The 72,089-nt window shown below is 29.0% G+C and overlaps 3 protein-coding genes and 1 long non-coding RNA gene across 4 annotated transcripts; 1 reads left to right on the forward strand and 3 right to left on the reverse strand.

Annotated features, from left to right (window-relative positions):
- The first annotated feature begins 5,803 nt into the window (after positions 1-5,803).
- On the forward strand, positions 5,804-7,336 carry LOC136076255 (zinc finger MYM-type protein 1-like). Its single transcript, XM_065789730.1, has one exon. The coding sequence runs from the start codon at positions 5,804-5,806 to the stop codon at positions 7,334-7,336; it is 1,533 nt and encodes a 510-aa protein (XP_065645802.1).
- A 7,602-nt stretch (positions 7,337-14,938) lies between these two features.
- On the reverse strand, positions 14,939-35,073 carry LOC100206473 (aminoacyl tRNA synthase complex-interacting multifunctional protein 1). The gene is made up of 10 exons (XM_065791771.1): positions 34,905-35,073; positions 34,759-34,784; positions 33,967-34,063; positions 32,765-32,902; positions 32,230-32,343; positions 31,844-31,917; positions 25,022-25,062; positions 22,624-22,745; positions 15,947-15,981; positions 14,939-15,124 (listed from the first exon to the last, which is right to left on the reverse strand). Exons 1-10 carry the CDS (start codon positions 35,047-35,049, stop codon positions 14,990-14,992), a joined length of 927 nt encoding a protein of 308 aa, XP_065647843.1. The 5' UTR covers positions 35,050-35,073; the 3' UTR covers positions 14,939-14,989.
- Positions 35,074-36,730: 1,657 nt separating this feature from the next.
- LOC101239668 (cytoplasmic dynein 2 intermediate chain 2) lies at positions 36,731-38,825 on the reverse strand. Its single transcript, XM_065791772.1, has one exon. The coding sequence runs from the start codon at positions 38,562-38,564 to the stop codon at positions 37,098-37,100; it is 1,467 nt and encodes a 488-aa protein (XP_065647844.1). The 5' UTR covers positions 38,565-38,825; the 3' UTR covers positions 36,731-37,097.
- A 16,142-nt stretch (positions 38,826-54,967) lies between these two features.
- Positions 54,968-55,706, reverse strand: LOC136076588 (uncharacterized). The gene is made up of 2 exons (XR_010636406.1): positions 55,493-55,706; positions 54,968-55,371 (listed from the first exon to the last, which is right to left on the reverse strand). It is a non-coding gene; the product is annotated as an uncharacterized LOC136076588 (long non-coding RNA).
- Between the last annotated feature and the right edge of the window lie 16,383 nt (positions 55,707-72,089).

Below are 72,089 nucleotides of genomic sequence, written 5' to 3' on the forward strand. Positions count from 1 at the left end.
ACTTACAAATTAACAAATAAAAAAAACTTGTTAAAGGAAATGAATAATAAAAAAAAAAAAATGGTTAACAATTTTTATCTGTAAAATTTAATCTACGATTTTTAAGTGCAAACAAGTCTATAACTTTTTCAATATTAGGTTCTATCTCTTGGTGAATATGCAATAAAGCAAGACTGTTCATTCTCTCAGATGACATAGTACTTCGTGTGTAGTTTTTTAATCGTCTCATAGCTGAAGACGATCTTTCACAAGCAGAAGAGCTTACAGGCAATGTTCCTAGAATGCAAAGACAAACTCTTAAATTTGCAAATTGATTTTTAGGAAGACTTTTTAAAGTACTTGAAATATTATCTGGTAAGCAAATTTTTTCTTGAACCCAAAAGCTTTCCCACAAATCAAGTTCTGCGCTTAAAGAAATTGCACATGGCAAATCTGTTGAATAAAAATTTACAAAAGATTGAAACTTAATTTTCCAGTCAATCTTCTTAAAAACATAAGACATCATTTTATCTGGAATAATAACCAAACCATCATAAGCAACCAAAGCATCATCACTAAATCTGTTATTAACTTCAAATAGGAGGTGATCGATAAGTGGTATGGTTAACGATTTCTTGAAATAATCTGAAGTTGAACAAGAAGGAACATTATTTCTATATATTTGACACCTTGATACTCTTGGTTTAACTTCTGCAACATCAACTTTAGAAGCAAGACAAAGAATTGTATCATACCACTTTGTGTGATAATCATCTATTAGATTTCTAAGTGTAAGCATACAACTTTTTAAAGCTGAAATAGAACTTAAACCATCACAAATGTCAAAAGTTTTACCTTGCAACATTTGTGTAACAGGTATAGTGTAGTCAAGAACTGTTCGAGTAATCACTAAAGATGCAATAAAATCAAAAGTTGTAATGAGTTTTAAAAAACAAGAAGCTTGTGAGGAAGTTTCTTTATTGCACTTTTTTTCTAAGTTCATACTCATTCCTTCAAGACAAAAAACAATAGGTACAAACAAACTTTCAAAATCATCCAACCCAGTTATGCGTTCAACCCATCTTGTGCGACAAACATCAATTAATTTTTTCTTTGTAGCAGAAGGACAATGTTTGGTGATAGCTGCTTCTAATAAATTTTGCCTTGACTCAGAAAAATTAAAAAAATAAGACAATTGTTTTACTTGCTCCATCATATTTCTGACTTCTTGCAGTTTGCACGAATTTGCTACACTAAGATTAAGTCGATGACTAAAACAATGAGTATAAACTGCTTTGTCATTGTAATCTTTAATTCTCTTTGCAAGACCTTTAATATGACCAGCAACAGATCCTGCACCATCATACCCCTGACCTCGACAATTGGAAATGTTAAGAGAATAATCTTTAAGACATGATAAAATAGTTTTGCAAAGAGCTTCTCCTGATAAACCATATTCGCAATGCAAAAAACCCATAAATTCTTCTCTTACATCAAAAGAACTATCTATAAATCTTATAATTAAAGACATTTGTTCCTGATTGGAGCAATCAGATGCTTCATCAGCAATTATCGAAAAAAATTGATTTTCCTTTATATCGGAAATTAAAATATTCTGGATATATTTTCCACAACAATTTATTAATTCATTTTGTGACGAATTAGAAATATAAGATGCATTCTTTGCATAGTTGTTAAGATGATGCTCAAGAACTTTATTCCCACCTCTGATCCTGTAGTTTAAAAGTTCAACAAAATTTCCTACTCCATTTACTAAAGAATATTTTCCAACAGTAGGATCATGTTGGGAATCGTCACGATGACCTCTAAAAGCTATATTGAGACAGCCTAAGAAAATGATTGAGTCAACAATTGAATGCAATTTGTCCCGATTTAAAGCAACCTCCTTTTCATATTCTTTATTAATTAAAATATCAATATTTTGAATACTTCCATTCATTGTATTTAAAACCGCTGAAAATATGGTCCAGGTGTCATAATGAAGACTTTGTACAGCTAAGTGATATTCATTATTCTTTCCTTTTTTCCCATGATAATGTCTTTTAAAAGCACTCACAGCATCTGGCCAGTGCTTTACAGGCTGAGAAAACAAGTTTTTACATCTACTAGATTTCGAAAAGTACTTAAACCCAAACAAAACACAACTCAAACAATATGCTCCATCTTCAGATGGTGAATAACTAAGCCATGAAAATTGCTTTAACCAGATAAGTTGGAAAGATCGTCCATTTGTTTTTGGAAAGCATCAGGCACAAAAACATTTCTAATCAAGTTTTTTAATTGCAAATCATTTAAAGTAGATGCCTTTGAACGAAAGCATGCAATATCATATTCACTAGGAAATTCACCTGACAACTTATTTGTATTAGAGTCTAGTTTTGAAATTTTGGCAGATAAAAACTTTTTTTTTTAAATTTTACAATCATTTTCATTTAAAGGTAGCAAAGTATTGGAAGAACACGATTTTGAATCTATAAAGGAATTAAAGACACTATTTCTGTGAGAGGATGTTATAAATTTGTTGTTATTAAGTTCATATAAAAAAGATTTATCAGCAATGGTAGAAATAGGTGGTTCTTGATTGGTGTTGTATTTATCTGTAAACATAGTAATTGGTAATTGTTTAGCACAATTACTAACTTTTTTACATTAAAATTTACGCTTCAAGCACTTCTCATCTGGAACGAAAACTAGAGGTACATAATGATTGTGTTTATATGGAAGTGGAGGATTTGATCCTTCAAAACAAAACAATAAATTCAGAACATCTGATGATGGAGATAAAATACGAGGTTCAATTTTAAGATTAAACATAAGTTTATATTTTAGGAAAGAACCAATTGTTCTGTAGTAACACTGAACTTGTTAAAACACACAGTTGAAAGAGCAAGAAAGTAAAGAAAACCAGACCATACAAATTCTTGACATATGTGTAATGCTTCTTCCTTAACAAGATCATCTTTTAGTTTTCCTGAGTCTACAGAATGTGTGGACACAGACACTGCTAACAAATTATCTATTGATGAAAACTCATTTGGATACTTTAAGCACAAGCTGACAAACGATGGATGATTACTATAAAATGAGGGATTTAAATATAAATCAATTGCTGTCAGAATTCTTAAATCCATTACCAAACTATTATCACCACTCAGACAAATAGAAAATGAACTAAATAGACAATTACCAGTAGATTCAGATCTGTAAAAAAATGAATAAAGCTTTTTAATACACATTAAAAAAGTTCCAACGCCAAGCACCAAACTTAATGTAAAATAAAACTTTATTCAAGAATTTATATGTTTGATAAAAAAAAAGCAAACCAATTAGATCAAAGCAAAAGATAAATTAAAAAAATGGTTTGCTTATGCTAACTTTCTTAATGCAATTTTAAGTCAAATTTATTATCATTATTATTATTATTGTTGCTATTAATAATAATATTATTATTATTATTATTATTATTATTATTATTATTATTATTATTGTTATTATTATTATTATTATTATTATTATTATTATTATTATTATTATTATTATTATTACTATTATTATTATTGTTGTAGTTGATGTAAAGAATGAATTTTTCCAATTATTTTTTCTATTACTTTTTGAAATAAATAGAGAAATGCTTACTTCAACGCCATAGTTTTCCTTGGATTCTGTGGAATGTCACACTCGACAGAAATATTTCTCTTTATTGACTTTTGAACAGTCAATAAGTCATAAAGATCTGGTTTGTGAAGGAAATTAATCTTTAACGACAATTCGGAATAAACAGTTCGTAGATTTTCAATACAACCGTTCTCAATTAATTTTCTTACAGACTGTAAAGAAATGCAAGACATGCTAAGAAAATGTTTTAATTTAGTGAGTTGAAAGTTTCTTTTAAAATCTGCAATCGACAGAAACCAGCAATCGATTAACGACTAACTTACACCTAACTTGGCCTGAAGTTACGCTACCGAACGATGAAAAAAACCACAAGTTAGATGAACTTAATAATTTTTTAGACTCTCGTTTGCCGAATAAACGGGCTAAGTTAGGCACAAAAATGTTTTGCCTAACTTGACCTGAAGTTACGTTACCGGAGGATAGGATAAAAAGGAAAACATTTAATGAGGATTTATCCCATTTTGAAATCTCGTCAGCCAAATAAACGGGCCAAGTTAGGCGCGCCTAATATGGTCTGAAATTACGCTACCGATAAAAAAATTCGAATTCACTTTACAAATATTTCTTAAATTCGGAAGCCGGTGAAAAACGAGCAAGACGAGGACTTTATCGCAAAATAATTGAAGAATAAAATAAAAATGAAGAATTTTTTTTAAATTAAAAAGTTTTTAAATAAAAACGTGTTAACCAAAAAAAATGTTAGTCGACGCGCCTAACAAGCCTAACCCTAAACCCGCCCCTGCATATGTATATTATGTATATATATACATATGTTTGTATATACAAATATATGTTCTTATATATATATATAAATATATATATATATATATATAAATATATATATGTATATATATATATATATATATATATATATTTATATATATATATATATATTTATATATATATATATATATATATATATATATATATATATATATATATATATATATATATATATATATATATATATATATATATATATATATATATATATATGTGTGTGTGTATATATGTATATATATCTATTAGACGAAAGTATTTAAAAAAATAAAAATGAAACGCACGTATCCATCTGGTGCATCAAAGTTAAAAATCAGTAAAGTAAAAAAAGCGGCTCTACAAAAAGGAAGGCAAACATTATTTGATGTTGGAATTACAACTACTCCTAAAACATCAAATGCACTTTACACTAGCTCAACGAAGCAAAAATATGACGGTAGTATCCAATCTTCTGTTTCTGGTAATAGTGCTGGCAGTATAGAGAAATTAGCCACTTTTAAAGACTGTCAAATTAGTGGTAGTGATAATACTTCTACAAGGACCACTAGCAGTGATGGACCAGCATTGCTGCAGCCATTTGACATTGGTGAATTTGAAACAAAAAATTTCTCCCCTTCTCATCGGGAAAAGTTTGTCATGGCTAGTCACATTCCTTTCCCACTGGATATGCCAAAAGATAATGGAAATCACATATTTCCAATGTTAGTTTTGAAAAGCAGAATGCCGAATGGGGAATCCTTCTCGCGGGATTGGCTTGTATTTAGCCCAGCAAAGACAGCATTGTTTTGTTTTCCATGCCGATTATTTTTACCTAGAAATCAACTTCCACACATGACTTCATCCCTTGCAATGATTGGAGGATGGGGATATGAAAAGAAGTGGAAGAATCTCATCAGTCGAATTCCTGAACATGAGCATTCGAAAATCCATAAACAATGCTACATTCAGTGGCGTGAATTGGAAGCTCGAATGAAAACTGATCAGTCAATTGAACATTTGATGAATCGCCGAATTCTCAATGAAGCTGACACCTGGAGAAAAATCTTGGAACGAATCTTGGATGTGATTCTGTTTCTTGGTAAACGTGGATTGGCTATTCGTGGAAAATCTGACCCAATTGGAGAATTCTCATAATGGAAATTTCTTAGGATTGCTGGAACTGATTTCGCATTATGACCCAATTCTTAAGGAACATGTGATAAAAGTTAAACAATCACAGGACAAGGGTCAACGTCTTCAGGCGCATTACTTGTCAAATCGTTCTCAAAATGAATTCATTGGCCTTTGTGCAGCTGAGGTTCGCAGGCAAATTATAGAAGAGTGCAAGTCTACAAAGTATTTTTCAATTATGGTTGATGCCACTCCTGATGTGAGCCATACTGAACAAAGTTTGTTTGTCATTCGATATGTACATGAAAAAGAACCTGGAAAATTTTTAATTGAAGAGCGGTTTTTGATCTTTGCAGATTGTGCCAAGAAGACTGGATCTGATATTGCGGAATTAATTCTGGAAACTTTGGAAACATTAAAAATTTGTTTTGAAGACTGCCGTGGCCAAGGCTATGACAATGGAGTCAACATGTCAGGAAAATATAAGGGTGTTCAAGCAATCCTACAAAAGAAGAACCCATTGTCTGTATTCTCACCCTGTGGTTGTCATTCATTGAATTTGTGTGGACAGAATGCTGCCTCAAGCTGTACAGATGCTGGGACTTTCTTTGGAACTGTTCAAACCGTATGTACGATCTTTTCTGCTAGTCTGCAACGCTGGGAAATATTGCAAAAGAGACTTCACGGTGTGTCTTTGCATGGAAAATCAGGAACACGATGGACTGAGATACTTGACAGCATTCGCCCTTTCTATAATCACTTGAGCCAAATCATTGAATCTTTGAAAGAAGTTAAGAGCTTGAATCTCACGTCTAAAGCAAAAACTGAGATTAGAGGTGCCCTAAAATATATGAGCTCCTTCAAATGTGTTCTCATGTCTGGAATTTGGCTGAAAGTTCTCACATTGATTGACCGCTGCAACCAGGTCATTCAGGCAAGAAAAGCAACTATTGATATTGAGGTGGAAAATATTGAAGCATTGATTAGTCAACTCAAATCTGTTCGGGAGGAATGGCCTACAATTTTAGAAGAAGCCAAGTTAGTTGCAGATGTTGCAAAAATCAGTTCTGAATTTCCAATCCACAGAAAAGTGAAACGCAAAAGTTTTTTTGGGGAGCAAATTAAAGGTGATGAACAAATTACGGAATTAACAGAAGCAGAATCAGGAGAGGAGGCAACATTTCGGAGAACGGTTTTTTATCACATTTTTGATTCTGTAATTGGTGGACTTACTGCACGTTTCACAGCAATTCAAGAAATCCTTTCTATATTCTCTTTTTTGTGGAAGTATCAAAAACTGTCTGAAGCAGAAATCAAGTGTGCTTGCTCACATTTTTCGCAAAAATATTCTTGTGATGTGACCGAAAATGAACTGACTGAAGAATTGCTTCACATAAAACAAGTTCATACTGCAAATTTTGGAAAGGAACCTCCTGCCCAATTTGACTTATTAAACAAAATTTCTGAAATGAAGCTTGGAGAACTCTTTAGAAATATAGTAATTGCATTGCGCATTTTTGCTTCAATTCCAGTGACAGTGGCTTCAAGTGTGCGTTCATTCAAATTGAAGCTCATCAAGAATTTTTTGCACTCAACTATGGGACAAGAACGAACAAGTGACCTCGCCATTTTGAGTATCGAGTGTCTATTAGCAAAAAATATTGATTTCCATGATGTGATTGAAAAGTTTGCTAAACAAAAGACAAGAAAAATAATATTGTTAGAAACAACAGCTGGACTATTTAAATATACTTATATTCCAGTGATATAATAAAAAAATTTAAGCAGGCCTTTTTTTTTTTTGGAGTAAAGGGGGTGGGCCCCTAAACTGAAGGATGCTCGGGGCACCCAAATCCTGTGCACGGCCGTGCCAACAATCCTTTTTTATTAAAAAGTTGTCTAGCCTTTTTTGCTTGGTATTCTGTAACGGCAAAGTTATTTTGTACTTCTAATATTGACCAACTTGGGGGTGCCAGTGTTAGAAGTTGAACAATAGTCCTTTTGTCAGAACATAGAATTTTTTCTTCTATCAAGCTCATAATTTCATCAAAGTTTTCAGCCTTCTTTTTAATGTCATTTGGTTCATAACACAGTTTTGAGGGAACATTGAATTGACTTTCAGTTTTTCTAGTAAGGTTACTTACCATTTTGTTGATGCGCGCAACTTTTCGCTTTTCTTCTGAGAGTATATGTTTTGATGACTTTGAATGAGATTTTAGAGGAGATATATTAAAATTTTCAAGTTCTTCATTGATCTCCTGTCTTTTTGATTTGAATGATGATATTAGAAAATCTTCATCTTGTCACCCTGACTTTGCTTCTCTCCTTTAAGATCTGCTTTTTTGGCAATCTTTTGCCTACAGGGTTTGCAAAGTTTCTTCCTAGGAGCAATATTTAAGCTACTTCTCATCATGTCTTGTGACTCATTTATCGTAACTACTCTAAGATTTTCTAAAAGCAATTGAATTGTATATATAATTGCATATAGCTTTATGTATTATTTATATAGTATAATTGTATGTATAGTTGTATATAGCTTATCTGCACAATTGTTTAAAACATTGTTTCTGTTTTGGAAAACACAAATTAAAAAATATATATATTAAAATACCTAAATTTCACTTTTACTTACTTGTAATTTTCTTTGTATGTTTTTTGAATGGATCACAGCATGCTTTCTGCCATATAGGATACATTTTCAAATAATTAGTAGCATGTTTTTCACATAATGTTGTTAAGTTTGATAGTTCAATGTTACAGCGTAATGATATAACTATTTTTTCTTCGTTGCTTAAAGTTCCAATAACATCTTGTTGGCCTTTGCATGCATCTTATGTCATTAACCCAACAGAACACATCTTATAATAAACTACTTTGTATAAATGTATTTCCTAAAAAAAAGAGAATTCTTTTTTTCTACTCAATTTTTAGTAAAAAAAAAAAAATCTAATATAGAAATAATTCAAACCTTTTCAGAATCCCACTGTTGTATAATTTTTTACACTGATAGATATTGTTAATTTTCTTTATAGATATATTTATATATATATACAATTTATATATATATCAAATTGTTAATTTGTTAAAATTTAAATAAAATTTACGAATGCTGTTTTTTAACTGCATTTTTTTTATAAACTAGTTATTATAAACTTTTACAAAAGTTGTCAAAATTTTAAAAACAAATGCACATCCATATCACACTAATTCAGTTTTTATATAAAACAAAACAGGATGTTTTTTTCAGTTGTTAAGTTTAAATAACTAAGTTATCATATAATTAAGATTTCCTTAAATATAACAAAATTGTTTTTTTTTTTTTAGTAGTCTTTTAACTAACTATAATATTTTACAGAATTCTAATTAAAAGTTTTTTAAAATAGCTTATTGAAAATTTGATACATCTTTGAAATTAAAGTTCCGTATGTTTCAGTCGTTTTTCCAGTTAGATTTTTTGTGCCTAGTAAGATTATAAACAGCTGAAAATATTAACAGCAAAAAAAAAATTTCTTGATGGGGGTGTTTTGAGATATTGGGCCCCGAAGTTGTTTTATAGAAACTAGTTGTTTTATTAATTTTTAAGCATGTTCCTTTTATACTTTAGCATTTTAAGTACATTTATTGAATTCAGCATCAAAAAAACATTATATATGTTTATTTTCATGTTTTTGCCATTTTTATTTCTTATTATTTTAAGAAAAATGTTTTTTCAGAGTGTTATGAAAACCGGGTCATTTTAGGAAACCAGGTCAGTATTAAAATTGCAGTATCTTGTCAACCTCTCAACATTTTTAGCTAAAATTTTATATGTTAACTTTTCTTTTTAAGATGCAACAGCCAAAGAGGTTTTTAAAAAATTTAAAGACCCTTGGTTCAAAATTTTCTAAATTTTGGGTGAATTGATGCGGAATTACCCAACAATTAAATTTTTATAAACGTGTTTTTAAAGAATTAAAACAACACATTTAATTTTTACAAAATTTTAATATTCTTTGTACATCTTTAAAAGAAACTTTGAAAAAAAAAAAAAAGAATTTAGTATTAAAATAAAGCATATTTGAATTAATGCTAATTTGATGTTAATTAATGTTAATTAATCTTATAAAGAAATCTTCTGTGTTTAAGTTAAGCATGTTGCTTTATTATTTTAACTTACATATGCTCATAGAAAATACATTATCACAAAGGTCACTACCCACTTTTCTCCTCAAAATAATATTATGTAAATTTTACACGGTCATAACTTTTGAAAGTTAAAAGATTATGAAATGAAATATAAAACCTTGTGTTGAAATTAAATTTAGTATAATTAAGTAAAAAAACTATTTTAATAACTCATAGTCTTCATGTTGGGGGTAGGGGGGGGGGAGTGTACCTTTCGCGGTATTTTCGTTTCTTGGCTCCAATCGCCGCAATATATTTTACAAATATTCTTATTTGATAAAAACATAAACATACTTAAATTTGGAGTGTTCACAATGTCTGAAATTGTGATATCTGAAGCAGGAAAAATCCTACCTACGTCACTGTAGCAGCCATTATGAAAAAAACATAACTTACCCAGTTAGCACAAATAAGTTGTTTTTTTTAAACCTCAACAATGCTGCATATTTTTATAATATTTATTTAATAAAAAAGTTTTGCCGTTCAAATAAAACATGAATAGAATTAGAAAAGACGAGAAAATATGGATTTCGATTAATTTATTCTAAATTTATAAATTATTACAAATTTATTTATCAAGTATTTTATTTTTCAGACTCGAATCAAACATTTCATACTTAATTTTGTTTGGAACCTGGCGAAATTGAAATCTTACTTTTTGATTTGTTATCGCTCTCAAAAACTGCGTATTTTACAGATCTGTCCTGAGCACTAATAACCTCCCATAAAATGATTCGTGAAGCACTGACGATGTATGGGCTCTCATTTGCCGATTGGTGCGAAAACGTTAAAAAGGTTGATGGTACAGAAAAAATGTGTATATTAACAGTTAAGAAAATAAATCTTAACTGTTAATATACACAAAAATAAAAATAATTTCTTATTCAAATAGTTAATTTCCAACACAAGTTTCATTAATTTTTAATTTTTTGAAAAACTCTATTCTTATTTCATTTAATATTTTATTAAAGCTCATTGTTGATCTAAGTTGATCAAAATTTTATTTAATATTATCAGCATATGAAAGCTGAAATAGCAAATGAAAAGGTTTAAGGAAAAGAATTTACTTAGCTCTCAAGCTATTGCAAGCTCTATTTTTAGGCTTACTTAGTATCTGGATCCCACTTATGTAATTTTTGTCCTCGCAGATGAAGAATGCATAGAGCGTGTTTATATGATCGAAAAATTGTATAGTTTACAAAGATGCCGAAGTGAAAGTTGTCTTTTGAAGCCCCAGATATTGGACCATATTAAATGAGACTATATTAAATAGCCTCAACTTCATTAAAAATGAGCCTCCATTAGCTTGACTCCATTATTAACAGGCAAGTAGTGGCTAGCTGTTGAAATGCTTATACGTGGAAAGGCAGAAACTAAATGGGTGGAAGACTCCACGAGAGTTTTGGAAATTCAATAATATTTATTTAGAACTTAAGCAACAGTCAAGGGACTGGGCGTTGTTAATGTCTGCTATGAGAGGGCAGTTACGTTAGTTCAAGACCTAATAAAAATATTCTGAGCAAAAAAACAGAACATCTTTCTTTTTTCAAATAATATTTATTTGTCCAAAAAATAACTATTTATTCGCAAATATTTATTTGCAAAAAGAAGTGCCCTACCTTTTCTCCTTAGAATATGCTCTGTTTATAAAGTCTTGAACTAACTTAATTGTCCACTAAGAAAATTCATTAACAACATCAATTCCCTTGGCTGTTGCTCAAAGTTCTAAACAAAAATTTGCTATAAATATTATAACAATGACATGCATAGAAGTCTTAAGTACAGCATTTGGCCAAATTGAGTTAAGTACATAAAAATTGTTAGGGCTTTTTTGTTCCCAGGCTCCAATCATCGCAATTTTTTGCAAAATATTCTTATTTGACATAAGTATGAACATGTTAATGTTTGGAGTTTGCTCCTTGTCTTGAAGTTATCTATCTCAAAGACCAAAAAATGCTTTGGGCGCCCCTGGACGTAGTGGCTAATGATGATGTACAAGAACAATCTTGCAAAATGTTTTCTCTAGATATTGTTGGTGAGTATTGTAATCTAATCAAATCAATATCTATCATATGATTTACAAGAGATTGTATAAATTTTTATGTCATATTTTAAAAATATGTAATGATTTTAGATAATACCGATACTCCAGTAATTTGAGTAATGAATCTTCCAATTCTGGTCATCAAAAAAGTAATTCCGAAGATGTATTGTTAAACTCCGGTAAGAATAGTTTTTAAGGTAAATTGTTTTTACATAAATAATATTTGTTGTATAAAAATGAATGTGTATTTATTATAATACACAACCATATTCAATAAATTTATTACAACGTTTTTTTCACAGAAACCAAAAGACAAAGAAATAAGAAATAAAATCCTAATCTTTGGAACTATATGTGAAAATAAACATGTTAGAGGAGAGGAATATACTGACGGAAGTAGTAAAACTATACTAGAAAAAATACCTTTAAAGATAGATTGCAGTAAGTGCAGGTAAAAATTTTTTTCTATTGTTAATAACAAATAGTTTGTTTGTCGTTGTTTTGTAAATTATTTTATAATGTTGTATCTTGGTTTTAGATTTAAATGCAATGACAATTTTAAGCATGAAATGCAAATGAGTATTCATCACGAGTCCCAGAATTTTGGTGATTCCGAGAGGCAAAAGCAATACATTGCATCTTTAATAATAACAGTCCCAGTTGTGCGTCGGCCTACTGATGCTAAAAGAGAAAATGGAATATCGAAACAATATCATTTAAAAATTGTTGGTGGTAAATTGAAAAGAGTCTGCTTTAAATTCTTTTGTGGCACAGTTCCATTCAGTCATCGAGTAGTAGAGGACATTGCTAAAACTTTATCTGAAACAGGAAACTACAGTGGATACGATGAAAGAATTGGTCTTGAACCTCATACTATCACCAACGTTAACACCATATCCAAGGTCAAGGCTCATATTGAGCCTTGACCTTGGGTATTGTGTTAACGTTGTCAGATGCCAAATATAATTTGTTGGAATCCCTCCTGCAATAATGCGACTCCATCCCCAGGATGGAGTCGCATTATTGCAGGAGGGATTCCAACAAATTATATTTGGCATTTGATTTAAACATTAGAAAAATGCACCGCCTTTATCTAGGGCAACAAGATTCAATTCCTGTTTCCTTTTTTGTATACAAAAAAATATTTCTGTCTTATGTTCCACAACTATGTTTTTATGTATATTTTACGAAGGAAGACCAATGTGTGAAATGTAATGTGTACAATTTGGCAGTAAATAAAATAGCTTTAAAAGATGACAGACAGCAACATAAAACGAGAGGACACAACTCTATAAAAATGAAAGAGGACGAAAAAAATAGGTTGTTTGCAGACTCATCTTTTAAAGATGTAACATTTGACCTGAAGAGTATATTAACTATGCCGTATGCTTCGTTTTCAGACACTACTGTGGGCAATATCGTAACAAGCATGTGTCAGCTGCCATGTTATATAGCGTGAATAAAGTAAATAATCTAAAGATAATAGATATGAAATATATGAAATCCGGCCATTCCTATTTAGAAGCAGATGCAATCTATTCAACTATAGAGAGGGCAAGGAAGCATAAGAAAATATATACCACGAGAGAATGGGCTCTGTCGATATCCACGGCACGTATTAACCCAAAACCCTATAGTGCGCAAGCACTTTATTATAACTACTTTTATAACCTTAAGGAGCTTACAAAAGACATTATGCACAACGCAACCAAAAATACAATTGGCAACACCATCAATTGGTTACAAATAAAGTGGCTGCGTTTTCAAAAAGAAAAACCCTGCATAATCCAAAACAAATATAACTTATTGGATGAGCAATTCTTTAAGATTGATGATAACAAGAAGAGGAATGCTAAGGTATCAATATTACAGCTTGTTTAATATTATGTTAAATTACTACGTTCAACTTAATAAAGTAATTGGAATAAAATCATATTAAGAGGCATATCCACGCCTGCTTCCAATTAGCTAGAAAAAAAAAAAAAGAAAGGTGTTATCCCAGAGAATTGCGATTTAGATGAAGATACGCCCCGATTTATTGATATAAATTTAATTAATAATTCTGTTTTATTAAATAAAAATGTTCTTTTATTTTATGTACATAAATACTTAGTCTTAATCTACCTTTTAGTAAAACAGAATATTAATAAAAACATAGTAATTAAATGAGTTTCCACAACTTGGACACATTTGTGGTAAGTATATTTAAAAAGCTGCCAAATGTGGTAAGTGCAAACATGTAGGTATGTTTTGTCATATTTCTCTCTCAAATACAGATGCTAGAAAGCTATCAAGCTTTTTTTTTTTTTAACATAAATGATGAATCAGTGATTATGATAATGTACTAATTGAGTTTTTAAATTCATAAATAAAACAATATTTAAATGCTAAACTTTTAAAATGCTCCCCAGTAAAATCACATCTGTGACACTTAACACTTCTGCGCATAATGCCATCGATAAGTAAAACAGAAAAGTCAAGAAAAAATAAAAACAAAAAAATGCCGTAAAATCATATAAAATCTAGTATCTTGATACATTTTTTTGTTAATAACAATTTTCTAAGAGTGAATAGAGATTATAAATTTACTGGGATTGCTGTATTTCAATTTAAAACAAATTTTACTATTTGATTTGAAGTTTTTTATAGTAATAAATTTTTTTTTAAGTTCAGTTTGATCTAGGAGTACTTTTATTACCAGATAAAAACAAAGAATCATCATTATTGAAACAGTATATAAGTTTCCTTGCGAGAAAAATTAAAATATTTGCCTATGCAATGTTTTCGAAAATTTGCCAACATTTGCACTAGTATAACTAGTATAAAATGTTTTCTCTATTTTGTTTGTCGAAATTCCATTGATAATCTTATCCCTAATAATGTAACTTCAACATTTACAACACATGCTACTACTTATGTAACTCAAGTAATATGATTGTAAAACTCCAACAATATTAACTAATTATGGATAATATTGGATAACTAATTCAATTCTTTTTCAGTTTATGGCAGCAATAATATAGCATACCAAATTTAGTTTGTCACAGCTATAAAAATATTCTATAAATTATATTCAGTTTTCTGCAAATGCCAAAGGTAAAAAATGTATAAAAAAATGCAAAAGGTAAAAAATGTATATAAAAAAAGTATATATGAAACCTTCAATTAAGTTTTTACGAAGTATTTTTTAAAAAAAATAATATTTCCAAAACTATTTTATTTAATAGGACAACATTTCATTGTAGGAGATGAAAATCGACCGGTCTTTCCAGCTATAGTAAACTGTCCACCTTTGTAACCAGGGACACCGTTTTCATCTACTCGGAAATCTGGTTGCACTTGTTCCCAAATCTAAAGAAAAATTTAACAAGCTGATGGTTTTTTTAATGCCTTTTCACATTAGTTAACTAAAAAAAATACGAGCCTGAGCTAAATTTTTTTTTATCAGCCTATATATACGCATTTTACTACATATAGAAGTTGAAATTCTATTGTACCTTTGTTATTTAGGGGCCATCCATACGTACGCACCGAGGAGGAAGGGGGGGGGGGCGGCGGAGTGTCCTAAGTTGAGTAATTTGCGTACAAGTGCGTATGGCATAGATCATCCAGACCATAATTTAAATATCCGGAAAATTGTTTGGGTAAAATATCTGGAATATATTTTCCTCTTAATTTTGCCTTTAGCTGCGTTGTTTCTAATCTTTTTTTCAAACTTTTCTTAGTTTTGTAAGAGTGATGAGTCAAAAAGTTTAAAAAACAAATATATTACAAATATTTATACCTAAACTTGTACGTATGGATTTTTGGATATCGAGAAAAAATAAAAAAGGTGAGAAAAATATCCGGAACTACGGAAATATCCGGAAAAAGATAATGCCTGATATGGAGAGGAAGAGGGTCCAACAAATGTATGTACGCAAACACAAAAAATTTTGAGGTGGCAGTTCACGTTCACTTGCCCATTAATAAGGTGAACGCCGCTCACGTTCATGGCCTGTTAAGGTTGTAAAGGTTGAACAATAAAAAAAGAAAGTGATAACGTATATACGTATGCATGGGGAGGGGGGGGGGGAGGTTAAAAATATACGAGGTGTAGCAGGGGTTACAATCTGGAGATTTTTGCGCACGTAATATATGGATAGCCCCTAACTAAAATAAACAAAACTTTACCTTTTTCTTTGGATTTAGTTGTACGTCAGCATCTCCTAAAATTTTTATTTTATTTTATTAAATATCAAATAAATAGATCATTATTTATAATAAAAAGAATATTTAACTGGATTTTCGCGAAAAAATCATAACATTCGAAATAAAATTGAAAAGTACAAAATATTTAATGAAAATCAATTTCTTTCATAAATGTTAAAATTTTGGGATAATTAGGAGTTTTCATAATCACTATAAACTAAGCATCTGGGTCTCATAACAGTACAAGACAAAACGAGACGAAAAGATAAAAAATACTATTTTGATAAAACCGGTACGAAACGAAACAATTTTTATATAATTTTGCAAAATATGGTACAAATCGAAACAATAATTTCTTGTTTTGTAAAAACCGGTACGAAACTAAGGTTAAATTTTTCCCGAAATGAAACGGTAAAAAACGAGACAAACAAGAAATTTCTGAGTTTTACGATGTTTTCAGATAGGACCTGATACCAATACTGTATCCATCAGTTAACTTGATTTGGATTAGACACTTTTTACATTCCCCAAACTTAACACCTGACACAGTAACCTTGCTATAATAGTTCCATAAAACTGTAGCTTTTATAGGTATGATTATATAATTGAGAATAACTAAAGCGTGTACACGAAATAAATGTGACAGAATAAGCACGTCATTTTGTTTACAACGTGTTGTGGTTTCAAAAAATTATGTTAGTTTTTGGATTTAACTTGAAACTAGTTTTAAAAATGACAAAAGAAGAAGACGTAAGAGAAAAAATTATGCACAAATATTTACAAAATTCTAATAGTAGCTACAATTCGATAGCAAAATCGTTGCAAATACATCCATACACCGTTAGTCGTGTTATTCAATGTTTTTCTCAAACAAAATCGATCAAACGCAAATCTGGTGGTGGAAGAAAGGAAGGTTTTAAAGATATAAAACTAGTTAGAAAACTGGTTAACAGTTTTAAGAAAAACCCAAGCCTTTCACTAAGGGAAAGCGCAAAAATATATGGATTTTCTCATAACTTTGTTGCAAAAGTTAGAAACAAACATGGTTTTCATTCTTTCAAAGCACAAAAAGTGCCCAACCGTTCTGATACTCAACAAAAAAGTGCAAGAACCCGCGGCAGAAAGTTGTATGACAACTTTATTTCTAAAAATTTCTGCATTATTGAAGACGATGAAACTTATATCAAGTACGATCATCAACAAATTCCCGGTGCTGTTTATTATATTGCCAAATATAGAAGAAAAGCAGATAAGAAATTTAAATACACAAAACATAACAAGTTCGCTAAAAAAGCTTTGATATGGCAAGCTATTTGCAGTTGTGGTAAAAAACCAACACCTAATATTTCTCAGTCCACACTTTCTGGTCAAATATATGCTAAAGAATGTTTACAAAAACGCCTTTTAACTCTCATTAAATCACACAATAACAGACCTGTGTGCAAGCACAGAATTAGAATCAAAAAAATTAGTGTTTTCATAAAATGCCAGTTTTTATAATAACTTTTATAAAAACTTTTTAAATAACTTTCAAAAAATGTTTTTGAAAGTTATTAAAAAAGTAGGATATTTTTAGGAGAAATCAAAATTTTAAACAATAAATTATTTTTGCGGAATATTGAAAGTTAACGCAATAACTCGTATTTAATAGGTTCTCTCCTTTATATAATAGAATTTGAAATATTTCATTCAAAGATTGCAAACTCTTGATGCGAGGTTATATACATATAAATATATAATTTATGTCTAGATGAACTTTAAGTTAACAAATCATTACAGTAAAACCTACCTACAGTTGGCAACTTCTTTGTTATCGTTTTTTTATTATTATTATAACGTCGTGTTAACATTTGCAAATTTTCTTAGAAGCGCAAAACCTTATGAAAATGATGCTATTGCATTGCTTAGTTAATATACTTTTTAGTTTATCTTTCGTTTAAGAAACCTTAAGGTAATAAGTATTAAGCGCGCATTTATTCTGCTTAAATGTTAAAGTTCATGTATTGCTCGGGGGCGTGGGGATCATGAAATATCTGTTTGGGGCGGGGGAATTATGAAATGTTCCGTAAATACCGATACGAAATTAAACAAGTTTATTTTGTTTCGTATATGAAACAAAACAAAATTTTTATGTTTCGTAAAAATACGGTACGAAATGAAACAAGCTTTACTTGTTTTGTAAAAATACGACACAAAACGAGATATCTTTTTGTTTCGTACAAACAGGATAAAACGAACATTATCATTTTGTACCGTGTCAAACCGAACTTCCGAGAGGATACAAGAAGACACATATGCTAGTATAAACAATAAATTCATAATTATGAAGCAAATGTAAAGAATAAACATATTAGGGAAGGGGTGGGGGTGTCAGGGGCGGGGTTTCAAAAAATGAAAACCCACCCATGAAAATTCCAAATATAAGTACACGTTTTGGTATCGTTTTTTTCAGAAAAGAATGTTGAATATTTATTTAAGTGAAGACAAAATTTTACTTTTGAATTGAAAAAGTTATTTACTTTTAAATGATTCAACTTGGTTTAAATACCAGTATATTTAGATAATTCATCCGTCTTTACAAGAAAGTAGATTCTGCAACTATTTATTTATAATGTGCACGAGTTTTTAAATTTTTTTCTAATGGTTATTGAAGGTGGGTTTTTTGTTTTCTTACTGGTGATTTACTTCCCCCGTTTTACTTAAATTAGTAAGCGCAATCAAAACTGTGCCGCAATCAAAAATGTGCCGAATAAAATTTCGGTTAAACCGTAACATATTTTGTGGTAAGCAACCATATAAACAATTTTTGTTTCGGTTAACTCAAGATTTTAATGTTTAAAAGTAAAGCTTTAAATAAACTTTAAAATTTTTTAAGCAATAAATGTGAAAATAAGATTTTTTATTTACTTGTCAGATGACAATTAAGCTTTGACTTCAGGCAGTTTGACAATACGTCAGCCAAGAACCAAAAGGCTGTAGGTCCACATTTTGTGTTTTTTCTGTTATTATCAATAAATATTCAACAACCAATGGAGTATGTGCCCAATAAATCTATTCTCAAGAATGATACAACTTTTAAAAATAATTAAAAAACTAGGCGGACATTCTGGCAGTATTCTTTACAAATTAAATTTTAAAACTTGATTTTCTCGGAAACACAAAAAATGGATATAAGGCCTCTTGGTTCTCGCCGGACGAATATTAAAAATCTTTATGTGCTCACAAAACTCTATGCAAAATAACTAATTCCAAATAAGCACGAATAATATAAATAAACTAGTTCAGGATTTAAAACTATTTTCTTAAAAATATTAGGTATGTCATAAAATAATGATACGTCAAATGACGTAAGCGAACGTCATAAAATTGATCTTTAGGATAATTAAATTTAAAACTTAATTAAAATAATTTTTTACTTTTTAACTTGATTTTTAAAATAAGAATTGAACATATTTTTAAATAATCCAACAGCACTGCGAAATGTTTTGATATAGTACTCAGTAAACAGAACGACTTTAAGGAAATCACTGAAATATGCAAATTCATCTTTTGTTTTTACTTCATGAAATGGAATGGAGCATGATAGAAATGGTTATAGCTGATAGAACTTTGCTTTGAAGCAGTCAAAACTGACAGAACTGACAAACTTGTTTGGTAGTGCGTTTCATGGGTTAGCAACAAGAAGAAATCAAAACGATCTGAAGAAGTCAAAACGATCAAGACAGTTGATGCTTGCTTCACAATAAAAGTAATAGGATGACAGTAGCTTGATAGGGTATTAAATGGAACAATAAGGCAACTTACTGAGTCGATGTTGTTCTTGATTTAGCATTTTTTGATAAAGTGGTTACTTAAACCTCTATTGTGTAGAGAGGTGAGGCCAAGTTAAATATATTTCATTTGTAGTCAAAGTGCTTGCTTTTGGATGGTATTTAGGTAGTGCGATTCTGGATGCATTTTATTCAAGAGGTGGTGTAAAGCTTTTTCCATACTTTTGCATCTCCTCTGATAAAGATATGTTGCAGACAAGTTTTGTGTTTAGCAGTTTTGATAATGCTCAGGATTTTAGTGTTGCTAGCCTACTTTTTACAGATGCTTGTGTAACTAATATGTTCAGGTAAGTCTTGATGAAGATTATGAACAGCACGTAGGATCAACCATGATGACAACTTAAATAATTTGTTAACCACAAAATGCTGCATGCTCTTGCCTCTTACCATTTTTTCTATGGTATAGATGTTATAGAGGTTGGGCTGTAGTTTGCTGGGTTGAGTCTTGTCTGGGTGAAAACTGCACCTACAACTATAGACCACAACTAAAAACTACAACCTAAAACCACAACTACACTTTGGTGCAAAAATTTCTGAAAAATGACAGCAAGTGGGGCTGGTAAATGACAGTGAGTGAGGCATGTTGCCTCAAGACTAAGGTAACATGCAGTTTCCTCAGTCTTGCTAATTAATTCATACATTAAACTGAGTTTTAAAGCTAACCTTCATCAAGAAATAAAAGAAAAAATCGTATAGCCATTATTTAGGAAGCACAATTAAAAACCATGAGTCTACTCATCAAAAAGATTTAGAATTGTGGTTTTTAAAATAAGTTTTTATTATCAAAAAAAGTTCACATTTCAATGCTTTTTTAAACATACTCAATTCCAACAAGGCTGCAACCAACCACTATTAGAGTTGGAAGTTAATGGAAGAGCAATGATAAAGTTTAAGAAGCAAGATAACGATTAATAGACAACTTAAAAGATTGCATATTATATGAATCAGGAAAACAAGATAAAGGAAGCAAATTTCAAAGAACTGATGTTTGAGTAAAAAAATTAGACGAAAAAGAATTTTTAGAGCACTTTGAAACAGTCATAGTAAAAGAATGAGACTTAATTGAATGAGAAGTAACTTGATAATGAATTTTAGTAGAGATGCTAGATGCTGATAATGAATTTTAGTAGAGATGCACCCATTATAGTACTTATAGAAAAGAGAAAGGGAAACAACATAACAACGATGTGACAACGGTTGAAGGTTGGCTGCAAGAGCAGGTCCAACTATGTTTACAATGCATTTTTACACTTTGTCTAAAAGAAAACAGGCATCATTTGAAGATCTGCTCCAGTTATGGCAACAGTATTCCATACAAGGACATATTTGAGATTTATAAAGATAAAGAATAGAATTTGGAAAACAAAAGTGGCAAGCATGATAGAGAGATGCAACCTTAGCAGATGCTTATTTTGCCATCGATTTGATATATGGTTTCCAAAAAAGATCGGAAGATTTAATCCTAGAAGACAAAGAGTAGATGTCTCATTGAGTACATTACAGTTAATAAATATAGGAAGATCTAGATAGGTGCAATAACAATAAGAAAAGTTTTTTTTTTTTAATCTAAGTTTAAGTTCACCAGCCACTGAGAGCCTCATGCTGTAGTAGAAGTGAGATCCTTTTCAAGCTCAAATGCAAATGAATTTCTAGGAGATCGTTAATGTAAATTAAAAAAAGTATGGGGCCAAGGATGGAACTTTAAGGAACCTCTAAAGTAACAGGAAATGAAGAAGATTGCTGTTCATGGAAGACAACTTTTATACTACAATTGGTAAGGAAGGATTTAATAATCTTAAAGATGTTACCTCATACATATAAGAAGAGACCAGTATGCCAAACTTTATTAAAGGCTTTAGAAATGTCAAGAGCAATAGCTCTAACCTCTTCACATCTTTCTAATGCAAAATATAACCTATCAGTTATTATCATTAAGAAATCAGCAGCAGAATGGGAAGATCAAAATCCATTTGATGATCAGAAAATAAGTTATTAGATTAAAGATGAGAGATTAAATGTTAAAGCCTCAAAAACCTTGCTTTTAATAGTAAGAAGACTAATGAAATGATAGTTAGATGAAAAACCTCAAAAACCTTGCTTTTAATAGTAAGAAGACTAATGAAATGATAGAGTCAGATCAGTCTCCAGAAATTTTTTAAATAGGAATAACAGATGCCACTTTCTAGGAGGCTGGAAAACAAGACTCTGATAAGCACTTGTTAAATAATTTTGAAAGTGTAGATGACAACTCTGGAGAAGACTTCTGCTAGACTATAATAGGTATGTTTCACCGACCACAAGCTGTAGATGTGTCTAAGCAGTAAATCACTTTAGATACAGAAGCTATACTTTACTGACCACATTACATCAACTTGGTGTAATAAACAAATAATGTTTATGTTATAAATATGAAAAATGATAAAAACTTACTTGATTGAGTTTTCTATCATTAAAAAGTGTAACAAGCTTTTATTTTTTATTTTGTTATTAAATCTTATTAAAAAAAAAACTTATATCAAAAACATAATAGAAATCAAAGGGAAATCTTATTAGCCAAACAATTTAATTCTAAACAAGAAATAATTGTATGTATATATATATATATATATATATATATATATATATATATATATATATATATATATATATATATATATATATATATATACACACATTCACATATACCGACATAGTGTTATAAATAAATAAAAAGGTCATTAAATTTTAAGAATTTTAAACCCACTGGAAATTCTGCAGTATATGCGGTGCCATTAAGCTGGCTAACAACCTGATATAAATTTTTTTTATTATAATATTTATAGCACATACCAGAATAGCCTTCACAAGTTACAATGTCTCCAATTGTTGCAGAAGCAGGTACTTCAATAATTTCAACTTTTTCAGGTGTCGATGCACACATAATCATTCCCTCTGATAGAATTCCACGCATTCTAAATTTTTAACATATGTAGGTCAAATATAATAATATTAAAAAAAAAAAAAATCTAAACCAAAACCAAAACTCAAAAATTTTAACTTCATATTCAAATTCTAAAATTGTTTTTACCTGGTGATTTAAAATTTTAAACTTATAAGAAAAAAAAATGAACTGAAAAAATCCTAAAAATAAATAGATGGACTTATGGTGTACCACAAGCAAAATAAATGAATAAGTGAATAGGCTGAATGATTTAAGTCAATTTTTTAAAAAGGATTTAAGTCAATTTTTTAAATATATTAAGTAGAAACAAAAACTTTATGTTATAACATCAAATCGAATCCTAAAAAATGGAGGGTTAGACAAATTTAAAATAAAGTAATTTCTTATTTTATTTTAACCAATTTTTCTGGCTAACAACTTGACAATATTTAATTATTTTACAGTTATTTAAAGCAAACTTTATAGAATATTTTTTATATATAAAAGATATATATATATATACATATAAATATATATATATATATATATATATATATATATATATACATATAAATATATATATATATATATATATATATATATATATATATATATATATATATATATATATATATATATATATATATATATATACATATAAATATATACATATAAATATATATACATATATATATATATATATATATATATATATACAAATATATATACATATAAATATATATATATATATACATATAAATATATATACATATATATATATATATACAAATATATATATACATATAAATATATATATATATATACATATAAATATATATATATATATATATATATATATATATATAAATATACATATAAATATATATATATGTACATATAAATACATACATACATACATATATATATATATATATATATATATATATATATATATATATATATATATATATATATATATATATATATAAAGTGAAGAGGAGTGAAACTCAGTAAAGTTTGCTTGCCTAGAATGGATGCTGGTAATGTTAAAGAAGAAAGACTTTCAATGTTTGTAATTATAAGGTGTGAAAAATATTTCTTGTTATTATCAGGCCCAGCCAAAAAGTTGGATGTCATCAGAATTATTTGAGGAGTGGGTCAGAGAAATTAATCAAAACTTGAGCGTTCAGAAAAGAAAAATTGTGTTATAGATAATTAAACTGCCCATCCTAACAAAAACTGACTGGGTGTAGTTTATTTTTCTTCAACCAAATACAAACTCTTTTTAGCCAACCTATTGCTGCTTTGGAAAAAGATACTTAAATTTCGGATCTTAACTGCTTCATGCTTTTATGCTAACGAAAGCATATCAGTTAAGTTCTATTCCAGAACAAGCCTTAATAAATTGTTTCACGAAATCAGAAATATCAGTAAAAAAAATTGAAAAAGCCAATAAATGATAATAAAAATCCTTTTTGTGGCTTTGATGTTGAGAAGACTGCAATTGAAAACTTAAGAGATGGTCTTGAATAAATCTTGAACGTTTTTGAAAGCAAAACTTGATGCAGACTTTAACATCAAAGCCAAAGAATTAGTAGATTTTGATGTTTGTATTGCCAACTCATAAAAGTATTGTCAGTTCATAAAAGACAATCTACAACTACAGATTTTTTTAAAAAACATAGAATTTAAAAACGCATAAAACATATTGTAATTAGTCTTGAGAATCATTTAGAATCTTTAGAAGTTTATTTCATTACTATGATTAGATAAATCTATTATTTGAAAAAAGTCAGTTTTCTATAATTTAAAAACCTCTTTAATTCAAATTTTTGCTTATAAAACTTGAATTAGAGAGTTGTAGAGTATACTAAAATATGTTTACTTGAACACAGCATTTTCATTAACTCTTTCTAAGAACTGTTTTATTTAATACGCAAAGTTTGTAAACATTGTTTTTCAAAAAGTTATACATACACAATTATACGTAATAATTACATTAATTATCATTTAAATAATTGTAAAATTAAACAACTATATTAATAATATAACTACTAAAAAGTATAAAACAACAAAATTACTTTAATAAAAATGGAAGAAATCTCCATTAATTATGTCTGCATTATTTTCCTGATAAAATGTAAAAAAAATTTATTCTACCCAATATTGTAAATGTATAACAGGCTTTATCATTCCATCTGTTAAAAATTTGTCAAAAACTTATAACACCCTTAAAAATAATGCCCAACACCCTCAATAATATACTGACATAATTAATAGACAACCCATTAAAATTATTAATTTTACTTTGCTGGTTTCAGATTGCACACAAATACTGCAACTCGATTCTAAAAGTAAAAAAAAAAATTTTTTTCTTGAAATACTACAGATAAGAACTTTGTTTTATACGTAGCCTTTCAAAAAACTAAAAAAAATAGTTAATAATAAATATTTCTAAAATTAAATAAAATTATACAACAAGTTGAATCTGATGATTGTTTTGAATGAATGTAGGTTCAATGTTTTCTAATTCTTTGGTATAATAGGTTTAACAATGATTTCTCATTATGATAGACATGTTTTCTATCATTGCAAGTATGATAAGAAAAATCTCTAATATAATAGATCTTACTTTTTTAAAATTTGACAATTTTTTCTATTTCTATTTATTATTCTTATTTAAGTGCTTTTAAATTCTTAGAATATCTACGTATTATCACCATAATCTGATTTTGATTAGACAATTTTCATAGATTTAAAAGTTCATGTCACCATAAAACATTTGTTCTTAAACCAATTGGATAAATCATGAACCAATTTTCTGAAAATGTTTTTTATTTCAGTAAATTTTTTTTTTTTCATATTTAGTAAATTGTTTTACAATAATTTATGTAATTTACTTAATTATTATTATTAACATAGTGATGTAAAAGTTTCAACTTTGAATACCAAATACAATGAGTTAAAAGTATATCTTCTATAACAAATATTCTTTGCAACAACTTGTTTTAAAAAAATATCTTTTATTTTTTTGACATCTTCACTTTCAACAAGACTGCAAGCAATCACTATTAGAGTTGGAAGTTACTGGAAAAAATACTTATCATACTTTGCAATGACATAATAAATGGAGAAAGTATTTTTTTAACGATGAATAGGTGAAAAATAAATTTTTAAGTTTTATTAATTTATGTTGTTTGGATAGTTCATATCGTCATGTATTTTTGTGTATTGTTTATAATGTTGTGTGTTTTTGTGTATTTTTTATATTGTTGTGTATTTCTAAGTTTTGTTTATACTGTTGTATCATCGGCATCGTTTATATTGACATGTACATTTGTGTATTGTTTATGTTGAGGTATATTATTTATGTGGACTTGTTTATTATTTTTATTATTGTTGCTTTTTATGTTTGTTGCTATTATTCAAGTTAATTCTTACTTTTGTCTCATCATAATGTCTAAAAATATCCTTTTGTTTTTATTTTTATTTTCTATTATCCTTCTGATCGTCAAACATTGTGTTATCTTATTCATTCATTATCTCTCAATAAGTTTATTCGCTTTATCCCTTTTTGTTTTATTTTTCTTGCTTTTAAATATTATTGTTCTTCTTTTTATTTTGTCTTATTTTATTTTGGTCACTACCTATATTACTTTTTTTTTGCTTTATTTGTTTATTCTATTAAGGTGCCACTCTAATGACTGTTTTTAACTATACGAGTGACACTAAGCCTAATTTTGTAGAATTGTAAATAAATTTGTAATTTTTTCAATTTTATGGTTAAATAGATGGATAAAAAAAATTAAAAAAAATAAGAAAAAAGAGAACAGAGCTTCAAGATAACAATTGACAAACAACTTAAAAGATTGCCAATTATATGAATCAGGAAAACAAGATAACGGAAGCCAATTTGAAAGAACTGATGTTTGAGGAAAAAAACTAGACAAATAAGAATTTCTGAAGCACTTTGGAACAGTCACAGTAAAAAAATGAAACTTGATTAAATGATGAGTAACAGGAGAATGAATTTTAGTAGATGGCACAAGAGATGGTAGCTCTTAAGAGCAGTGCCCATTTTACAGTCTTAGTCAGAAAGGCGTGCAATTGCACATCTTTATATGACCACGCAATTAATACTTTATTTTGAAAATTTGATTACAGCTGTTTTGAAAATTTGAATTTAAAAAATGTACTAAAAAGCTTATTTAAGCTTAGACTAAACGTAAGAGAAAATAAAAAGAAATTATTTAAAACACAATAAATAAACATATAAACAACAAAAATAAAACCTAAAAAACAAAAACACTAAGATTATTTAAATAAAGTTTTCAGTTACGTTTGAAATAGAAAAAGTGTATTTATACTACTATGGAAACCCTTATAAAGTAAAAACTTTAAATTATAGTTATTCATTTTAATAGTTTTTAAATAATATTTAAAAATATAAGTTTCCATACAAATACAGGATAGTAAATATTTTAAAAAAATTTAATTTTTATGTTTATTATTATTATTATTTCATAAAATTTAAATCTTATTTAATTTTTAGCATTTTAAAAAAGATAACTTAATTCTTTTTTAAACCATTTCATGCTTTGATTAAACATACATTTTTTAAACATTTAAACATAAGCATTTATTCGTAGAAAGTGTTACATACATTAAAAGAAAAATCTTTAAATCTTTAAAATGATTTCTTTAGTAAATGAGATAAACAAAAAAAGATTCCAAAAAATTATTTTTGTAGTAATATTAACGAAAGAAATAAATCAGTTTGATTTCAATGGAAACATTAAATTTCTTTTTTCTCTTGCCTGAAATACGCCACCTTTGTAAAGTTAGAAAAAATTATGTGGTAGCTAGACCGCTGAATCAGCAATCTGCAATAATCAGAATTCAAACTGATGACTAATCATATTATTTACTAAAATTAATTAATAATTATCACCATAATCTGAGTGAATTAAAAGTTACTTTTTTACTTTGTAATTTAAAAGCTTTAATTGCAACAAATTTTTTATTATCTGTTTGAGCATATAAACTTTAAAAATTCTTAAAAAATTTTTTTTAAATAAATAATTGTTTGTTCAGAGTCAACTACTTTAAAAATAAAATTGATGGAAATTTATTTTAAGATAAAGAATTAATATTCATTAATTCATATTTTTTCAACAAAATTTTTTATCTTTTTAAGTGTATTAACTTTAAAGATTCTTATATAACATTCATTAATAAATCGTTGTCTAAAAAAAGTTGTTTATAAAATCCAAATAAGTTTATTATTTTTTTAAAATATTGTTTATTATAAAATAAATGCATACTTATATAATTTTTTTAACATAGTTATACAACATAAAAAAAATTATATACAACTTTTATTGAAAGTCAAAACAAAAATACTAATTATCATTACTTTATACTTTATTTACTAAAAACGTTTTGCTAATATAAAAGCATATGTGAAGATAAAAGTTTTTATGTTATTTACTTTAACATATAACTAAAAAATCATTTTTATTCAGCATGTTTTTAATATGTAAAAAGCTGTGTTCAAATCGTTAAACCTGTAAACTACTCCCATGGTTATATAAAGATGCGCAATCGCAAGCCTTTATATAGCTTTATATCATTGGAAGGTCTGCCCCAGATATGGTAACAGTCTTCCATACAAGGACGGATTCGAGATTTGTAAAGATAAAGAATAGCATCCTGAGTAAGAAAGTGGCGAGCATGATAAAGAGATGCAAATGCTGATTTTGCAATTGATTTGATATATATTTCCAAGAAAAATCATAAGTAAGAGTTAATCCTAAGACAAAGGTTAAATGCCTCATCGAGTAAATTACCATTCATAAATATAGAAAGAACTAGATTATTGCAATTACAATTAATTGAAAAAAAGTGAGTTTTATCTGAGTTAAAGTTACCACCCACTGAGAGCCTAATGCTGTAGTAGAAGTGAGAACCTTCTCAAGCTCAAATGCCCCCACCAAGCAATAAGAGTGTTGGCTTCTTATCAAAACAAGAATAAATGGTAGTATCATCAGCAAACAATACCCCCTTGGATGTGAGAAATTCTGGAAGATCATTAATGTAAATTAAAAAGTAGTATAGGGCCAAGGATAGAACCTTGAAGAATCCCTAAAATTACAGGATATGAGGTAGAGTGTTGTCCATCAAGGACAACTTTTATACTACAATTGATAAGAGAGGATTTAATAATCTTAAAGATGTTATATGATACACCGTAAGAAGAAAGCTTATAGAGAAGACCAGCATGCCTAACTTTAACATCTATCTAATGTACAATAAAACCTATTGGTGAAACTATTGGTTTTATTGTGCATCAAATAGACAAACAAGATCAAAATCCATATTGATGATTAGAAAGTAAGTTAACAGATTCTAGATGAGAGATTAAGTGTTTGTTAATTAAAGACTCAAAAACCTTGTTTATGATAGAAAGAAGAGTAATGGGATGGTAGTTGAACGAGTCAGATCGCTCTCCAGGATTTTTGAAAATAGGGATAACAGATGCTGCTTTCCAGCAGGATGGAAAGCAAGTCTCTGATAAGCACTTGTTAATTAGTTTTAAAAGTGTAGACAACAGCTCCACAGAACACTTCTGCAAGACTATAACAGGTATGTTGTCTGGACCACAAGCTGTAGAAGAGTTTAAGCACAAAACTACTTTACAGAAGCTGAAGTGATCTAAATATCAGGCAATGGACTAATCTGCTTTTCGGCTATATCAGGTAAAACACGACTAGTGGAATCAAAAAATGATATTGATGAAAAGTTTTTAGCAAACAATTCAGCGTTGTCTTTAGGTGAGGTGACAAAATCTGAACCATACAAGAGAGGTGGAATAACAGATTTGCCCTTATTATAGATACTGTTAAAAATTCTCCTGAAGTTACGAGAGCCTAATTTTTATGATAAAATATGAGATTTCATGACCTGAGAATAGCAGGCTCTAGAGTTAGCAAAACCTTTTTACAATGGTTTCTAGCAATAGTAAATAGACTGTTTTCTGAAGAATAGTTTTACCAATAGATTTGAAAGTAATGGTTTCAATTGGAAACTGCAGCAGCACAATGAGAGGATAACAAGGAGAAGAGTGAGGCTTGACTTGGAATCGTTGAGAGGGAATAAAAGCTTCCATGCCAGCCTGAATCCAAGAAGTTATGTAGGAAACACATTTGTCAGCAGGAAGACAAAAGATTTCTACCCAAGGGCCATCACAAAGAAAATCACGGAAGGAGTCCCAGTTTTAAGGTAGTTTAAAGAGATAAGATTTAAGGTAGTTTTAAGGTAGTTTAAAGAGGTAAGATGATAGAGGGATTCTGATGATAAAGAAGAATGAGATAATAGTTTTAGAAAGATCAAATTTTGATTAGAAGCACCTAAGAGTATATACAGAGAAACTGAGCACTGACTAGGATCAGAAACAAGACATAAGTCGAGTAGAGAAGGTAAATAATTCAGATTGTCTGGAAAGTGAGTAGGAAACTTTACTAATTGAGTTAGATATTGAGAAAGCCAAAAGTTGTGGACTTAAACGCTTAGCTGTTACTACTAGGTAGAGGTTACTTCTTGGCAGATGTTACTTCGAGTAGAGCTACACCTAGTATCCTCACTGAATAACTCGAATTTCAATAGATTCGGGAATTTCAGTAGATTTAGAGGCAAAGTTTTTTAGCTGTATTTTAAATGCTTGAGGTATTTGAGGCAAAGTTGAGGTAGATTTTATCAAACAAAAAAACTAACTTTATTTTAAAAAATGTTCATCTTTTTTCATTTCTGCTTTTAAAACTTTTTGACTAACCTGTAGTATAAGGTTGAAATAAAAATAAATTGCTTGGCACTGCAAATATTAACATAGAAAGTCTGTAACTGGTTGCTGATATAAACATCAGAACCTAAAAACTGTAATTCTCTTGAGTTCCACTACCAAAACTTTGCTTTTATTTTCTATTGACATAATTTTTGTTTGTATGACTTTAACATTATCTATGGTCATGTTTGAGTCTCAGAATTTTTTTTTTTTTACATTATGTTTAATTATAAGCTTAAAGTTCAATCATATTCTCCTTATAGGATATAGTCAGTGCGTTCATATTCAAACAATAGATTTAAACAGTAATATCCTAATACTATATAATATATTAAGTACGAAGCAATGAATTTAAATGGTAAAATTCTAATACTGTAGGATATATTCAGCACTAAACAATAGATTTAAATGGCACAATTAAAAAAACTTTTAAACAATTTGGATAACCTAGAAATTTAAATGCAATCCTATCACAGAAGAAAAAGTATGCATTGCCAAACAATCAAGAAATTGCACACTAACCAAGTGAAGAAGCTAACTAGGTATCAAGGCTAAAAATATTGTGAATATTTCAAAAATAATACTTAATGATTTAACTAAACATTTCATACTTTTAACCATTTTAACTAAATTTTTTAATTAGTCATAAAAGTAATTCAAAAAACTTGCTTGAAAAGTATTTTAAAAGCTTTATTAAAAAATATTTATTTTACAGCATTTTTCTTAAACCATTCTGATCATTTATGTCATCAATCATCAAAGGTATCAAATTATCTTTATTACACAATATTTATCGCACTATATTTATTACAATATTTTTATTGCGCTATATTTATTACAACATTTTTGCATACGCCAATTTAAATTAAAATTGTAATTTTAGAAAAAACTCTATTTAAAAAAAAAAAGATTTAAACTCCTTTACTTTTTGCTTTATTTCAGTGGTACATAAGTATATTATACACTTTGCATTACACTCATATAATATATACATATAGGCACACACATATTTGTTAAAATAATTGGTAAAAATGCATTTTTTTCTTTCTAGTGTCTTTTAATAACTTTATTTTTTATGCTATTAAATCTAATATATTTACTTTTATATAGTTTTTTAGGTTTCTGACTGAGGAAATGAATTCTGAGTTTCTACATTTTCAAATTTTCCTATATTTATTTTATTAAATATTGATAAAACATTCAATAATTGTGACAAAATAAAATGAAACAATTATTAATTAAACAGCCATATGAAGTGAACTGTATGAAAAAATTATTAATTAACATACCTGCATGTGTTCAATCGGAACATGCTTAACCAAACCACTAACAATTGTACGAGGATTGCTCTCACCAAGATCCACTTATAGAATAAACATGATAAAAAGTTAATCTTTATCTTTTATTACTGTATATTTTATTGTTTTTAACAATAAATCTTTTTTTTTATTGGTGTTAACTGCGTAACGACTGGGGTTGATATTTGACAGTCACTTCCTAGTGTTAACTGCATAACAACTTAGTTAAAATACATTTATAATAAATTTATAAAACACCTAATACTTAAAAACTATTAATTTCAGTCATTTTTCCTCATCTCTTTAGGTTTATATAGACTTCACTCCATTTTATAATATATCGCATAAAAATATCAGTACATATTTAACATAAATACCTTGTTCAACATATAAAGAATCTGCATCGGGATGTTTCTTCACATCAATTATTTTACCAATCTTCATTAATATTCGGGAAGCATCAATTGGTTTGTTGTCATCAGTAGGTAAAACTATAAGTAATTTTGATAGTTATTTGACTTATTAAAGCATATTTTTAATTTTATAGACTTATTGAAGCAGATTTTTGATTTTATAGACTGATTGAAGCAGATTTTTGATTTTATAGACTTATTGAAGCATATTTATTAAATAAAGTAACTGCTTGAAATACTTTTATTTTTTATAGATGCAAGGCACAGATTGTGAAAAAACATAGCTTTGATATAGTCTTGTATAGATAAAGAAAAAAGAAGAAATATTTTTTATATACAAATTAATCTAAAAAAAAATTTAACTATTAGGTGTAAAAAACTATATATTTATTTGATGTAACATATTTCAATTTTACTTTATTTGGGTACTGTGTTTAAACTTTTACTATGCATTACTAAGAAATGTAAAAGTGGAAGACAATGTTTCACTTTTGATTACCTTGTTTCATTTTAGTCAAATCTGGTTCTGCAGTTTTTTCTTTCTGAGCAGGCATATCCTTGATAGGTAAAGTGTTTGAATCAGATAGAGCTTCTTTCTTTGTAACACTTTCAACAGATGGAACACTAACCAGTTTAACTTGAAACAAAAATAAAAACACCAAATTTATTCCTGCATAAATTTTTGTAATATTACAAAAATAGACTTATTGAATAATACTGATAATAACATAATACTGATAACAACATTATACCAATTTTTTTTTGCATTACAGAAAATACATAATTATCAAATTCAGTATGAATCTCTGCAAAATTAAAAAAAAATAAAAATGTGATAATAAAATATTGAACTTTTTCAGAAAAAAGTTCCAGAATTTCCAGTTTATTCCTGCATAAAATTTTGGAGGAATTATTGGAACATTTTCTAAAAAGGGAGTTTCTCCAGCACTTTTCTGGGTTTTCAAGGATCGCTGACCACCCTGTAAAATTTAAAACAATTATTATTTAAGAAATTCATTTCTTATTGCACAGTTAACTCATTGTCACCCTAATCATCCATTATAACACTTTTTGTTCATTGCTATCCAATTTATTTATGCTCACATCACTGATACATAATAATTCGTTTCACCATCACCATTTTTATTTATTATCATACTATTTATATAATCCAACCATTTGAGTATCCTTTCACTGTATCTGTTCCTGCATGTTCTAAAAATTTTTATTTGTTTAGTTTTTATCCCTGCACTTCAACCCTTTGAAATTCTCACTAATCTTTATGTTTTCCTGACTCATACAACCTACAACTTTTAAAGTCTTCTGTCAACCATTTTTTTTTGCTCTAATAGTCTATTCTTTGATTTTTAGGAACTTTTTTTTGATTAATTCAGCTCCCCAAGGCCCAGAAGGCCACTACAGACAAGGAGGCTACTTAATTGTGGTTATAACCCTCTCTCAACTCTATAACTCCGAAACACGAACCTTAACAAAAAGGCCACTGAGCAGAGAAACAAGTTGAGCGCGGTACTACCAGGGACGTGGTGGGGATCGAACTTGGAACCTCTCGCTTATGAAGCAAGCGCTCTACCACAACACCACTACCGCATTGAAACCGCAACTCCCAACTTGAAAGCGGTTGTTTGCAGCCTTGTTGGAAGTGAATTTGATTTTTTTTTAAAAAGGTAAGAATTATAATACCTCCATTTTGTGCTTCATAAAACCTTAAATCAGTTTTTAATTTTGAAATTTCTTCTTGTAGCCTTGCATTCTTCTCTAACAAGTTTATTACCTCAGCCTAAAAAAAATTTTTTTAACAAAATAAAATTTTAACAGACACACACATACAAATAATAATATAACTGAACAAACGTAATATAACAATGTTAATGAATGATAAATCATAAAAATTACCCTTAAGAATAATAATAAAAAACCATAAAAAAAGAAAAAAGAAAAGACTTTTAATTAATTAAAACAAAAAAATGTTGTCAATTTTGACTACTTCAGAGACTATTCTAGTCCGTTTAAGACAGTGTCAACCGTATTTGGGCGTCAATGTGGGTGCCGCATAAATTAAAACTTGATGACCTTTTTTTTCCCTAGAATAGCCCCTGTACTTGTTTGACTATTTTTGATCAACTTACAGATGGCAAAGTTTTTGATCAACTTACGGATGGCAAGACTTTTGATCAACTTATGGATGGCAAGATTATCAGTGCTTGTAAGGTGGAACTTGTTTAACAAAAAGTAGGTACTGAAGGTTCTGCAAAGTAGTTAAGTAAAAAGTAAAAGTAAATTAGAGAAAATGTCAGCTATATTGTGGCAGAAACACAGTCTATCTTTCTGACTAAAGAAGCTAGAAAATGTTTTGGTAACAGTTCCTCTAATCAGTGAAATTAAAGACCAAATTAGGGTGAAAAATACTTCAAAACTTCTCTAATATTACAATAAACACAAAAATCCAAAATATTACAAAATAATTGATTTTACTTGTTCAACTTCCCTTTTCTTTTGTTCTAAAAAACATAAAATATTATTTTTTAAAGAAAGCAAAGGAACTAGTTCAAACAAACTTAATTCTTCAAAACTATGTTAAATAATAGCTAAAATAAATAAAACAGAAAATCATAACTTGCCAGCAACTTTTTTGAGGATTTCAAGCTGTTTTTTTAAGATGTTAACTTTCTGCTCAGCTGCTGTTTGTCTTTGTTGAAATTCTGCCATCATAAAAAACTTTCTTTGCAGTATTGAAGTGCGAACAAGTAAGACTTTGTTAAACATATAAAAATTCAAAGAAAACTTGAAAAAATAACATTTTTTAAAAAGAAATATGTATGAAAAAAGTCTTTTTATATACACATACATATATTTGAGTGGATTTTAAAACAATATTTTTATGATTATTTGTCCACCTTCCCCACTTCAAAATGTGTTTTTTATAATAATGTTCTAAAAAATAAAACCAAGTTTCAAAAACCCCCCTAAAAAATTATTTTCAGGGTAGCTCAAGAGACATCAAAAATTTTTTCAAAAGAACGTCAACGTGGGTCTCAAAACAAGTAAAACTATTTATAAATTTTTAAAATACTTCCATCTTATTTTACAAGAAAACAAACACAGTTTTATACAATAAAATCTAATAAATTACATTAGCTACCCCTAAAAATTTTATAAGAAAATTTTAGAAACTTGATTTATTTTATTATACAAAACACACTTAGGAGTGGAGGTGGAAGTATGAAATATTACTTAAAATGTTGATTTAAAATCTCTCTCTCTATGTATATATATATAATATTGGAATAATATGGCTGATGATTGCCGAATGGCATGAAACTTCAAGTTCTATTATAAATTTGTATTTTCTCATTTAAAATATTTTAATATTATTTGATATATTTTTTTCAAAAAGATCTTGATCACTCTTAAACAGACAAGAGTTGTATTTCCACCAATATACAACATTTATAAATAAATAAATAAATAAATATATATATATATATATATATATATATATATATATATATATATATATATATATATATATATATACATATATATATATATACAAAAAGAATTTACAAGAAATTTACAAAAAGTAAATTTACAAAAAGAGTTGTTACTGTTTAGAAAAAATGTTAAATTGTTATAAAAATTAAATATTTATATAATTACTATATATATAATCCATAACTATTTATAATAACAATAAATTTATTTAACTACAGTGGCATAAAAAATATTAGAAACAGCTCAAAAATTGTCTTTTTTGTGCTAAGTTGTGTTTTTTAATTTCAATTTAACAAAAATTTTTTATATACTATTTTAAATACTCTTACTTTAAGAAAGAAATTAGAAATAAATTAAATAAATTGAGCTTTTTAACCACTTCAAACATCTTTAAGGTAAGTTAACCTTACTTATTGAAACTTTTGTTTTAAAATAACTTACTTAACATATCTTATTATTTTTAATTTTTTTTAAAATTGTATTTATATTAAACAGGTTTTCGTTAAATAAAATAATTAACTCTAATTTCTTTTATATAGTGCAAAATGAGCAAAGCCACTAAGTTGAACTTAAGTAGGAAGGTTCTAACAAGCCTTGACAAAATGGATTATTTTCAAAGACACACGACCAAGCTGTTTCAAGTCAGAAAGCACAATCATACAACCAAGGAAGACCTGACATTTCAATTTCAACAATGGTGTGGTTTGTAATCTCAGTTAATTGTATAGATATGAGCAGTAAAATTCATTTACTAACTTGAAACAAACCTTTTGTCTTATGCATTTAAAATTTTAATATCTTTCACATCACTGTATGTTACCTAACTAAAAGACTCAACTTGTTACTCTTCAAAGTCTATTTGGGTTTCAGAGTAAGTGAAGTAACTTACAGTTGGCTATTGTAGTGCAATAATAGGATTAACAGAGGACTATCATAGTAGATTGATAAGTGGGTTAGAAGTTAAAAATTTCATTTAATTAGATTGATATAACAATTTATTAGACATAATAATTACAACTATAATCTCATAATAACAATAAATAAGAATTTCTTAGCTTTATCCACAAATGGTGTGAATTATATTAAATAAGAAATATGATAAATAATTAAAAAATAGATCAAAAAGATGGTAACTAAAAACATTTAACATATATTTTAAATTCGTAATGTTAGCTTTGCATTATTAAAGGACTTTATACAATTTTACAAAATATTAAATATATTACTATAATAACTAATATTATATAATAATTATATTACAATGTTATGCTATTGTTCAACAATTATAGATATTCATATATGTTATAATGCTAACTTTTTTATTCATTTTCTTCAAATTCTTTAAAAAAGAGTTTTTCAGTACTTTTTTCATTGACATAAATTGATGGCAAAGACCAAATTTGAATATTCCCTTTGAAATCACCAGTAGCAAAAATGTCCAACTGGGAATTATTTAATGCCATAGATAACACTGGAAGATGTTCCTGCTGGATTAGTAAAGTGGAATCTGCAGAAACTGAATTCAATAATAAGTCATAAATAATAAAATGTCCATCAGCACTAAGAAGATAAAAAACTGCTGGTCTGCTTAAAGACCAACGTGCTGATAGCAAATACTTTGATGTGGGTTCTATTATGAAAATTGGTTTTCGTTTATTTAAACAATATACACGAACAGTCATATCAGAACTGCATGTCAGGAACAAATCATCAACACACTGTGAAGCATCTATTGAATTAACACTTACAGAATGCCCTTCAAAAGAAGTTGTTGCAGCAAACTCCTTTCTCTCTTTACCACTTATTTCAAACTCAATGGAACATCTAAATACAGAACCATTTTCGGTTCCAAGTAATATATGACCTAAATCACTGGGGCATTGAGTAACACAAGTAATACCCAAAAGAGAATTTGACTTTGAATTTTTAAAAGTACGCATTCTGTTTGATGGTAATAAAAAACATTTAATCAATGTTAGTTCTTTTTTAAGTTGATTAAATTCCCATACGCATACTTTACCATCTAATCCTGAACTTACAAATTTATGACTTCGTGAACTTTTTGATTTTATCCATAAAACTCTAGAAATTGGCTCTTGATGAGAAAATTCATCTTTGCCAGAAAAACAAACTAGATAATTATCTTGCTGGCTAAGGTCCCAAATATAAATTTTTCCTGAGAAATCTCCCCCAATAATCAAAGCTGATTCATTAGGATGAAATGAAAGTGAAGTAATGCAAACATCATTTTCAATAATTTTATCAGGTCTACCAAAGTTAATACAATCACGATCAATATTCCAAAAGCATACAAAAGACTGATGGATGCACCATGATTCATGATCACCACAGCCTAATGCAGCAGCTATAACTGAACCAACAGCATTCCATGTTAAACTTGTAACAAGTTTCTCACTGGGTAAATCATTATATTTTAAAGAGTATTTACATACAACTTCAGTTAATTTTTCATTCTCATTCCAATCAGCAACATAGCCATCAAAAGCATGACTACGTATATTTGCAATAAGTTGTTCACTGATAAGTGGCTCAACACTTTTTATAAAATCCACCAACTTTTTAGAGTTATCTATTTGAATTAATGTAGACTGGGGAAGGACTTGTTCAAAATCAGTTTGAACTTCCTGTGTTTTTCTATCAAATGATTGACATAAAGCATTAGAGGTCTGAAGCTTTTTTGTTTGTGAAGATTGGTCGGAAACGTATTTCTCTACTCTGACATCAGATAAAATTTCGACAACATCAAAAACTTCATCCTTGAACATTTTTATGAATTTTAAACATCAAATGACTTCAATTGCTGACATAAGATTTTGTCGAGACATTCATATTTTCTCAGCACTGATTTTTGTATGAAATGTTATTTTAAAAACTAGTACTTAATTTAAAAAAAAAATTACAATCTTATTCAAATTTTTTAATCTTTTTTTATTTTGTACCTAGTCTTTTTTGCATATATTTACTATAAAAAAAATCTTATGAAATTTGCTTATTCATCTAGAAGTTCGCTAAAATTGTTGCCGTAGCATTAATATCGCATTAGCATTTATACCTATGCACATCCTCGTTCGTCCACGTTTATCATAAAAATACGGTATCGGAACAGGTTATGATCATGAATTGAACCTGTCATTTCGAAAAGGACACAAATGCAAAACTTTTAACAGTCGGTTTAAAGATTTAAAATAAAAATTTCTGTATGACTTATGATATAGGTTCTTTATTTATCTACTCCTACGTTTAATTCCTTTAGCAGTGTAGACATTTTTTTAATAAAAATCATTTTTTTGTTGATTTTGAAAAGTTTTAATAAATGGGCTTGTGTCTTTTTCGAAATGGACAGGTTCAATTACCATACCATAAAAAAATTTATTTTAATTTTTGTCACAACGATTATTTCTCTACAAAATTATTTTTTTTAAATACAGAGATTCTATTGTCAATGATAATAACTGATATCAGATATTATCGTTAACAAATCTCATAGTATTAAAGACGCCATTATTGGCGTCTTAAATACTACTCTTAAAAATGAAACATTCCCAGATACCACATGGAGAAATATTACAGCATGCGAGAATTTATTGAAAGCTTTTGATATCTAAAGAGCTGAGCTCCTTACCTCACTGCTTCCATATAATGTACAATAGTATCTTTCATTTATAATGCCTTATATTTAACTGTAAAATAGAAGGATTGAAATTTTTATTGATAATCAGAGAGGAAATTGTTGGACGCGACATGAGTCTAACAACTTTCAACAGAGTTAGTAGAAATGATTTGGATTTCTAACAGTAAATTAAGATATTTCTTTGGGAAAACAGAAAATGCGTAGTCATTAAATTCAAAAAATGAATTAGAGTAAAGGTTCGTTGCAAGTTCTTCCTACCTTTGAGAAAGGTTGCAAGATCAGAGACAAATTGTTTCACTTATTTTATCAATGATATTGTTATAAATTATCCAAAATTCTCTTGAATCTAAAATTTTAGGTTTAGGACTTTAGGTACTTTTCCACACTACTGACCTATCATAAATACGATATATACAATCCATCGCAAAGTTAGTTTATTAATAAGCAATATTGGCGCAAAGTTAATTATCTTGACCATTATAGCCTATAATTTGCAATAATGCGCTAATCTAATTGATGCTATATAACGCTAATATGGTTGAACTAAATTGGTGCAATTTTGGCAAATACACCCTTATATTTCCAATATATCGCGAGTAGTAATATTATGCATTGTAATATAAAGTTTTAATATTAAAGCCATTGTAGTTGTTTTAATTATTATGTTTATTATATAAAATATCTTATATAATATACTAAATATATTATACGAAAATATTTTAAAAAGTTATACATATTACAGGAATACATATAAAAAACATAACAATAAGTATATTAATATAAAGGGCTAAGGGGGTAAACAGGGTAACTATATAATAGGTATTACGTTCAGGTTATTTTCGTTTTTTTTAATTATTTTTTTTTAGCTTATTAATTTTGAAAATAAATCAAAGTTTCACTTAAGAAGGCATATTTTCATAAGTGGAACTTTTATTTATTTTCAAAACCAATTATTTTTTTGTTTTTCAAAACCGATTGCAATTGTCTTTCCAATTTATTTTTATAAGTATTTGTATAAACTTCTACAATTTCCTGTATCTTTAAACTGTTTAGCTGGTTTTAATGATGTAAAACTATCAGAACTACTTGTTGATTCAACTAAATTCATTTAATGGACTAGTTCTTGTTGATTTAAAACTACTATCTGAGTTTTAAATGCCGCAAGCAAATTTTTTTTTCCATACTTATATCCATTATAAAGCTTGTTTAATTCTTTATAAGTTAACTTTAAAAAAATTAGGAAAAAATTCCAAGCAAAAAGAAATAAGAAAATGGATTAACGAGTTCTATTTAAACAATAATTTGCAAGGCAACTCAACTCAAGCGTCTGAAAACAATTATGTAAGTTTTTTCAAGTTTTTATGCTTCGTCTCTTGTTAAAGTATTTGCAAAGTCTGTGATGAGTTTCATTGGCCTCTCGGCTAAATCATTGACAACTTTTGCATGACGTATAAACATTGCCGCTTCTTGAAGATTATTGTCGGTTTCCCACTGCCTTGGAGGCAAGTCCAACCAGGCTGTTTCAATTCCAAGTAAATTGAACAGGAGCCAGAATTTCTTGCCAATCAGATGCACCAGTTTTGTTGAGGATACTAGCTGGAAGACAGGAACACCTTTATCTAGTGGTTTGTCCTTTTTTGCTTTGATAAGTTGTCTGGTAACTTGTTTTTTTTCCGAATCTGACACCAAATTTGAAAAGAGCGAAGATGTGACCGTTTCTTCTGCCAGATACCACATATGCCTGTTCAATGCTGAAACTGTAGCTCCAGCTACCTCGGGGTCAATTTTCTTGAACATGTGTAGATCATGCCATAACTGAAGATCATTTGATGGTGCATCGGCTGCATAAGGGGCGGCTAACCACGCTTTTACATAAAATAGGGCATTGAATGTGCAAATACGACGCAACTTTTCCATTTTTTCAGGATCATAATTCAGCCAAATCATACATTTTACACCAAAAGCATACATTTTAGCACTGCATATAACAGTTGCCATCCAGCGTGCATGATGGTGTCCACCAGGCTTGAGCCAGTGCACTCCACGAGGAGGCGTTACTCCTAGAAGTATGAGCACAAGTTCTGCACATTCTCTGTAGTCATCACGAGGCATGCTGTTACCTTCTAAGGCCAAGATTTGTTGCAATAAATAATCTGTTGCTTGAGACGTCGATCAGTAATATTTAAAATTTTGAAATTTGATCGTTGTTTTATTGTATCCCAAGATTTTTTAAATTCCATGAATTCAGAGGTGTCCGGACTGGATGTTAGACCAAAAATCTGCTGCTATGCGGAACACAAAAGTTTCTCCATCACATGATGACAACAAGCAAAATATAATACTTTCTTGTTTAGCATCAGTTCAAACTGTACACATGCACCATTTTTCCATCCTGAATTTGATGCAGTAATATCGAAAACAAGACCAACAATGGACTGTTCTACTTTCCACTTGACTACAAGAGAATTGCTACTATTAGCCATTGTAGCACCAGTTCCATCCGAGATAACTGGAGCCCCAAGAAGTTTACCTTCTTAATAGTTTGGCATCCCAGCCACAAGAACACCTAGCCGTTCAGCATCCTCAGGAACAATTTTCCTATCCCAATGTAATGTTACGTACTTCAGGGAAACAAATGTAGTTTCAATCTCATTTTCTATTCGAAGCTTTTTAGCAGTGGTCCTACTGCTTGTTTTCAATAAAGTCACACACTTCAAATCAGCTCCACCCTCTGCGAGTATAGCCGCCATGAAGGCCGCAATTTTACCAGCTGACAAATTCAAGCGGTCCGCCATTGTTGAAATTTTGTCACTTTTAAAAGGATTTCTTGGAAGATCCAGTGTAATTTTGTCTTCTCTGTCAGGTTTGGTTTTCTTTGTTACAGTATCAGCTTTCTGACATTCAAAATCTTCATCTTCACATTCGTCTGAACTACATGTAACACTAATATTTTCTTCTGATTCCATGTCTGACTCGGGGAGTCAACACTTGTCGTTTCAGGATTAGTTCTCATTGTTGCTGCCAGATTATTTTGACTTCTCAGTTCTTCAGCCATTTTTCTTGCCAATTCAATTCTCGCTCTCTGTATTTTTTGAGAAACTTTTCGTTTGTACTTTTTGTCTGCTGATCCCAAAATAACACTTTCTTGAGATTTAACTGCTGTAAGAAATTCAACATCTTCTTTTTTTTGCTCATTATCACGAAGCCGGTCCGTTTCTATTTTGTTTTGAGCATCTTAGTGAACAATATAAAAGTATTTTTTCATATTTTCAATTAAAAGTTTTTCCTTTGCTTCATTTGATTGACACCCTTTTTTCTTCTGGAGTGTTCTATAAATATTATAGAGATCCAGTATTTTAGCTTTAACTTTGTCTTTGCGTTGTATTGGAATTCCAGCTTTATCCCATTGATTTTGAATTTCCACTACAACTTTTTCAGCTATAGCACCGTTACAACTGACATGTTTGGTTTGTTTCATTGGCCCATCCTTCAAAAAGAAAAAGAAACGCAGCACATCTCCTTTCGAAGAAATTCTTGTTGGTAGTAATTCAGTTAATGGTTTTCCTAATAACCAGATGTCAATATCTTTCCTGAGGCAGGCCTATTCATGATCGTTTTTAACAGTTTCTTTAAAACTAATGATTCCGTATTATAGTGTAATATATACACTATACAGCGCTACAAAATTTCACATAATATATTTTAATCAAATCTGTTTGTCATATATTTTGTTGAAAAATTTTAAAACAAACAAAATATTTTTCAAATAAACAATGCAGTCTGCTTCTGTCTGATGAGTAATTCTTGTTTATCTTCTTTCATTAAATTTTTTTCCTAAAAAAAAATTTAGATAAAGTTTAGAAAAATATTTAGATTAGTTTAGAAAAAGGACTAACATAACTTTTAATAAGAAAGTTCAGGCAGCAGGTGGCAAGGCTTAAACATGACTAAACAACTTGATATTTTGTATTTTATCACAAAATAGATGAACGAATGGGAAAATTGCCAGGGAGCAAGATTCTGAGAGAATTTTTTTTTCACCATGCATCTCTAGAGCGCCCTAATGTACATTGGCCGGACCTGATTTCATCGCATTACGCCAAAACCATGATTAACCGAAGTGTCAACCATCGAAGACATTTGGGCTATTTTGAATAAAAAAAATCTTTGAGGGTGACTGGAAAGCAAAAGTTGTGAAGCAATTTTAAACCAGAATAAAACTTTGTCTGAAAAACATTGATTTTAAAGTTGTATTTTAACTTTTTTGATCAACTCATCTTAAAGTTGCCCGAGTCCAAAGAAACAGACTGGGCGAAGACAAACATAATTAAAATAAATAACTTATAACTCTGTTTAATGATATTTTTATTTAATCTCTACCTTAAAAATTATGAGAGTAATTGCCCTTGAAAGTTCGGATTTTTAATAACCACCCGTTACTTGAAGTAATGAATTCTTTGAATAATATATATTTTATTGGAAAAGGTCTCACACAATATATTATTAAATCTCTTTTTTTTGCTTACAGAAGAATTGATTGATAAGTGATGTCGAAAATATGAATACTTTTTTATATGCGACTTTATTAATTTTACAATCCAATTTTTCATTAATTCTGTTGAATTATTCTTTTTTTAAATTATTTACTTCAATCTAAATCATTTCTTTGTCTCAATACTTTAATTCTTCCTATAGGCAAATGATCGTTTTTGTTCTGGAAGTGCCTTTGTGTAGAAAATATGTTGAATTATTTTTCTAATATTATCATTTAATTTTCTTCATCCATTTTTTAAGAACTTGCCAAATTTCATAAAAACGTTTTCATACTTTCATGCTCTATTTTCTCACGAGGTACCTAATCTTCTTTTGTCGTTTTATTGACTTATAAATTAAAAATAAAACAATAAAGTTCTATATCGAAATTACCGATGAACTTTAATTTTCATTGTTGATCACAATTGTGCATTTTGAATAGAGCAGTCAAATAGTCATCCGTAACACGACTTCGAAAAATAACTAGCCGAATTAGGTCATCGAGGAAGACAGAAAAAATTTTAATAAAAGGAAAACTGCAGAAATATATAGTGCACATTCTTTGATACGGTTTGCTGCATTATCCTTTAATTTTTGGAAAAATCTTCCTAGCTCTAATGTTACTACTAATGACAGATTACAGACGAAAACTTCTTATATGCATGTTTAACATACATAACCTGGGAACTAATAAAGTTTACTTTTTGTCCTGGTAGTAAAAGAGTGTTTCAGTGAAGTAGTGCTGCGTTACTTCACAAAAACCCTATTTACAGAAGTCGCTTACCTTTAGCTCTTTTGTAATTCTTTTAATAGACAAAATAAAAATTGAAATGTGTAGCAATCTTTACTACATAGATCCACCAGAAAAAAGACGTTCTTAAACGTTCTTAAATGTTTCTTAAATTAATATTCATATAACTTCAATTAAAAAGCAACAAACAGCTGCAACATGCAACATTAAGAAAAACACATCAAAACTTTATTTGTTACTTTATCTCCAATTCAAACTAAGACACTTCGAGAAATTCTAATTTTATGAGCCAAAAAGGCTTGCTCTCAGACAAAATCGTTGTTGTTAACAACTTTAATGCTCATCACCCTAAATAGCTTGGCACTAGTGTCAGTGAATCTGAAGACGTTAAGGCCTACAACTTTTGCCTTTCTCAATCTCTAACAAAAACACTCAACTTTCCAACTTGCTTTTCAGACAATCTGAATCATTTATCTTCTTTACTCGACTTATGTCTTGTTCTGATCCTAGTCAGTGCTTGGTTGAATCTCTCTAAAACTATTATCTCATTCTGCTTCATCATCAGAATTCACCTATTATCGCAGCTTTTACAACTACTTTAAAGCTGACTGGGACTCTTTCCATAATTTTCTTTTTAATTCCCCTTTGGTAGAAATCTTTCGTCATCCTGCTGATAAATGTGCTTCTCATCAACATCATCTCTTGATTCCACTAGTCTCGTTTTACCTGATATATCTAATAACTTACCTTCTGATCATCAATATAGATTTTGATCTATTTGTTCTACTGATGATATTTTAACGGTAATAACCGATAGGTTTATTGTGCACTAGATAGATGTGTAGAGACTAAGGCTATCGCTCTCAACATTTCTAAAGCCTTTTATAAAGTTTGCATGTTGTTCTTCTCCATAAGCTTCTTTCTTACAGTGTCTCATGTAACATCTGTAAGGTTATTGAATCCTTCCTTACCAATCGTAGTATAAAATTTGTCCTCGATGGACAACACTCTTCTTCATATTCTGTAATTTCAGGGGTTTTCCAAGGTACTATCCTTGGTCCTACACTACTTTTTAATTTACATTAACAATCTCTCAGAAATTCTAACATTTAAGGTGACATTGTTCGTTGATGATAATACCATTTATTCTTATCTTAATAAGAGGCCAACACTATCTGATTGTTTGGAGCGGACATTTAAGCTTGAAAATAATCTCAATTCTGCTACAGCATGGGGCTCTCAGTGGCTGGTAAACTTTAACTCAGATAAAAAGTAGCATCTGCTAAGATTGCATCTCTTTATCTTGCTTGCCACTTTCTCACTCAAGGTTCTGTTCTTTATCTCTATCTATTTCAAATACGTCCTTGTACAAAGTACAAAAACGTATTGTAAATGTAGTTGGACTTGCTCTAGCAACCAACCTCTAACCATTATTACATCATCGTAATGTTGCTTTTCATTCTCTTTTCTATAAATACTTTGATGGGTACTGTTTGAAAGAGCTTGCGTCTCTTGTTCCACTATTAAAATTAATTCTCGTGTTACTTGTCATTCAAATTAATCTTCTCATCCTTTTACTGTAACTGTTCATAAGTGCTCCAAAAATTCTTATTCGTCTAGTTTTTTTCCTCTAAAATCAGTTCTTTGGAATTTGCTCCGTTCATTTTTGTTTTCCTGATTAATATAATTTGCAATTTAAGTTGCCTGTTAACTGTTGTCTTGCTCTATAAGCTTCGTTTTATCTCTTCTAGTAACTTCCAATTCTAATAGTCGCTGCTTGCAGCCTTGTTGGAAGTGAAGATGTTGAGAGAAAAAAATTTCGTTTGTTAACGTTTCATGGGGTGAGCAACAAGGTTGTTGAAGAAGCCGAAGCGTACTTAGCAGTTGTTAATAATTTAACAATGAAAGCACAACTTTTTGAAGTAGTAGCCTCTACCAGGACCCGGCCAATTATAAAGTAGAATTATTAGCTTTTAAGTAATTGGAATGGACAATGTTTTGTTCAAACCGTTGGTAGATATGTTGAAGTTCTGAGATTTCAATTTGATGCGTTGATGAAACTTAAATGCGATAGCAATTAAGTTTCATCAACGCATCAAGAAGTTCCGAATTCGAACGCAAGCAAGAAGTTCCGAATTCGATTCCCACCACGTCCCTGGTAGTACTGCGCTTTTTTCTCCGCGCAGCGGCCTTGTTTCTCAAGATTAGTGTTTTGGAGAGTTGAGAGTTTTTTTTGCATTTACCAAATAAGAAACTAAAACAAACAAGAAATTGTTTTGTCTACAAGTTACATTGAGAATTGATGTAACTGCCTATTACAGACGTAATTTAATGTGTTGGAAAGCAACAAGTTCAATCGAAATAAAATCTCAAACGCTATCTTCAAAGATAAAAATAAAGCAATAGAATAGTTTTTAAACAAAAGAAAACACTTACACAAGAAGCAGTAACTGTTGCAAACACTAAAAATGTCAAAAATATATATAAAAAAGTACAACTAATTTATATTCTTTTATACAATAGTTTTAAAAACAATTTCGGTCAAATTAATTGCGTCCGATCTTTATAAATGTGGATACATGATACTGAAAGTGCCATCGTTTGTAAATCAATTATAAATCACAAAACGTACTAGGTGTTTCTACAAAATGGGTCGAAAAAATTCTTTTGGTGCTCAAAACTGTGCTGACGCTGTTAAAAAATCAGCAGAAGAAACAAAAATTGAAAGACTTTGGAGGATATAGAATTTATAACCATAACAGAGAAAAAACAAAATGCTTTATTTTCGAAGACTCAATTAAGCCCTCCAGTAGGTTAGCTGTTTTACTTTTGTATCATATTGTTTTACATATTATTCAACAACTTCTGGTATTATTATTTTTGTTGTTATTGCTAACTTTTTTCCTTAAAGATACCTAAATAATGACCATGACTGCCTATCACTCCATAAGGGCTAAAATGATCTAATGAGCATCCTTCTCTTCCAAGCTCACCTGATTCACTCAATATTTGTGATTCAGTGGACCGTGGGTCAGCAGAGACATCAAACAATTCACCTGAGCTAAATGGATTTCAAAGTAAGTCATCAGAATCAGACGGAAAAATCTTCTCCAACAACAATGAATATGGCTCAAACTGACCTGTTAAAGGTAAATTCTGTCCCCTCTATCTGGCCAGTTGTTTTGAGCCAAGATGCAATCATTTTAAATGGACCACTTTCTTATTCTTTAAAGCAACGAGATTATCCCCATGATTTTAAAAATAATTTTTCCTTTATACGTGTTTTATAAATCCTTGTCTAATAAGGAAACAACACAGGCCTGCAATGGTTTTCCTCTTTAAAATCTGAGTAACGTTTTTTATAGTTTCTGATGTGCTGATTACGAGAAAAATAATAAAAAAAATCCATCACGTCAGGATTTTTTGATATGGAGATTTTGCTTTAAAATGTTTGAGCGCCTACCTTTTGAAATGTCTAAAACGTTATTAATTTACTTCAGCTCAATTTTTATTTCATATAATTAGTGTAAGGGAACATAGAAATTAACGCCAATTAGTAATTTGTTAATGACTACATAATAAGTATTAGTAATTCGCATTAAACATGTCAAAAACGGGTCATTTTGGCTTAATTTAGTAATGAGCTCATTATTACATAATGATTTGGTAATATTAACTAATTGTTGTGAATATTATTAAAAAAGGGTGTAATTAAGATAAACCAAAGGATTTTTGTATAAGTACCCGCACTGATTTTGAAATTTAACAGTTGAAGTGCGCATTTTGCAATATAAACTTTAAAATGGCATCGCGAAGTTGTTTAAACTCTCCTAATTGTTTCTTTTATATTTGCGGGAAATTTATGGTGATAAAACAACGAAACAGTATTACAGACTTTGTAAAAAATATTTATAAAAGTTATTTTGGACTCGTTTTAAGTAACCAAGACAAAACTTGGGCACCTCATAAAATTTGTACGACTTGTTTATTAGAACTTCGCAAGTGGTCAAAAGGACAGAAAAATAGCTTCAAAATTGTTTCGCCTGTGCTATGGAGAGAGCCTAACGACCATGTTAAAGATTGCTACTTTTGTTGTTGTGACATAACTGGATACAATTCATAAAATAAAAGGGACATAAACTATCCAAACGTGTCATCAGTTACGCCTTCAATATTTGGCGATTCAAAAATGGTGCAACCCCCGGTTCCAGCTCTACAAATTGAAAATTCTGACTATGATATAGAGGAAGAGGATGTACACCAATCTGATCCTGAATTTCATGGAGATTTTGACGCTTGTCAGCTCTTTTCACAGTCACATTTAAACGACTTGATAAGAGATTTGAATCTTCCCAAAGATGCAGCGGAACTCCTCGGATCACCATTAAAAGAAAGAAATATGCTGGCACCTGGTACTTCATTTTCATGGTACCGTCACAGAGAAAAAGATTTTCTTCCATTCTTCACTGAAGATGAAGATTTAGTGTTCTGTAAAGATATTTCAGGCTTGACGAAAATGTACGACATTGAATACGATCCTAACGAGTGGAGATTGTTTATTGACTCCTCAAAAAGAAGTTTGAAAGCAGTTCTTCTGCATAATGGGAATACATATGCCTTGTTACCTGTTGCACATTCTGTCCATTTAAAGGAATGTTATGAAAATTTGGAAAAGCTTTTGACTAATATAGCTTATGAGCAACACGGTTGGATGTTATACAAAAAGGCCAACAAGGTGGTTATACAAAATACCCGTGCTTTCTTTGCGAGTGGGATAGCCGGGATAAACAACATCATTGAACCAAAAAGGAATGGACTCCAAGAACTGAACTAACCCTAGGATTCAAAAACGTACTTAAACAGAGTTTGGTTCCCAGAGAAAAAGTTTTACTGCCACCATTGCACATCAAATTGGGTATAATGAAGCAATTTGTGAAGGCTTTAAATAAAGAGGGGGAAGACTTCAAATATCTGCATTCAGTTTTTTCATCTTTATCAGAAGCTAAGATAAAAGAAGGAATTTTTGTCGGCCCTGATATTAGGAAGTTAATGTCGGATGAAAAGTTTGATGAAAAACTTAATGATATGGAGTTGCAAGCATGGCAGTCACTTAAGGAAGTGGTGACAAAATTTTTGGGGAACAATAAAAGCTCCGACTATAAAGAAATAGTGGCCAAAATGATTTCCAATTTGGGTGTAATGGGTTGTAATATGAGCATTAAACTTCATTTCTTAAATTCTCATATTGATTACTTCCCAGAAAATCTAGGAGCCGTTAGCGAAGAACAAGGCGAAAGATTTCACCAAGATTTGAAAGAGCTTGAAGTCCGGTATCAAGGAAGATGGAATACCAACATGATGGCGGACTATTGTTGGTTATTAAAGCGCGACGATCCAAACCGGAAATTTAAGCGAAAATCGCACAACCGAAGCTTCCAGGAGAAAAGGATCAGGTTCCACAAATGAAATTTAAATGTTATTTAGACTAGTGTTAAGTTGTTATTATATTTTAGTTGTTTTTTAAGTTAAAAATAATGTTCTGTTTTAAATATATATATTTTTATGTGAAATCTTCTGTTTTTTTGCTATTTTCTATCTGTGCCTTTTTTGAAAAATCTGGAGGTGATAGAGAAAAACTAAGTACATATTCGAAATCAGCGCACCAAAATACCCTAGAATCAGCTATCAAATTCCAGAGAGGAAGTTATGACTCTCATTTTGCAGGCCTGTGCAATAGAAAGAAATTTTTTGGCTCGGAGCTTGACCACCAAGGCTCTCTATTAATTCCCTTGGTCTTTCTTGAACTCGGAAACAATATTTAAATACGAGGAGTTCATTTTTTTGGAACAAAGGAACCAGGGTTCAGCAAGGTAAACTCATAGGCTGTGTGAAGCTGTATCAATCCAGCCCATCGCATCAAAGTTCTGCATGGATTAGAAGGAGACATCAGTTTGTCTTACTGGTTCCATTATTATCATGTTTGTAGGTAAAACAACATAAGATTATGAGAAAGAAAATGGAAAGTTTTGTGCCATTATGCGGATTATTGGTAATCTCAATCCGGTATTTGCATCCCACTTGGAAGATGTAAACCGCCATAAACAAGAGGGTTCTAGTATGAATGCTTATTTTCTCTCTCCATTGTTTCAAAATGAGTTTATAAGACAATGTATTGGTATCATCCTTAGTGCAGATGTTGAAGAAACGCAAGATGTTATCTACTTCACCATCAAAGTCAACGGTACCCTCAACGTATCTCACACTGAGCAGATAACGCTTGCTATTTTTTTTCTCTATGAAATAGAAATTAATTGCTAACAAATCAAAAAAATTTCTTGTGTGTTGAAGATTTTGAAAGAAGAAAGAATTTGATATAGCCATGCTTATCACTAATGTGATCGCCTTGCTAGGTTTGGACCTCCAAAACTGTCGCAGCTAGGGGTACAATAATAGATTCAATAAGTCAGGTGCTTTCAAAAAAGATCAAGTTTTACAAAGACAAAATCAATCGGAGGCTATTGGCTTTTGGTAAATAGTTTTTTATTGTCAATACATGAGCTCCGTCTTGTCATTAAAAATCTATTTAGTGAAATTCTTGTCAATTTAATGATGGCCCTCCATCGGGTAGAACTTTCACTAAAAAATACGTACAAAGATTCAACATTTCTTAAAGATGTTTTGATCTTAATGGAAGATCAAAATATGGAAGATCATGATATGAAAATGTAAAACTGTGTGAATACCACATGCACGCGGTGTGCACGCAATTTTACATTTTCGGAATTAACGAAGTTGTAGCAACCAATAAGCTCCATATTGGCAAGATATTTTATTACAAAATCTTTTATTGTATTTTCTTTCTTCTATTTAGATTTTTATTTTTTTATTTATAAAAACTGTAAAATGAATTATTAAAAAGTTGTAATAAAGAACAAAAAAAAAAAAAAAAAAAAAATTTTCATTTCTTTTCTCACTCGCGTGTGTTGTTTTACCTACAAACAAGATTAATCATCATAATTTATTAATTAAAATAATTAAACAAATGCTTAAATTAATATTTTCTATATAACTTTATAGCTTTTCTATCCAAAATTTCACAAATAGTTGTTCTCCATTTAGCTGACTCAGATTTGATTCGTTTTTGAGGCTCTAAACATATATCAGTAGAGCCGTCTTCAACAATTTGAAGTCATTACCATCGATGATAAGTTACTTTTAATTTAACGGTTGCTGGAATTTGTTAAACGGATGAGGAGCTCTTGGTCGCAGATTTTTCATAAGGCTGTAGCTGTGGCTAGATCTCTTGGATTTGAAATTGAACTCGCTTTGCTTAATGAGGCATTAAACGCCCATTTCCACGACAGCCACAAGAAAGAATTCATTCTAGATTTGAGGCATAGAGAATGATTGACGGTTCTCATTTTTCTGGTTGCATAACGATGAGCTTTCCACACAAAAAAAATGTACTCTTAAACTTGCTAGGCTTTATCCAAGAGATATGAAGAGAATCTCATTGAAAAAGTTTGCCGCTTTAAAATTTTCCACAAAACACTTTTCAAAAAAGAAAATTCACTGCAATTAAACTCAATAAAGCCTTTAAGAAAAAACTTGAATGCTTTTTCCTGTATGTTTGCATCATGCCCCGGTTTTTCAATTTACTGAAAAGTCGTTCAGTAAATTGACGATTGTAAAAAACTTTCTCTATTTGACCATGGGATTGGATTGTTTTACTGAACATTGTATTGTTTTAACTGAAGAAAATTTGGCAAAAAAGGTGATCTTCAACGATGTCATTTATATATTATTTAATATTAGTTTTGATTAATGAATCGTTTCCTAATCCAGAGAATTCAAACTAAGGCAAAACAACAAGTGCTATATTGAATGCAATATAGACCACATGTTGCACAAAATGAATGAAACAAACTTTCAGTGACTATTGAGTTGTCCATCATAATTAAGGTGCGAGTTTACAATCAATCATTGGCACAACAATGAGTGTTGGACTGCATGCAAAGAGCATGATCAAGAACCATGTTATGTCCCAGTAAATTACTCTACCACAAACAGTAATTGGCGCAACTTCGGTTAACATGTTCAAAATCGGCTGGATGTCAGTAAAATAAGTAAAAGAAAAGAATGTAAGTTAATGTATTTTTAATTTGTTCTTAAGATACTTTTGTGACAGATTTGTACAAGTCTCGAAAACCAACAGTAAAGAGGTGAGGTAGCACATCTCTGATAATTTGTAAACATAAATAGTAAACATTTTTTATTCTTTCAAAATTTGAAACTAAACTATATTGTTGCATAAGAAACTGGATAATTACGGAAAAAATAAATAAAACAAAAGAAAAAAATAACAGGGTAAAAAGAAGAAAAATCAATATTTTTTTTGTTTGAATTCCTAAAACGTTTAAGTTAAAAATTATTTTTTGTATTCTTTCACTTCACTATTGTGGTTAACCTCCTTCATTTTTTAAAGAGACATATACCACTTCCGAAATACGCCTTAAATAAAAATCAGTTCATACAAAAATTTTCAAGACAAAAAAATTCACCACAGAAAAATAGCACAGCAAAAGCTCAACAATTACAACAACAAAAAGTTGACTATTTTAAGAAGGTACATATAGCAAAATAAAACTAACATAGAACTTTTTATTTATAAAATATTTTAAATATATATTTTTTTTATAAAAACATCTACCTGCCTGGTTAGTGTGGGATGAATATACCTCCCTGGTTAGTGTGGGATGAACATTCTTAAAGATGAACATGTTGTTAAGAATAAGAATATTTTTAGGGATGAATTCAATACAAAACTTTTTTTAATGATAATAAATAAAGTTTTTATGACATACATTCATTATTTGTTGCAAACCACACCCAAACTAACTAAATATTAAAAAAAAATGGTAAAAAAAAAAAATGGTATAATGGCGTAAATATTAAATTTCCATTTTATATATTGTTTACAAACTTAAAACAATCATTTTAAATTTATAGATAAGTAAAACATCACAACCTTAAAACAACCTTTTAATATAAAGGGATTGTGATCTATGACTTTATCGTTTTACTACTGATTGTTACAGATATTTGATATCATTGTACGAAGTAAACAACATTAAAACAGTTGTTTCTCAAATTAACAACATTAAACTAAAAAATTTTATATAAAATATTAGTTTTTTATTTTTTGTTCATACTTTTATTATGCGGCAAATTCAAATACTCAGACTTTAAAATAATTTACTTTTTTAATACTAATTCTACTAGCACTAACAAAACCTCATGTTTAATTTACATACTCCTTAACAAGCATCTCTATTAACAACAATAATTATTTCCATCTCTGCGCATGTTTCATGATTAAATAATGATTAATGGTAAAAGTTGTTAAAGATTTGTCTCTCATTTAGTTTATTTTTGGATCTACAGCAATTATAAATAGTTAAGTAATTATTATAAGACTGCAAGGTTGCTTAATTTTTTTTCAAAAATTTTTTTTTAAGGATATAAAGTTTTAGCCTAAAAAGATACAAGTATTATATTTAGTGCAAACCAGTATTGGGTTTGGGCGGAATTAAAAAGTAGCTTGCTAAAGGCAGGGCCGGCGCCAGCATTTTTTGGTCTTTGAGATAGCTAACTTCCAGACATGGAACAAACTCCAAACATTTATATGTTTATACTTATGTCAAATAAAAATGGTTTGCAAAAAATTGCGATGATTGGAGCTTGGGAACAAAAAAGCCCCAAGTTTTTTGCCTAGTCTGCCCCAAACGTGAGAGCAACAAGTCGATGAAATATTTTTTCCACTATTTTTAACTAGACTTATATTCATCGATAAATTTTAAGTTTCATAGTAAAATAGTTTAGCATTCAAAAATTATGACCATAGAAAGTTTAAACCCCCCTCAGTTTGAGGGGGTTGCAAGTTTTGAATGTTCATAATTTTTGAACGCTAAGAGATAATACTATGAAACTAGTAGACTATGAAGTCTAGTTGAAAATAGTACAAAAAAATTTTTTCATCAACTTGTTGCTCTCACGTTTGGGGCAGGCTAGGCAAAAAATTTGAGGCTTTTTTGTCAAAAACCAAAAAATGCTGGCGCCGGGCCTGGCTAAAGGTGCTAAAATGAAAATCCCTTGAAATGAGTAAATATCTCTTGCAAGGTTTTTCTTATAAAAAGTTATAGATCTGTAGTCGCTTTAATAACGTCATGACTTCGTCACGCTTATGAAAGCTATTTTGCAAAAAGATTTTCGAAAAATAAATTTAATACAATTTGCACTTTAGTATAGTTAATATTTACATTGAAACATGCATTTTGAAATTACATTAATATATAAACAACATTATTGAATATATTGTAATGTTCAAAAATTAATAAATAATGTTACTCCTCAGTTTTATTTGGTTCAATTTCAGTCAGTATATCAATTTGACTGTTTTTAATATTATTGGTGTCTTTGTTTACATTTATAGCATGCAAAGTGCTGTGTTCATTTTTTATTTCGCGAATGACTTTTGCAATGGCTTTCTTCCATTCTAAGTTTGTAAACTTTTTCTCAGTTTCTTTTTTTCCTATCCTGAAGACAAGGGCATCGATCACAACAATCGATATAACTAAGAAGATTACTGATAACTTACCTAGACCAAAACAAAAAATAAATAAACAGTTAAACATTAGAAGAAATAATTTGAAAAAATAAGAAATTGTAAAAAAAAACAAACAATTAAAACAATTAAAAACTTTATTAGAGGATCTTACCAAAAGTTTGAGACATTATCCGACAATTACTTTAGGATGTATTTGTTCTTGGTGTTTTTATTAAATGTTTTTGTTTTGAAATGTTTTACAAATTTAAAACTTTTATTTATTACTTTTCTATGATATTTCACGTGTGTTTCAATTATATTATTATAAATTCCGGTAAAACGATAAAAACTGATAGATGCAAAAAAGAAATAATAAGCATAATGACGAATATCAGACGATAAAAATTGAATTTTAATAAGAACCTAACTTTAATTTAATTTATCTGTTTGAAAGTTGCGATTTAAAGGTGTTTTTTGTTATTACGTATTATTAAAAAATATTATTTATTAATAAGATGTTTCTCAGAGTTATTGCGACAGTTATTTTTATTATAAGAAAATATAAATTTGATAATTAAAATCGGCTTTAAAATAGAAAAAACAAGAAACAAAAAATATAAAAAAGTCTGCGTTGATAATTTGTTTAGTAACACTATGCAAAAGTATCCCTAAATTTTTGCCTGCGACCATAGTTTTGTAGTTTTATTTATGAATATCGTATAAGTAACTTAAGTTGCACATAACTAAGATTTTACGTAGGGCTCTAAGGGTGGAATGCAGGAAGCGAACCTGAAATTTGAAGTCATACTTCAAATCTAAAATTTAACTTGAGCAAATGCAAAAAGTTAACTTGAACTCAAGTTATACTTGAAAACCGGTTATCATTTTGTATATATGTGGTGAAAAGTTATAAAGAATTTTCTATTTTTAAAAGAATTTTCGAAATATGTTTGTCAATCTACTCATTTCATGAGTGAATTACAAATGAATAATTATTTTTATACTATATAAATATATTTCACCTGTACAATAGCTGTCTATTGCATTTTGGTTTTATGCTACTGGTTCACTTCAAGCTTTAAGTAAGAAAATATTTATATTAAAATATCGATAATTATAACAATATATATATATATATATATATATATATATATATATATATATATATATATATATATATATATATATATATATATATGAACATATTTTAAAGAAAAACACGATATTTTTTAATCTAGACATGTTTCGTAGTTAACATACTACATTTTCAAAAGATAAAATTACAATTTAAAACTGTATAAAAATATAAAATCAAAATTTGAAGACATTACAGAAAAATATTAACCGACAAATAGAATTGTTACAAACTAATAAAAATTATAATACAAATTATGATACCGTAAATTGCAAAAAAATAAAAATATAAGTAAATTAAAAAAAAAAAAACTAAATAGACAAATTTATATTATAATGAACAGTTTGTTTATTTAAAGATGGGTTTTCCCATTATGTTAACTACGAAACATGTCAAGATTAAAAAATATTGTGTTTTTCTTTAAAATATGTTCACATTTATTGCTATTACGTTGCTCAAGAAATATATATATATATATATATATATATATATATATATATATATATATATATATATATATATATATATATATATATATATATATATATGTATATATGCATATACACACACATATATATATATATACAGTGGTTGCATAAAGTCTTTGCCACACTGCTGAGTTTTACACAACTTGTACTTAGGTTGCCTTGGTATATTACTTTTTAAATGTTTTCCTTCGGGAATTTGTCTAAATCTCTAATTGGACATCTCCCGCGTTACTAGCAACGGTTTTCATATAGTTTAACTTGTTAATTTAATTGCTATTGTTGGTTGATTGAGACATCTGCCACTATCTTCAATACAATCTGTATTATACTGGTAAGTAAAGTATAGTTTTTGGATGTTTTTGTGCATATTTGTTAAAATTTGTGGTTGCTGTATACCACATATTATCACTCTATAACTTTTACTACAATTTTGATTGGTTTAACACCATAGTAATTATCAATTAATTACTAATTATAATTGGTAATTATAATTAGTCTAATTAACTACAATTACACATATTTCATTATTTCACACCAAATCTCTAATTTATTTTTTATTCTTGTCAACTAAACTTAACGTGAACAATTATTTTCGACATAATTTTATGAGTTATTAGAAAAAAAATGTGCTTTTTTGTATAAGAATGTTATCGATATGGCCATCCCATTATCTCTTGAACGACGCCTGCAAATAGTGGTAATGGCAAAACAAGGAATTTCCTACAGGGACATTGCTAAAGCATTAAAGGTTAGCTTGAGGACTGTCACCTACACCATCAAAAGAGAGAGAGAGAGAGAGATACTGGGACAGTAAAAGACAAAAAGCGTTCTGGCAGATCACGCAAAACGACCATTCGGGAAGATCGGCTTTTGGTTCGGGCAAGTCTAGCTAATCGCTTCAACACGGCATCTGATGTAGCCAGTTACATGGGAAAAACGAACAGCATCAATCTTGCAGCAAGAACCGTAAGGAAACGCCTTCAGCAAGCTGGGTTGAATGGCAGAATTGCTGCCAAGAAGCCATTATTGCGGCCTGACAATATTGTATATAATATATTATATACAAGGCGCATACAGGCAGTCATTGATGCGCGTGGTGGACACAGAAAATATTAACATTTTTTTATATTTGTGTTGTTTTTTTACAAGTGCTATGCATTTATATTATTTGAGTCATGTTTGGTGCTGTTTGGTGGTGCTGTAACTTTTTCATATTAAAAATAAATAACTTTTTTCTTGTTTTTCCTGAGTGTGGCAAAGACTTTATGCCGCTACTGTATATGTATGTATATATATATATATATATATATATATATATATATATATATATATATATATATATATATATATATATATATATATATATATATATATATATATATATATAATTTAGTTTAGAAGTATTTTGATTAAAATGCTTTGATAAAAATCATAATAATAATAAAAAAAGTGCTGTTTTGGTTGGAATGCCACTAGTGACTTTGTAAAAATAGAGAGAGTAATGACAAAAGTAGTTTACATGTACACTTAAAAAATCATTCTGCACCTTCGGTATGATGGGTTAAGAGGAAACCGTATATTTTTTTCAGAGGAAAAAGACCTAAAGCTTAAATCCAAAACATATTTTTCAAAAACTTATGTAAGTTATTTGACTGAGTTCGAGAACGATTAAATATTGAATTTTATTCAACACTTGGTAGGTAGATTTAGCCTCCCCAATCACAAGATCTATCTCCTATCGAATTTTCACGGAGGGAATTAAAATAAAGTAAAAAACTAATGACTAATGTTGCATTAGATGTGGAAAAAATTTATTAGTTAGTGACATAAAATTAACTTCGAAAAATTGAATAAGTCGTTAAGTAGAATGCCAAGAATATGTATGGCGGTTTTTGTTGCTTAGGTTGATTAAAAGACAAGTAAACTATGAGCTTATCTAATGAGACTTATATTAATTTTTTGTAAACTTAATAATAGAAAGATAACATATAAATCAGGTTGACTTTGTTTTCAGTTTCTCTCCAAATAGTAAGTAAAACTTTGATGTCTTGTATCCGAAATTACGATCACTTGAATAACTATGGTCGGTAGTATATACATATATATATATATATATATATATATATATATATATATATATATATATATATATATATATATATATATATATATATATGTATATATATATATATATATATGTATATATATATATGCATATATAAATGCATAATATATTTATATATATATATATGTATGTATGTATGTATGTATGTATGTATGTATGTATGTATGTATGTATGTATGTATGTATGTATGTATGTATGTATGTATGTATGTATGTATGTATGTATGTATGTATGTATGTATGTATGTATGTATGTATGTATGTATGTATGTATGTATGTATGTATGTATGTATGTATGTATGTATGTATGCATCTATGTATGTATGAATGTATATATGTATATGTGTGTGTATGTGTATGTGTGGGTATCTTAAAAGAAGAGGGGGGGGGTGACTTATCTGTGTTTACGCCAACGAAGACCTCAAAAAAAAAGTTTTTTGTTGGCTAACATTTGCCGACAGCCAACAACAGATTCAATTTTGCTGACTCCAGCATCCAAGTTTGTCAAATAATTTTTGAAAATAATTTTTGTTGGGGGTTTAGACACCTCCTACGTCTAACTCCCTCGAGACAACCTTGTACTGAGGAAGAATATACAGAATTGTATTGAAATAGAAAAGAATATTTTTCTTTGAATTGCCTAGTAACTAAAGGTCCTTCAAAAGAAATTTTGTATGCTTGTATTCAATAGGCTAGATGTGTTCAAGGATCACGAGTAAATATTGTATATATATACATAATATATATATATATATATATATATATATATATATATATATATATATATATATATATATATATATATATATATATATATATATATATATATTATATATATATATATACATATATATATATATATCCATATATATATATATATATATATGTATATATATATATATATATATATATATATATATATATCCATATATATATATATATATATATATATATATATATATATATATATATATATATATATCCATATATATATATATATCCATATATATATATATATATAATATGGCATTTAATAATTCATTTTAAGTTTGCTTTCAAGACTGGTCTGTACCAAACTTCAAAAATCGACTTGAAATCTGATTTTTCAAGAACGAATTCATTTTCAGCACAAGCGTGACAGTGGAATGTTGTTTGGAATTTAAAAAACATTTTTTCTTTGCAATACTCCATTTCAAATAGTATTAAAAAATTTTATAGACATTATTGTATCTTTCTTTACTTTTCAATGCTTCGCAGCATTGCATTTCTAAAAAAATGATTTTGGGGTATACGATGAAATGTAAAATTATAATGAGGAAATTGGTTCCGAACCATCAACGAGAGGTTTTGTAGCAAAAATAAAATAAATTGTTGACTTGACTCTTTTTATAAATATTTAACTTTTCGAAGAATAAAAACATAAATAACCGAAAAGTATCAACAAAGAAAATCTTTTAATTGATAAAGTAAATAAAAAACTTAATTTGAAAAATAAGTTTATCTTAGGAAATAAAAAAAGCATTCAAAAACATAGAAATGCTCTTATGAAAGAATCCTTAAAATTGTGTTTATTAAAATTGGTGAATTAATATGTAACATTGTTAATATTTTTTAAATTTTCATATTAATTTCATGTTACTTTTGTTATTTTTTTGGATTTTTTGGTGCTTCAAGTTTTCTAATAATTTCAGAAGGCCTCACTTTAAATATGAAATTCAGTGACTTCACACCCATTGGCAGAAGAAAAAATTACTCTAACAAGCTCCAGAAAAACCCTTTAGTAGGAGCAATTTTGACACTTTCTTGATCTCAAAACTATAAAAACTGAAATCATCCATCTTCATCTGTGGAAGAAATTTCATTTTTAAATTTTTGCTTTATAAAAAAAAGATTTTGGCATTTTTACAGCAGCAGTAACCTTAAATTTTCAAATTGTAAACAATTAAAAACATATAATCTGGTTAGAGAAACTAATTAGAATCTAAAACTGCAAATAATTTTATTTTTATTAAATCTGAGAATGAGCAATTGCTAATGACTTACATTGCTCTTTTGTTACGTTAACTTAAGATATTCATTATAAAATTTTGCAATCATTAATTGAATATTGTTTGTAACTTCCATGCTGTAAGTTAACCAAGATTAAAAAATAATTTTTAATTTTGAATCTATATAATTTTTACCTAATCCAGGATACAGCAATTATCATTTTTAAATTTATGCTATTACTCAAATTTTGAACTGTGCTCTTAAAAAATCTACATTTCAGTATTGTTATAGAAAAAAAGAATAACTTCAGTTTCTAAACCTAAATTGAAGCAAAAGAATGCCAAATCAAGCTAAATCACTCATTGGCTGCAGAAAAACCGTCTGTTTTCTCTGCATAAGAAAGAGCTCAAAGTACTGTGTTATTTTTTATATTTTCTTTAATATTTTGATTTATTTATAAAACATTTATTTCTTTATTTGAATGTTTAACATAAATTACTTTTGATATACATTATCTGATGAGCTTTATGTAATGTTTTCAAAGTTCTCACAAAATCTATGATGGATGATGTGTTGAGCATACTTTCATCAAGTCTTGATTTTGCTGACAACAGAGTGCCTCTTGGAATATGTGATACTAGCCAAATCACCATAGGAAAGAAGAAGAATGGAGCAGAATTCTATTTACCACCTATTTTTGACTTCACATCTGTCAAAGTTTGACCTTCAACAAGAGACAACAACTGTGACTGCCTAATTTGCCAGATTGGTCGAATGAAAGTTTTTGAAAAGCACCCAATTTATGATCAAGAAAAATTGGAAACAGGCCACACTCAAAGAAGATGCTCAGACTGCCTCTCATATTCACACTTCGAGAAAATATGAGACAACTAGCCATCACGGATTCTAAAGTCTCTGGCAAATTGCATCCACTATTGTTGCAGATAAAAAATTCTCTCCACATGGGACAATCAGACTGTCTTATGCAGGTGGTGGTTGCCCCCTTCCACTAACTAAAGGTAATTTAAGTATCTTTCAATTAGTAAAACATAAAATAGACTTTTAGTAAAGTCAACTGAATGAGAAAGCTGCTTTTTGCTAGAGTTAAAAAAATTTAATGGCATTACTATGAATGTAATATAATCAAGACAATAATGTGATGTGATGATAACATTCAGGTTCATCAAGAGAAAAAGACTCTTTGGTGATGGTCCTATCATGAGCACTCAGGGTCTTGTGCAAGTCGAAGTCAACACAGGCCTGTTAAACACAAACATGAAGAAGCTTGCTTCAATTATCCATCACGTGTCCAAGGGTCAAATTTTGGAGCCTAACTTCCATGAAAAACTTTGTGATGCAGGAAAATAACACAAAAATTATTTCATTCAAATAAAAACTGGGGTTAGTAATGATAAGTTGCAGAAACTCCAATAAATTGTTGTGCATTGCAAAGATCTTGCAGATCTCCTCAATGATGTTCTAGTGAAAAGACAAATCTATTCATCACACATTGTAAAGCTTGGCCTTGATGGTGGTGGTGGTTTCTTGAAAGTAAGTTTGGGCATTTAATAGGCAGAGCAGAGCATGGAGGTAGGGCCATTAACAAGCAAGAAAGCTTTAGCCACACCGACTGCCAGGGACTGTGTAGTCAAGAAGCAGCTGTTAGTTGCAATTGCTAAGGATGCGCATGAAAATTGCAGTAATATTCAAAAAATCCTCAATCTTCTTGGAATTGAGAAAGTTGACCTCCTTCTCTCAACAGATTTGAAGTTAGCCAACATCGTTTGCGGCCTTAAGTCACATGCCAGCTCTCACCCTTGCACATGGTGTGATGCCTCTCACAATAATTTAGCCCAATGTGGCACCCCTCGAACATTTGGCTCTTTGAAACGATGCTTTGGAGATTTCAATGCAAGTGGTCAGGATTTGAAGAAAGCTAAGCTTTTCAAAAATGTTGTCAAGCAAACTTGTCTTGGACATTATTCCACCAATGGAACTCCACTTACTTCTTGGTATCGTATACCTTAACAAGCTTGGGCAGTTTGCAGACAATGAATGCAGGAAAATGCTGAAGAAGTTGGATCTTCTTCAGAGAATGGCAGAGCAAGATTGCGCATTTGACATCATTGATATAACTGACACAATGCGAAAATTTGATTCTGTGGTTTCTCGATGCTTTGGAAACAAATTGGAAACTGACTATGTCGAAAAAATTGACGAATTTCACACTGAATACTTGTCCTTGACAAGAGGAAGCATCACTCCAGAGGTTCATCCAGAATTTTTCCACGTGAAAGAGTTTATTGAAAAACAAAGGGAACCACTAGTAAAATACAGTGAGCAGGCATTAGAGGCTTTGCACCACAACTTCAAATTACACTGGAGTAGATACAAAAGGCCAGCTGATCACCCTGAGTATGGGAAGTGGCTGCAAGCCTGTCTGGTTGACTACAACAGCAAAAGCTTGTAAGGAAAAGAAAAGTACGAATACTAGAAGATAGTGCACATTTTTTAATATAATACATAATAATATATAATAATACTTCAATAAGAAAAATCGATTTATTCACTCTTGGATAACTTGTTGAGTAAAAGATGTTGTACTCAACCATAGCCTAAAGATCATTGATGAAACTATCGAAGATGCAATTTTCCATTGTTGTTTCTTCTGATTTTGCAGATTATTAAAAAAATAGTAGGGGAAAGGCGCCTATGATGGCATAGCGCCTATGATGGCATACCGCTCATATTTCCATTAAAATTGGTTTCGGTAAAAAAATGATTAAACCTACATGACTATACTGACTTTATATTAGTTTTAGTGAAAAAACGTCTCTTGTGCACAAGTATTGTTTTTACAATCAACAAAAATCAATTTTGGGATGTGCTGTTGTAGTTTTATTTCCTTCATATATTTAAGATTGTTATTTTACTATTAACTGTGCAGAAATGAAATTTTTATGCATTTTATATTCAGGTTTTGTGCATTTAGTGGAATAGTTACTTTAATTTTATCTTTTGAACAAAGCAGACACAGCTTGTTTTAATAAAAATGATGACTTTTACCTATGATGGCATACTGACGAGTTGGGGGTGTTGAAATATTGACGAGTAGGGAAAACCTTTTTTTTTTATTAGAAAAACTTATTTTTAAGTAAAGTTAAAAGAAAGCGATGCTCCAAAATTTTTTTTTGGTCCAAAAAATACGTAAAACGCAATATATCCTATGCGCATGCGCAAAACTTTACAATGCTGGTGTGTAGCATGAAATGGTAAATTAGGATGGTTTCGAGTAATTTCTGGCCTTTCTGAGGAAAGACTCTAAGGTTAAATGAAATCATTAAGTTACCCTCGATCCTAACTAGCCCCATCCTCTCCTATGCCATCATAGGAGCAGTGGTTGCCTATGATGGCATACTTGTGCTTTTTTTGCAATAAGAATAACTTATAAAAAAAATAAAACTGATGAAAACTCCCAGAGTAATTATTGTTCTAGATGTAACAAGGGATGTATCCATATCAAAACTTTTATTATTGGTCTTCAGGATACTGAATAATGAAGCTTCAAAGTTAAGTATGCCATCATAGGCGCCTTTCCCCTATTTAAAAACTTGATTTGTTATATGATCTTTTGCAATTTTTTGTTAAAACAGTTACCTTTACGTGTTTTTTATGCTAATCTAGAATAATCTATTTAAAAATTTGATTTGTTATATGATCTTTTGCAATTTTTTGTTAAACAGTTACGTGTTTTTCATGCTAATCTAGAATAAAGAGTATTTATAATACTATAAAAATGCCAAAAAAAATTGAATGCTTATTCTTAAGAAATTTTAAATTTCTTAAGAATAAACAAAATTTTAAACGCACTTTTTCTTCTGCGGATGGTGATAAATGATTTCAGTTTTTATAGTTTTGAGTTCAGGAAAGTGTCAAAATTGCTCCCACCAATTTTTTCTTCTGCCAATGGGTGTGACTTATTTGGTCATTTGGTATATAATAACATTAATATTGTAAAATGCTTTATGTAAAAAGCAAGAAAGAAAGTTAAGTTTGTTTTGTATCATAAGTTGTATCCTAGAAATGTACTTATGAAATAAGTTTTTTGAAGTTTTAAGTTTTTTTAAGTTTTTTGAAAATTTAATAAAAATTCTAAGGTGGCATTACCCCCATAAAATGCTAGAATAGAATTAAATAATTTTTTGGCAATATTTGCAGAATTTTATCTCTTGTTATAGTATTAAATTTTGATTAGGCTAGTTTTGCCAGTCTTCTTTTGGCCTCTTTTTTTCTAAAATTTAAAAAATTGTTTTTTTAGCCTAAATTAAAAAAAACAAAAAAACAACCGAAAACTGTTGCCATAGTTTTTAATTAATTTTCTGCATACTCCCAACGTAATTAGCGTTTGGTAAATTTTTTTTTTTTAATAGAAATTTCAACAAGAAAAATGAATAATAACAACCTTGATGAGGCAATGATGAGCCAAATTGGACAAGAATTACCCCTGCAGCATTTTTTGGTCAAGTTTTTTTAGAATTTGCCATATTTGAGATTTTTTATTTTAAGTAACAGTTTGTTGTATTTTTTCTTTTGAATAGTTTTTGTTTATTAACATGTTATTTTAAAGGAGGTTTAAAATGGAACAAGTGCATTTACTACTTCGTATTGACATACATTGAGACAAAGTTGTACTAAATAATGTTGTTATGTATCTTGGTGTTAAATATTGGCATATTCTTTCTAAATTGCAGGCGGACAAGTATCATACCATCTCTTTTTTATCACCACAAACTGAGGCAGAAGCAGTTTTCGCCATCTTTATACAACCTTCTATAAATTCCATGTGATACGGTTATTTTTCAAAAAAGTTAAATGTAATTTTCTTTCGCTTCTTCCAGCTGCTCATCAGTGAGCTGTTTTGTTAGAGGTTGTTAGTGGTAACTCTGCTGCCCACTGTGAATTACTCCAATCAATCAAGTCCCACGTAAGCTATGCAATAAAATTGAGAGTAGGATCTTCAAAATGCCACACATTATTTGATTAGCTTTTGTACTTCGTTATTCTCTAGCTCTCTGTATACGCTTAACACCTATTTCTTGAATTTGTGGCTGCTTATCTGATATCATTTCCAAAACAATATTTTCTTGATGACAAAAGAATGTATTTGGTTGAATAACTTGTCTACTAAATTAATTAGGACACCTGGCAGATACCGTGATTTGACTATTGTAATGCATAGATTTCTCCTTCCATAAAAAATAATTGACTTCTTTTTGATGATGAACCACATAGGGGCATATACACGCATAATGTATGTTGCTATAGCTTCTAAATTTGATGAGGAATTGTGGTAGAACCATATAATCTGAAGACCCTGTTAGCATTGGTGAGCTATCAAGATTTAGGCAGTTTTCCAGAGTTAGATTGGCAGAACAAGTGCCACTTAGTACAGATGTCAAAAAGGCAAAGCTGATCAGTAATGAGTATTTTTCTGTCCATATCATGACTCCTAAATCAATGATATATACTTCCCCATCACTATGGTTTTCTTCTTATTGAAAGTACAGTCATTTTTACCATTTAAGTACAACGCCTTTATTTGAACCTCACTAAATTTCAAGTTAATCGTGGCTATAAAGCGCTGACATTTTATCTTGAGGATATTTTCATTATGTGAAATAATGACAATATCCTTAAGTACAGCTGATATCATAGGTATAGCAGAAATTATAGAATCTAGTGGCACTACATCATTAAGGTTTGAGCTCTGTTGGCTTCGAATACTCTGTAGTTTTTTTCTTCTTTGTCTAATAATCAAATACCCAATTTTAAGTTCACCTCTTTATATTCCAGGAAAATGTGCTCCATAGCTAGTACCATATTAACTTTGGCATAGCATCATTACCTAAGATCTTTGCATTGGCATGCAAATACATCAATCAGTTTGACTTTTTTATTTTCTCTGTCAACAGTTTTTTTTTTTTTTTCTCTGTCAACAGTTGGAGTTTTTTGTTCTGCTCAAAAAAATTAACAACTGTCTTTGTCAAGGATGTAAATGATGACACATGTTTGTTGCTGTTAAAGCTATTTCATTCTTTTTGTTAGTTTTTTAAGAAAGTTTCTGTAAAATTATAATATATATTTAATTGTACAATTATTTGAGAAATGATGTGCAGTATAGCTTGCTATCATTTTCTTACAAATATTCCATATGCCGCATAGCTTCTACTCCCGTAGACATTTCCCAGCTAGCACAAACACTTCATTTTAGAATCTAAAGTGTTATTCCTTTTACACGTCTAAATTTAGATAACTATAAGACATCTAATAGTAATCATCTTTTAGACGACGAATATGAGCTCATATTTGTCGTCTTATTGTTATCTGAATTTAGACGTCTAAAAGTTCTCAATATTTTAGATTTTAAAAAACGTCTAAAAGACGTGTTTGTGCCGGTTGGGTTGCTCCTCAGAGAGTGGTTTTGAATACCCAAATTGCAGATGATCTGTTTTATATCTTAACATTTTATTTATTGAAATATAATTAGCAAAGTATTAGTATTAGTATAGTATTATCATAGTATTAATAAGCATAGCAAAGTTTGAAGTTGTACTTAGAAACATGCAATGTTTTAACAATTTTTTTATATGAAAAACATTATAAGTAATATAGTGTAATGATTTTATTCTAATAATATTTAAAAAACAAGTTTTTTTAAATTAGTTATATTATAAGGCTAAATTCAAACTGAATTCAAACTATAAAATAACTTACAATAAAATAAGTAACAACTCAGAAATCTTTTAAACCGAACAAGTTAAATATTATGAATATAGTCCATGCTTTACTCGTAGTTTCAACACAAATCAAATTCGTAAAATTTATATTATAACAAACTGTATAATGTAGTATACCGTAAAACCGTGAGGGTGTACTTTGGTAGGTTTTTAAGCATTTTTGCAAAAAAACTATTAGTTATAACATTTTTTTCTGATTCTTTTTTTGCCGATATAACATTATACCTTTCCTTTATAAAATTTCATTATTACTTTTTTCTTTTTTGCTCGTATTACTTTTTTTTTTAAGTACAAAGTGTTATCAATCTCATCCTATCGTGGGCGTGACTTCACCCCTTCACCCAGGTCACCCCTCTTAGGAGTTATAATCTATTAATTCCTTATGGCTTATAATTTAACCCGCTTCACAAGTGTCATTAACACTTTTTTTTGAAGTTGCACTAAATTAGGACACAATATACAAGCAAACTTATAACTTATTACTGGTAAAATTATCAATTTAAAAAACAATTTCGCTATCGAATATATCCAAAAAACGGACATAAAAAGAAAAATAATAATGTTAATTTGCTAAACATAGCAATATAATAATATATAGTAATATTATAATATATTTTACTGAGGAATTTATTCGTCAAACACGTAAAACACAGACATGTACACAATTGTTACTATACTAGGTTTCAATTTTTAATACTGTTGTAAACTCATGTGTGTGCACATTTCAATTCCAGCAACCTGTTGTCGATTATTTTAAGATAAACAAACCTTAAAACACAATAAAGAAAATATTTAATATAAATGATATACCATAATACAAAATGGAAATAAGTTTTTACTAATAACCCTGTAAGAAACATTTGTTGCTAATTCTTTATTTCTAAATTACTAAAAAAAATTATGTTATTTTAATAGTTTTACATTTCAATGTATTAAACAAAAATTAAATGCACTACAAAAGATAACCTTACCTGCTAAGTGAAAGGTTCTAAAACACACATCATTATCATTATAAAAGTTCTTTTTACACACATCATTAGTTGTAAAATTTTTACATACATCAAGAATAAAAGAAAAAAAAGTCTCTCACCTTTTTATCTAATAAAAATAAACATGTTAAAAGTATTATTAATAGAATTTAAATTTGATACCTCATGCCTGAATGCCACATGTCTAAAGTAGCAAGTTCTTTACAATTATGAACAAGCAATACATTTGCAAAAATTGCAAGTAAAAAAAAAAAATTTTACAACTAATTTAAACTTACAGTGTGATATAGCATGACACAATTCTAAAATAGCAAATTATAAAAGCATATACAAACTTAAATAAACAAATTATAACAACCTATATATAAACTTTGCTGTAACTAGCCTAAATAAATACCCATAAAAAAATGCAAGTAAACATTTAACTGATTTATTTTACAACTGATGAAACTTACAGTGTAATTTTGCATGCCACGTGCCTAAAATAGTCAATTATAAAAGCATATAAACAAATTTTATGCAAACTTAGCTGTAATTAGCCTAAATAAATATACCCATTAAAATAAAAATACCTAAATGCCACATGTCTAAAGCAGCAAGTTCTATACAAATATAAACAAGCAATATATATTGCTTAACAATATATATAAACTTAGTTGCAACTAACATAAAAAAATTGCAAGTAAAAAATAAAAAAATAGTTTTACAACTAATTTAAACTTACAGTGTGATATAGCATGACACGTGTCTAAAATAGCGAATCACAAAAGAATATACAAACTTAAATAATAAAATTAAAACAATCCATAATAAAACTTTGCTGTAACTAGCCTCAGTAAATAACCATGAAAAAAATGCAAGTAAACAGTTTACAACAGATTTATTTTATAACTGATGAAACTTACAGTGTGATAATGCATACCACATGTCTAAAATTGCAAATTATTAAAAGCATATAAACTAGTTCTATGTAAACATAGCTGCAACTGACCTAAATAATGATACCTATCAAAAGAAATGTTAACATTTTTAATTTTACAACTGATTTAAATTTATACATAAGTTAGTATATGTCACGTCTAAAATAGAAAATTATACAAGAATATATACAAGTCATATAGTCTATATTATAGAAATAATTGTTCAACTAACTCTTTAGTTTATCACATAAAAAAAATTATAAATATATTCAATGGCATTGAATATATTTATAATTTTTTTTTATGTGATAAACTAAAGAGTTAGTAGGTAAAGCATTGACAATGCTTTACATAGAAAAATTTAAATAAGTTTAACAACTTTTGAAATTACAAATAACAGAGTTTAATTTAAACTTTGTTTATCCATTTGCTTTCTGTAGTAAAATTTAGTAGAAAAAGCAAATGGATAAACACAATTTAAATTACGCTTTTTAAAAATAGTTTCGAAATGTGAAGCTATTTAAAAAATGGCAAACTAAACTTACTGCAAAAAGCCTTTTATCTACGACTTAAATGTGGTTTAAGAAAAACGCATTTTAAAACTTTATCATTTATAAATAAAGAACTATAATATATTGACCAATCTAAATCAAACAAACAAGATTTAAAAATATAATTTACAGAGGAAGCACTTGATAATTACTTATGGAAACCCTTTTTAATAAAATTTCAGTTGTTTTTCATCGGATTTGAATATTTAATCCGTTGAATTAACGAAATTTCGAAGAACCCGTTAATTTTGAGATTTTACTCCGTTAATTTTGAGATTTTGGGTTACGAATTACTTCGTTAATTTAACGGAAAAAAGCAATCCGTTGCTTTTTCTAACGGATTGTTTTTAGAGTTTATCTGGTATATTGAAGAGTATATAACTAATGAGAATAACTGACGAGTGGTATATTCCAGTAGTATTATAACTGGAATATACCACTTGAACATCTAAGTATAGATTTTTATAAAGCAACTTATCGCAAAAAATTAAAATTATAAGATTTTGGATATTTTTCAGTGACATGTAAAGGTCGTTGTTTTTGTTATTTGAGTCAGGTTAATCCCAAAACATTTGCACGAGTTCGAATTTCTTCACAATCATTATAATTTCAAAAATATACACAGAATATAATTATACAACAGAAAAAAAAAAAAGAATTGGTTGTTTATTTCGCAATTACATTTTAAGGTCGATACTTTTATAACAAACAGGCGAAATTATAAAACTCACACCCATTATCACCAATTTTACGGTTACTCTATTTTTATTAAATATTATTAATTTATAAACAGTATCTTAAATCAAACTAAATACCATTATTAACATTTAGAAATTTTGGTTTTTGTTAAAACCCCGAGTAGAGCATGGATTTTAGTATTTGCCTAATTTTCAATTTTTTTAAATTACTAAGAGTATTAAGTAATATTAGCCAAATGTTGCTGCCGGGGGTAATTATTGTCCAATTTTGGTTTTCTTAATCTTATTATTTTTATTTTTCTTCTAAATGATATAGAATTCAGGGAGAAAAAATTATTTTCACTCCACCCGATTAATCATTTATAAAGTCTTTAAAAAGATATAATATATAACATATTCATTTGCACCAAATAATATTTGGTTCAAATGAATTTAATATATAAGAACAGAAGATCAAAAAGGTATACATTATTGTTTAATGCATTATCCTTTAAGCCGAGTCAGTGAAGTTTACATAATAAATTTTAATAAAATCCTCGACAATCTCTATGTTAGGTGTTAAATGGAATGTTATAAGTGAAACTTTGTATTTGTTTAATAAAAAAATTTATACTTCTGTTAAGAATAAAATTTTCTTTTATTAAAAACCATAATACTAGTAAAAATGTTTTATTAGGAATAAAACATTATTACTAGTATTATGGTTTTTATAAGGTCTATATTTAAATTTTTTCATTCTATTTTGCTCAGTCGTTTTTGTTCAAGATGTCTCAAATAAACTAGAATATATTTTAAGTTTGTACATAATTATAGATTAAAAGAGCTTTTAAAAAGTCAATATTTTTTAAACCCAATTTTATCGTGAAAAAACACTCAGTTATATAAATATATACACTTAATAAAACCCGACTTAATATGGATAAACAAGTTAAACAAGCATCAAAAGATAAATCGTCTACTTTCTCCCAACTTCAAGCAGCACCACGTGATCGCAAACACCTACTAAAACTGGCGTTTAACAAGGCCTCACGCAAAATCAAAGTAAACGCAAGGGTAATCCTCAGATTCTGTATGGC

The sequence above is a fragment of the Hydra vulgaris genome, chromosome 02 (assembly GCF_038396675.1).
Source record: "Hydra vulgaris chromosome 02, alternate assembly HydraT2T_AEP".
Classification (NCBI taxonomy): Eukaryota; Metazoa; Cnidaria; class Hydrozoa; order Anthoathecata; family Hydridae; genus Hydra; species Hydra vulgaris.

What these genes read in the sequence shown, in the direction of transcription:
- LOC136076255 (XM_065789730.1), top strand. Translation starts at nt 5,804, where the DNA reads ATGGTTGATGCCACTCCTGATGTGAGCCATACTGAACAAAGTTTGTTT.
- LOC101239668 (XM_065791772.1), bottom strand. Translation starts at nt 38,564, where the DNA reads ATGTTCAAGGATGAAGTTTTTGATGTTGTCGAAATTTTATCTGATGTC.
- LOC100206473 (XM_065791771.1), bottom strand. Translation starts at nt 35,049, where the DNA reads ATGTTTAACAAAGTCTTACTTGTTCGCACTTCAATACTGCAAAGAAAG. An exon ending in AATCCTCAAAAAAGTTGCTG is followed by an intron (nt 34,785 to 34,904) that starts GCAAGTTATGAT and finishes TATGTTTTTTAG; the next exon opens with AACAAAAGAAAAGGGAAGTT. An exon ending in TTCCGATTGAACACATGCAG is followed by an intron (nt 25,063 to 31,843) that starts GTATGTTAATTA and finishes TTTTACTTTTAG; the next exon opens with AATCGAGTTGCAGTATTTGT.